The sequence below is a fragment of the Chiloscyllium punctatum genome, chromosome 8, assembly GCF_047496795.1.
Source record: "Chiloscyllium punctatum isolate Juve2018m chromosome 8, sChiPun1.3, whole genome shotgun sequence".
Lineage (NCBI taxonomy): Eukaryota > Metazoa > Chordata > Chondrichthyes > Orectolobiformes > Hemiscylliidae > Chiloscyllium > Chiloscyllium punctatum.
Genome location: NC_092746.1, coordinates 9099054 through 9171142, shown reverse-complemented (window position 1 = coordinate 9171142; position 72089 = coordinate 9099054). Strand labels below are relative to the sequence as shown.

The 72089-nt window shown below is 43.2% G+C and overlaps 1 protein-coding gene across 1 annotated transcript; it reads left to right on the top strand.

Annotated features, from left to right (window-relative positions):
• Positions 1-27592: 27592 nt before the first annotated feature.
• Positions 27593-69050, top strand: ube2ql1 (ubiquitin conjugating enzyme E2 QL1). Its single transcript, XM_072575151.1, has 2 exons — positions 27593-28858; positions 67690-69050. Exons 1-2 carry the CDS (start codon positions 28121-28123, stop codon positions 67819-67821), a joined length of 870 nt encoding a protein of 289 aa, XP_072431252.1. The 5' UTR covers positions 27593-28120; the 3' UTR covers positions 67822-69050.
• Positions 69051-72089: the final 3039 nt, after the last annotated feature.

Here is a 72089-nt window from a genome sequence, read left to right as displayed (position 1 = left end):
TGCTTGCTTCTTTCAAATGCAGAGTGATGTCATTTGTACCCACATTGCGTTGAGTGCAACCTATCGCCAGCCAGTGGCATTTGAGAACAGGTCAAGATGCCACTCACTAAATGTTCAACTGATTTGTGACCGTCAAAACTGTATTTTGGAGATTAGTGTCAGATATCCTGGGATATGCCATGACTCGTATGCACTCAAGCACTCAAGGGTGCCTGCTTCTTTCCAAAGTCCTCAGACCATATGGGGATAGTTACTGGAGAGTACAGGTACCCCCTCCAAACACAACTCATGACACTTGTCGGAAATGCAGGCAGTTGTAGAACTAAACTGCAACACTACTCACGCTTCCACCAGAGCTATAATAGAATGGATCTCCTGGGTGTGGACCTTTGTTGTGCAACCTAAATGTGTTGTCCTGCATCCTTGGGTCATGCTGTGCCCTTCACAATTTGAGTGAACAAACTGAGGAATGTCTACGATGCATACAAACTGAGGTGTGAGAGCAATTCTTTGAGGATAAACGTCAGACGAGCAGACGATGAGGAAGGCAGAGAGGAGACAGGTGCAAGAGACCCCAGGGGTCAGGAACAAGTTGAATCTTTTGGAAAGAGTAGAGACAGATGACAGATGACGCGAGGGGGCCAGGTCTGTCAATCAAACGTTGGCGTGGAGGCAGAGCGGAAGAGTCGGACATCGCATAGAGCCGTGGTAATAGGGGACTCCATAGTGAGAGGAACTGACCAGGGATTTTGTGGCAGCAGGCGGGACTTAAGGATGGTGTGTTGCCTTCCTGTGCTTGGGTTAAAGACATCACAGACAAAGTGCAGGAAATCCTCAAGGACGAAGGTGAAGAGCCAGAGGTGGTGGTACATGTCGGCACAAATGATGTGGGGAAAAAGAGGAGGAACATACTACAGCAGGACTTTGGAGAACTATGAAGAAGGCTGAAAAGCAGGACGTCCAGGGTGGTTATCTCCGGTTTGCTTTCAGTTCCTCGGGCTGGTGAGGCCAGAAACAGGGAGATAATGGACTTGAACGTGTGGCTGGGGAACTGGTGCAGGAAGCAAGGATTTAAATTCTTGGATCACTGGGGTATGTTTTGTGGTCAGCATAAATTATACAAGAGAGACGGTCTGCACCTTAATAGGTGAGGGACCAGCATTCTGGCAGGCAGGTTTGCCACTGCAACACAGCTACGTTAAAACTAAGTAGCAGGGTGGGGGGTGGGGGTGTGAGATGACAAACTGGATGTTTAAGAAGGAAGTTGAAGGGAAAGTTAGAACAAGGGAAGTCAAGAAAGACAACTGTATCAATGAAGCAGAAAACTCAAAAAGAGATCATGCTGTAAGGTTGAGTGAAATAGGGGTTGATGGGAAGGGTGAGGGCAGTAACAAATTAAAAATACTACACATGAATGCACGAAGCATTAGAAATAAGATGGATGGGCTTGAGGCTCTTTTGGAAATTGGCAGATACGATATTGTGGGGATAACTGAGACGTGGCTTCAAGTGGACAGGGCCTGGGAAATGAATATTCAAGGCTACACATGCTATCGTAAGGACAGACTGACGGGCAGAGGGGGTGGGATGGCCATGTTGGGAAGGGATGATATTCAGTCCCTTGCGCGAGGGGACCTAGAATCGGGGGATGTAGAGTCAGTGTAGATAGAGCTGAGAAATACTAAGGGTAAAAAGACCCTCTTGGGAGTTATCTACAGGCCCCCAAACAGTAGTCTGGATGTCGGATGTAAGTTAAATCAGGAGCTGAAATTGGCCCGTCGCAAAGATGTTACTACAGTTGTTATGGGGGATTTCAACATGCAGGTAGACTGGGAGAATCAGGATGGTATTGGACCTCAAGAAAGAGACTTTTTGGAGTGCTTCCGAGATGGATTCTTAGAACAGCTGGTGCTGTAGCCTACCAGGGAGAACGCAATTCTGGATCTGGTATTGTGCAACGATCCAGAATTGATCAGGACCTCGAAGTGAAAGAGCCATTGAGAAGTAGTGACCATAATGCAATAAGCTTCAATCTGCAATTTGAGAGGGAGAGGGTACAATCGGAAGTGACGATATTTCTGTTGAATAAAGGGAACTATGGAGCTATGAGGGAGGAGCTGGCCAAAGTTCAATGGCAGGGATGACAGTGGAGGAACAATGACAGATATTTCTGTGTATAATGCAGAAGATGCAGGATCAGTTAATTCCAAAAAGGAAGGAAGATCCTAGGAGGAGGCATGGGTGGCCGTGGCTGATGAGGGAAGTTAAGAAACATATAAAGTTAAAAGAAAAAAAATATAACATAGCAAAGATAAGTGGGAAAACAGAGGACTGGGAAGCTTTTAAAGAATAACAGAGGATTACTAAGAAGGAAATACGCAGAGAAAAAATGAGGTATGAAGGTAAACTGGCCAAAAATATAAAGGAGGATAGTAAAAGCTTTTTTAGGTATGTGAAAGGCAAAAAAATGGTTAAGACTAAAATTGGGCCCTTGAAGACAGAAACAGGGGAATATGTTACAGGGAACAAAGAAATGGCAGAAGAATTGAATTGATACTTCAGATCTGTGTTCACTGGGGAAGACACAAGCAATCTCCCTGAGGTAACAGTGGATGAAGGACCTGAACTTAAGGGAATTTATATTTGCCAGGAATTTGTGTTGGAGAGACTGTTAGGTCTGAAGGTTGATAAGTCCCCAGGGCCTGATGGTCTACATCCCAGGGTACTGAAGGAGGTGGCTCGAGAAATCGTGGATGCGTTGGTGATTATTTTCCAGAGTTCGATAGATTCAGGATCAGTTCCTGCAGCGTGAAGGGTGGCTAATGTTGTACCACTTTTTAAGAAAGGTGGGAGAGAGAAAGCAGGAAATTATAGACCAGTTAGTCTGACCTCAGTGGTGGGAAAGATGCTGGAGTCTATTATAAAGGATGAAATTACAACACATCTGGATAATAGTAACAGGATAGGTCAGAGTCAGCTTGGATTTATGAAGGGGAAATCATGCTTGACTAATCTTCTGGAATTTTTTGAGGATGTAACTGAAAATTGACGAGGGAGATCCAGTAGATGTAGTGTACCTGGACTTTCAGAAAGCTTTTGATAAAGTCCCACATAGGAGGTTAGTGAGCAAAATTAGGGCGCATGGTATTGGGGGCAAAGTACTAACTTGGATTGAACGTTGGTTGGCTGATAGGAAATAAAGAGTAGTGATAAACGGCTCCATTTCGGAATGGCAGGCAGTGACCAGTGGGGTACCGCAGGGATCAGAGCTGGGACTGCAGCTTTTTACAATATATGTTAATGATATAGAAGATGGTATTAGTAATAACACTAGCAAATTTGCTGATGATACTAAGCTGGGTGGCAGGGTGAAATGTGAGGAGGATGTTAGGAGATTACAGGGTGACCTGGACAGGTTAGGTGAGTGGGCAGATGCATGGCAGATGCAGTTTAATGTGGATAAATGCATGGTTATCCACTTTGGTGGCAAGAACAGGAGGGCAGATTACTACCTAAATGGAATAAATTTAGGTAAAGGGGCAGTACAGAGATATGGGTGTTCTTGTACACCAGTCAATGAAGGTAAGCATGCAGGTACAGCAGGTAGTAAAGAAGGCTAATAGCATGCTGGCCTTCATAACAAGAGGGATTGAGTATAGAAGCAAAGAGGTTCTTCTGCAGCTGTACAGGGCCCTGGTGAGACCGCACCTGGAGTACTGTGTACAGTTCTGGTCTTCAAATTTGAGGAAAGACATTCTGGCTATTGAGGGAGTGCAGCGTAGGTTCACGAGGTCAATTCCTGGAATGGTGGGACTACCTTATGCTGAAAGACTGGAGCGACAGGGCTTGCATACCCTTGAGTTTAGAAGACTGAGAGGGGATCTGATTGAGACATATAAGATTATTAAAGGATTAGACACTCTGGAGGCAGGAAACATGTTTCTGCTGATGGGTGAGTACCGAACCAGAGGACACAGCTTAAAAATACAGGGTAGACCATTTAGGACAGTGATAAGGAGAAACTTCTTCACCCAGAGAGTGGTGGCTGTGTGGAATGCTCTGCCCCAGAGGGCAGTGGAGGCCCAGTCTCTGGATTCATTTAAGAAAGAGTTGGATAGAGCTCTCAAGGATAGTGGAATCAAGGGTTATGGAGATAAGGCAGGAACAGGATACTGATTAAGGATGATCAGCCATGATCATATTGAATGGTGGTGCAGACTCGAAGGGCAGATTGGTCTACTCCTGCACCTATTGTCTATTGTCTACTGTCACGATAGTGAGGATATGGACAAACTCCTCCATTTTGTTTCTACTAGCGAGGTACCTGATGCTCCTATGTCTGTCTCTGCTGGTAAAACATGTCATTTCTGACTAAGAACAGGGACATGTCTTCTGCCTGGTGCCGAGCAGGTGCCTGGTCTCCAGCAGTCCTTGGAGTGTCAATGACTTCAGGCATTTCTTTCTCCACTGGCTGCGGACATGTGTTTGTAATGTGCTGACCAGATTGATTAGATTTTCTTTTCCTTTTGTTTCTGTTTCTTTAATTTCTGTTCTTGTTTTTAACTCCAACTATTGTATTCGACTCTGTACGGAGTCGCTGAGGTGAAAGACTCTGACTTGGAGGAGAATACGGGGGAGCACCTTGCCATTGTATCCCCTGAGGGTTCACATGCTTTATCCTCAGAGGTGAAGCTGCTGTTGAGATGTTCAGGCGGAGGTTCTCTTACACAAGAGAAGAACAGGAATTAGTTGGCGAAGTTGGAAGAAAACTTGTGCACTGGTGGTAATCGGAGAGGAACTCATCATAGGGAATAAAGAGATTGAAATCTCTCTTTGGTTGTGTTTTTCTGAAATGATGAAAAGGTAAGGATTGAGTAGGAGGGAAGCAACTCCAAGAGCAGTTAATGATCATACATAAGCAGGAGATATGATGTTTCCACTGAGTGAATAGAAAGTACAGAGGGCAGGAAAGGTTAGTACTTTAGGAGGATGATGTGGGTTTGAGGTCTTAAAGGCAAAGGGATCCAGATGTTCTTGTGCATGAATTACAAAGGGTTACTATGCAGGTACAGCAAGTAATTAAGAAATCAAATAGAATATTTTCAATTATTAGAAAGGGAGTTGAATAAAGACGTAGAGAGGTTATGTTTCAGTTATACAAGGCACTAGTTTATTTCTGATGAAGGGCTTTTGCCCGAAACGTCGATTTCGCTGCTCGTTGGATGCTGCCTGAACTGCTGTGCTCTTCCAGCACCACTAATCCAGTATTTGGTTTTCAGCATCTGCAGTCATTGTTTTTACCTTAACTAGTAAGACCGTGTTTGGAGTGCTGTATACAGTACCAAGTAATTTTATTTGAGGAAGGATATAAATGCATTTGAAGGTCTAAAAGACGAGTACTGTATGGGTGGGTTTTCTTATGAAGAAAGGTTAGACAGGTCAGGCTTTGTATCTGCTGGAATTTAAAAGAGGCAACTTGACTGAAACATAAGCTCCTGAGGATCCTGGCAAGGTAGATATGGAAAGGGTGTTTCTTCTTATGGGAGAATCTGGGACGAGTGATCACTGTTCAAAACTAAGGAGTCATCCAATTATAACAAAGATGAGGCATTCGTTTTTGGAATCTTTGAATCTCTCTTCCTGAGAAGGTGGTGGAAGCAGAATCCTTGAATATATTTTTAAGGTAGAAGGTAGATAACTTCTTGGTAACCAAGGTGGTGAAAGGTTATTGGGATAGACAGGATTATGGATTTGATTTTACAGTGAGCTGCGTTATGATCTTCTTGATTGATGAAGCGGGCTTGATGGGCTGAATGGTCTACTTTTGCTCCTGATACATATTATCACATGAGTGGAGATAATGCATATGCTACTGAGGATTGCCATTTGGTGAGATTTGATGCACAGTGACAGAATTAGTGAGTGATAGCCCTGTGGCTGCAATTTCACAGCGTGAGGCATATGCAGATTAGTACAGAATCCTGAAGTATGAACGGTCAATCAAGGGACATCCCTTGTTCAATCTGGTGTAACTGGGTTTTTAATGGTAAAATGATGAATAAAATTTTATAACCAACGGATCTGACACCCTGAAAAATGTTTTTGTATCGTAGAGTGCTGTTAAATGATTAATTCATCATTTTCTTTCAGCTAGCTTTTAAAACAGCCTATACGTCTATCTGAATTTTTACTTTGTTTTATGTAAAAGTTGCTCAAAGTGATTTTATTTTATTGTTTTTAGTTTTGTATTTATTGGGTGAGTGTGAGTGCCCAGTCCAAATTTGTTGCCACCAATCAGTTGAAGTGATGATAGAGGTGAAATGAGTGATTGATGATCTCTCTGCAAGACCTAATTCATAGTGGCTGACCTAAAATCTGGTCCACAGTCTTATGAGGGCACTAATCCCTCCTTCTTTCTCGCTCTCTACTTGCCCTTTACTTCACTATTGCAGAGTGTCTTGAACCTGTTTTCTATTAGTTTGTATCATCTGATGGATATTCTATAAACCATAACTGAGATATTTGTATCATCGATAGTCACAGGTGAGGTGCTGGAAGACTGGAGGTTGGCTAATGTGGTGCCACTGTTTAAGAAGGGTGGTAAGGACAAGCCAGAGAACTATAGACCAGTGAGCCTGACGTCGGTGGTGGGCACGTTGTTGGAGGGAATCCTGAGGGACTGGATGTACATGTATTTGGAAAGGCAAGGACTGATGAGGGTTACTGCTGAAAATGTGTTGCCAGAAAAGCGCAGCAGGTCAGGCAGCATCCAAGGAACAGGAGAATCGACGTTTCGGGCATAAGCCCTTCTTCAGGAATGAGGAAAGTGTGTCCAGCGGGCTAAGATCAAAGGTAGGGAGGAGGGACTTGGGGGAGGGGCGTTGAAAATGCGATAGGTGGAAGGAGGTCAAGGTGAGGGTGATAGGCCAGAGTGGGGTGGGGGCGGAGAGGTCAGGAAAAGATTGCAGGTTAGGAAGGTGGTGCTGAGTTCGAGGGATTTGACTGAGACAAGGTAGGGGGAGGGGAAATGAGGAAACTGGAGAAATCCGAGTTCATCCCTTGTGGTTAGACGGTTCCTAGGCGGAAGATGAGGCGCTCTTCCTCCAACCGTCGTGTTGCTATGGTCTGGCGATGGAGGAGTCCAAGGACCTGCTTGTCCTTGGTGGATTGGGAGGGGGAGTTGAAGTGTGTAGCCACGGGGTGGTTGGGTTGGTTGGGCCAGGTGTCCCAGAGGTGTTCTCTGAAACGTTCCGCAAGTAGGCGGCCTGTCTCCCCAATATAGAGAAGGCCACATCGGGTGCAAGCGGATGCAATAAATGATGTGTGTGGAGGTGCAGGTGAATTTGTGACAGATATGGAAGTGTCCCTTGGGGCCTTGGAGGGAAGTAAGGGGGGAGGTGTGGGCACAAGTTTTGCATTTCTTGCGGTTGCAGGGGAAGGTGCCGGGAGTGGAGGTTGGGTTGGTGGGGGGTGTGGACCTGACGAGGGAGTCACGGAGGGAGTGGTCTTTTCGGAATACTGATAGGGGAGGGGAGGGAAATATATCCCTGGTGGTAGGGTCCATTTGGAGGTGGCGGAAATGACGCCAGATGATACGCTGTATGTGGAGGTTGGTGGGGTGGTAGGGGATCTCCCATCCACCGTCTCCAACCTCATTGTCCCACAACCCCGCACCGCCCGTTTCTACCTCCTGCCCAAAATCCACAAACCTGACTGCCCCGGCCGACCCTTTGTCTCAGCCTGCTCCTGCCCCACCTCTGCATACCTCGACACCGTCCTGTCCCCCTTAGTCCAAGAACTCCCCACCTTCGTTCGGGACACCACCCACGCCCTCTACCTCCTCTATGATTTTCGCTTCCCCGGTCCCCAACGCCTTATCTTCACCATGGACATCCAGTCCCTGTACACCTCCATCCCCCATCACGAAGGACTCAAAGTCCTCCACTTCTTCCTATTCCACCGTACCAACCAGTACCCTTCAACTGACACCCTCCTTCGACTGACTGAACTGGTCCTCACCCGGAACAACTTCTCTTTCCAATCCTCCCACTTGCTCCAAACCAAAGGAGTAGCCATGGGCACCCGCATGGGCCCCAGCTATGCCTGCCTCTTCGTAGGATATGTGGAACAGTCCATCTTCCGCAGCTACACTGGCACCACCCCCCACCTTTTCCTCCGATACATCGATGACTGTATCAGCGCTGCCTCGTGCTCCCACGAGGAGGTTGAACAGTTCATCCACTTTACCAACACCTTCCACCCCGACCTCAAATTCACCTGGACCGTTTCAGACTCCTCCCTCCCCTTCCTAGACCTTTCCATTTCTATCTCGGGCGACCGCATCAACATGGACATTTACTATAAACTGACCGACTCCCACAGCTACCTAGACTACACCTCGTCCCACCCTTCCCCCTGTAAAAACACCATTCCATATTCCCAATTCTTTTGTGTCCGCCGTATCTGCTCCCAGGAGGACCAATTCCAATACCGTACAACCCAGATGGCCTCCTTCTTCAAAGACCGCAATTTCCCCCCAGACATGGTCGGCGATGCCCTCCACTGCATCTCATCCACTTCCTGCTCCTCCGCCGTTGAGCCCTGCCCCTCCAACCGCCACCAGGACAGAACCCCACTGGTCCTCACCTCCCACCCCACCAACCTCCATATACAGCGTATCATCCGCTGTCATTTCCGCCACCTCCAAACGGACCCCACCACCAGGGATATATTCCCCTCCCCTCCCCTATCAGCATTCCGAAAAGACCACTCCCTCCGTGACTCCCTCGTCAGGTCCACAACCCCCACCAACCCAACGTCCACTCCCGGCACCTTCCCCTGCAACCGCAAGAAATGCAAAACTTGCGCCCAGACCTCCCCCCTTACTTCCCTCCAAGGCCCCAAGGGATACTTCCATATCCGCCACAAATTCACCTGCCCCTCCACACACATCATTTATTGCATCCACTGCAACCGATGTGGCCTCCTCTATATTGGGGAAGCAGGCCTCCTACTTGCGGAATGTTTCAGAGATCGCCTCTGGGACACCCGACCCAACCAACCCAACCACCCCATGGCTCAACACTTCAACTCCCCCTCCCAATCCACCAGGGACATGTAGGTCCTTGGACTCCTCCATCGCCAGACCATAACAACACGACGATTGGAGGAAGAGCGCCTCATCTTCTGCCTAGGAACCGTCCAACCACAAGGGATGAACTCGGATTTCTCCAGTTTCCTCATTTTCCCTCCCCCCACCTTGTCTCAGTCAAATCCCTCGAACTCAGCACCGCCTTCCTAACCTGCAATCTTCTTCCTGACCTCTCCGCCCCCACCCCACTCTGGCCTATCACCCTCACCTTGACTTCCTTCCACCCATCGCATTTCCAACGCCCCTTCCCCCAAGTCCCTCCTCCCTACCTTTTATCTTAGCCTGCTGGGCACACTTTCCTTATTCCTGAAGAAGGGCTTATGCCAGAAATGTCGATTCTCCTGCTCCTTGGATGCTGCCTGACCTGCTGCGCATTTCCAGCAACACATTTTCAGTTCTGATCTCCAGCATCTGCAGTCCTCACTTTCTCCTCAATGATGAGGGATAGTCAACACGGTTTTGTGCATGGGAAATCATGTCTCACAAACTTGATTGAGTTTTATGAAGAAGTAACAAAGAAGATTGATGAGGGCAGAGCAGTAGATGTGACCTATATGGACTTCAGTAAGACATTCGACAAGGTTCCCCATGGGAGACTGATTAGCAAGGGTAGATCTCACAGAATAAAGGGAGAACTAGCCATTTGGATACAGAATTGGGTCAAAGGTAGAAGACAGAGGGTGGTGGTGGAGGGTTGTTTTTCAGACTGGAGGCCTGTGACCAGTGGAGTGCCACAAGGATTGGTACTGGGTCCTCTACTTTTTGTCATTTACATAAATGATTTGGATGCGGGCATAAGTGGTACAGTTAGTAAGTTTGCAGATGACACCAAAATTGAAGGTGTAGTGGACAGCGAAGAGGGTTACCTCCGATTACAACAGAATCTGGACCAGATGGACCAATGGGCTGAGAAGTGGCAGATGGAGTTTAATTCAGATAAATGCAAGGTGCTGCATTTTGGTAAAGCAAATCTTAGCAGGACTTATACACTTAATGGTAAGGTCCTAGGGAGTGTTGCTGGACAAAAAAACTTTTGAGTGCAGGTTCATAGCTCCTTGAAAGTGGAGTCGCAGGTAGATAGGATAGTGAAGAAGGCGTTTGGTATGCTTTCCTTTATTCGTCAGAGTATTGAGTACAGGAGTTGGGAGGTCATGTTGCGGCTGTACAGGACATTGGTTAGGCCAATTATGAGGGGCATGGATAAGGTAAATAGGCAATGTCTTTTCCCTGGGGTCGGGGAGTCCAGAACTAGAAGGCATAGGTTTAGGGTGAGAGGGGAAAAATATAAAAGAGATCTACGGGGCAACACTTTCACACAGAGGGTGGTACGTGTATGGAATGAGCTGCCAGAGGACATGGTGGAGGCTGGTACAATTGCAACATTTAAGTGGCATTTGGACGAGTATATGAATAGGAAGGGTTTGCTGGCAGGTGGGACTAGATTGGGTTGGGATATCTGGTCGGCATGGACAGGTTGGACTGAAGGGTCTGTTTTCGTGCTGTACATCCCTATGACTCTATGACTCTAAATCAAGGGTCTACATTGTTAAATTTGTTACCCCATTCAATAAACAATTCCAGAGCAAATTCTTCCCTCCTGCATCCCACCTACGTTATTTCTTACACATTTTATAACACTTATAATTACATTTCTACATGTCTTTAACAATAATGTGTGCATTTATTGGAGTTTATTATTGATTCATATGTTGTGTTCCCAGTTGATCAGCCTTAGCTGACTGTGTATTTGCTGTGAATTATGTGTTGCCTGATGGTTTTTTAGCATTATTGGCCAGTGAAGTATCAACATTGATCTTTTCATCTTGTTCTTGGGAAACAGCAATTTGATTTGCTTTCTGTTTGTGATAGATATTGCAAATTTAATGTGGGGTATCAAATGTCTCCAGGTGCTGATTCCCTTGTTCGTAGAGACTTTTGCATAACTGTTGCAGTTGGACTTATTCCCCTTCAATTTAGATTTTCTATTGTAATGGATTTGTTTTGAAAATGAATCTCGATAGGATTTATTGTACCATTTGAACACATCTTAGATAGATTAACATTAAATAGATATGCAATATCCTGCACTGACCAGAGACTGACTTTCACTTTACTGTTTAATTTCATGTATTGGAACCTTACCATCTTTCCAAGCAGAGCTTAGCTAGTCAAATCATCAATTGAACCTTCACAGTCTCATTGCATTAAGCCCTCAACTTTACCCTCTTGTGAAATTATGGAATCATCTTGTTCAAACACCAGTTCATAGTTTTATCGATCTGCAGATATTTTTATGAAGAATCAACAAAATTTTCGTATGCAAATCCTGTACTAGCAAACATTTACTTTAAAATCACTGTCATGAGCTTTTCATAAGGATACTGAGAGGATAGGCTTTTTGGTATTGAATCAAAGTTTGGGGACAGAGCTTTGCTGGAACACAGTGGCTCTGAGCAATTAGAGGAGAGAAAAAGGTATAGTTCATTATTTATCAGCATCAAAAATGCCAAACACTCTTTCAGGGTGAAACAGCAGTTTACATGTTCTAGGGTTAATTCAACATTACGAATCACAATCTGGCCTTAACCATATTGGAGAGACTGAGTGCAGAATGGCTGATTGCTTTGGTGAACACCTCCATTCTGTCTGCAAATGGGACCTTGAGTTGCTATTCACCCAGTAAATGAATTCTTTGCTCAATTCCATCTCTGATCTCTCTTCTCTGTCCTCCTACAATGGCCCATTGTAGCTGAAGCAAAATTCAAGGACCAGCACCTTATCTTTTAATTATCCACTTTATAGCCTTCCAAATTCAACATCAAGCTCAACAACCTCAGAAATAAGAACTACCCCCATGTTTTTGTTTTCACAGTAACTGATGAAATAACTTAGCTGTGGACATTTACAAGTTAACCAGACTGATTTTTTTGTTTCTTTACTTATTTCAGCAATACCCTCTTTGGCATTATCATCCTTTTTGTCAATTAATCACTCCCACCTTTCAATCTATCACAACCCTCCTTTTTTGTTCTTTCCTTCTGCCTGCTTTGGTGTAGCTTAAGATTTATTACATCTTCATTTTTTTTTCCAGTTCTGATTAATCACCACCAACCTGAAACATTAGCTCAGTTTCTCTCTCTGTAGATGTTGTCAGGCTTGCTGAGTGTTTCCAGCATGTTCAGTTCTTTGAATTCCAAACATCTTTGAAAATATTGCTTTCTTCTGTATCTGGGTCAACTGCCTTTTGCAGCTCCATATTCAAATCCCTCCAGTTGGAGCCACAATACAGAAGAGTTCTTGGCAAAGTTACAAAGTAAATCCCATATGACTCTGACCATGGTAAATTAACCTACGTCATTCTTCTCAAAATGTCTGCAGCCTCTGGCATACTTGACCACATCACCCTTCTCCATTGTCTTTTTTCTGACATCCAAATAGATCAGCTTTCCCCAGCCTGCTTTCATTCTTCCATCACTAGAGTTCTCTGAGGCTTTATTTCACTCATTACTATAAGACCATAAGACCATAAGACATAGGAGTGGAAGTAAGGCCATTCGGCCCATCGAGTCCACTCCGCCATTCAATCATGGCTGATGCGCATTTCAGCTCCACTTACCAGCGTTCTCCCCGTAGCCCTTAATTCCTCTAGACAACAAGAATCTATCAATCTCGGCCTTGAAGACAGTTAGCATCCCGGCTTCCACTGCACTCCGTGGCAATGAATTCCACAGGCTCACCACTCTCTGGCTGAAGAAATGTCTCCACATTTCTGTTCTGAATTTACCCCCTCTAATTCTAAGGCTGTGTCCACGGGTCCTAGTCTCCTCGTTTAACGGAAACAATTTCCTAGCATCCACCTTTTCCAAGCCATGTATTATTTTGTACGTCTCTATTAAGTCTCCCCATAATCTTCTAAACTCCAACGAATACAATCCCAGTATCCTCAGCCGTTCCTCATATGCTAGACCTGTCATTCCAGGGATCATCCGTGTGAATCTCCGCTGGACACGTTCCAGTGCCAGTATGTCCTTCCTGAGGTGTGGGGACCAAAACTGGACACAGTACTCCAAATGGGGCCTAACCAGAGCTTTATAAAGTCTTAGTAGTACATCTCTGCTTTTATATTCCAACCCTCTTGAGATAAGAGACAACATTGCATTCGCTTTCTTAATCACGGACTCAACCTGCATGTTTACCTTTAGAGAATCCTCGACTAGCACTCCCAGATCCCTTTGTGCTTTGGCTTTATTAAGTTTCTCACCATTTAGAAAGTAGTCCATGCTTTTATTCTTTTTGCCAAAGTGCAAGACCTCGCACTTGCTCACGTTAAATTCCAACAGCCATTTCCTGGACCACTCTCCCAACCTGTCTAAATCCTTCTGTAGCCTCCCCACTTCCTCAGTACTACCTGCCTGTCCACCTAACTTCGTATCATCGGCAAACTTCGCTAGAATGCCCCCGGTTCCCTCATCCAAATCATTAATATATAATGCGAACAGCTGTGGCCCCAGCACCGAACCCTGCGGGACACCGCTCGTCACCGGCTGCCATTCTGAAAAAGAACCTTTTATCCCAACTCTCTGCCTTCTGTTAGACAGCCAATCCTCAATCCATCCCAGCAGCTCACCTCGAACACCATGGGCCCTCACCTTGCTCAGCAGCCTCCCATGTGGCACCTTATCAAAGGCCTTTTGAAAGTCTAGATAGACCACATCCACTGGGTTTCCCTGGTCTAACCTACTTGTTACCTCTTCAAAAAATTCCAACAGGTTTGTCAGGCATGACCTCCCTTTACTAAATCCATGTTGACTTGTTCTAATCAGACTCTGCTCTTCCAAGAATTTAGAAACCTCATCCTTAATGATGGATTCTAGAATTTTACCAACAACCGAGGTTAAGATGATTGGCCTATAATTTTCCATTTTTGCCTTGATCCTTTCTTGAACAAGGGGGTTACAACAGCCATCTTCCAATCATCCGGGACCTTTCCTGACTCCAGTGACTCTTGAAAGATCTCAACCAATGCCTCTGCTATTTCCTCAGCCACTTCTCTCAGAACTCTAGGGTGTATCCCATCGGGGCCAGGAGATTTATCAATTTTAAGACTTTTTAACTTTTCTAGCACTATCTCTTTCGTAATGGCAACCATACTCAACTCAGCCCCATGACACCCTTTAATTTTTGGGATATTACCCATGTCTTCCACTGTGAAAACTGACGCAAAGTACTTGTTAAGTTCTCCTGCTATTTCCTTATCTCCCATCACTAGGCTTCCTGCATCAGTTTGAAGTAGCCCAATGTCTACTTTTGCCTGTCGTTTGTTTCTTATGTACTGAAAGAAACTTTTACTATTATTTCTAATATTACTGGCTAGCCTACCTTCATATTTGATCCTCTCATTTCTTATTACACTCTTTGTTATCCTCTGTTTGCTTTTGTATCCTTCCCAATCTTCTGATTTCCCACTGTTCTTAACCACTTTATAGGATCTCTCTTTTTCTTTAATACATTTCCTGACTTCCTTTGTCAGCCAAAGTTGTCTAATCCCTCCCCGGTTAATCTTTCTTTTCTTGGGAATGAACCTCTGTACAGTGTCCTCAATTATACCTACAAACTCCTGCCATTTTTGCTCTACTGTCTTCCCGGTTAACCTCTGCTTCCAGTCTATTTTAGTCAGTTCCTCTCTCATGCCCTCATAATTACCTTTATTCAACTGTAACACCATTACATCCGATTTTGCCTTCTCCCTTTCAAACTCCAGACTGAACTCTACCATATTATGGTCGCTACTTCCTAAGGGTTCCCTTACTTTAAGATCTTTTATAGAGTCTGGTTCATTGCAAAGCACTAGGTCCAGAATAGCCTGCTCTCTTGTGGGCTCCATGACAAGCTGTTCCAAAAAGCCATCCTGTAAGCATTCCATGAATTCCCTTTCTTTAGATCCACTAGCAACATTATTTACCCAGTCCACCTGTATATTGAAGTCTCCCATGATCAATGTAACCTTGCCTTTCTGACATGCCTTCTCTATTTCCCGGTACATGTTGCGTCCCTGGTCCTGACCACTGTTAGGAGGTCTATACACAACTCCAATTATGGTTTTTTTGCTTTTGTGGTTCCTCAATTCCACCCACACAGACTCCACATCATCCGACGTTATGTCATTCAATACCATAGATTTAATTTTGTTCTTAACTAACAAGGCAACCCCACCCCCTTTGCCCACCTCTCTGTATTTTCGATAAGTTGAAAAACCATGGAGGTTTAACTGCCAGTCCTGACCCCCCTGTAACCAAGTCTCTGTGATGCCTACTACATCATTCACTATTATCTGTGCCATTAGTTCATCGGCTTTGTTATGAATGCTACGAGCATTCAGGTAAAGTGCCTTAATGCTAACTTCCTTATCATTAGAGATGTTGGAAGTCATATGTCCTAAGTTATCCTTGCTTTTTTCTGCATTCTCAGTCTGCCTCAATTTTAAATCCGCCTGGAAACATGCTATCCTGCTGCTTATCTTTCCATTTACCTCCATACTCCCTGTTGCTTTCACTTTCCCTTCCCCCCAACTCAGAAGTTTAAAGTCCTACTGACCACCCTATTTATCCTCTTCGCTTGAACATTGGTACCTGATCGGTTCAGGTGGAGACTGTCCCAACGGTACAGATCCCCCCTGTTCCAAAACTGATGCCAATGCCCCATGAAGTGGAATCCCTCTTTCCCACACCAATCCCTTAGCCACGTGTTTACTTGCCTAATTTTCTTGTCCCTATGCCAATTGGCACATGGCTCGGGCAGTAATCCGGAGATTATGACCCTTGAGGACCTGCGCTTCAATTTCCTGCCTAGTGCTTCGTAATGCCCAAACAGGTCCTCCACCCTAGCTTTGCCTATGTTGTTGGTACCAACGTGGACCACAACAACTGGATCCTTCCCCTCCTGCTCCAATATCCTTTCAAGCCGGTCAGAGATGTCTCGCACCCTGGCACCGGGCAGGCAACACACCATGCGAGACTCCCGATCCGGCTTGCAAAGGATACTATCTGTCCCCCTAATTATAGAATCCCCTATAACCACTACTTGTCTATTAGCTCCCCCCTCTTGAATGGCCTTCTGCACCATGGTGCCTTGATCAGTTGGCTCATCCTGTCCAGAGCCCTTTTCCTCATCCGAACAGGGAGCAAGAATCTCGTACCTGTTGGACAAGGTCAAGGGCTGAGGCTCCTGCACTCCTGAACTCAGGTTCCCCCTACCGGCCTCACTTACAGTCACACTCTTTTGTGCCTGATCACTAACTGAATGTGAATTACTTAATCTCCCAGGTGTGACTGCCTCCTGAAACAAAGCATCCAGGTAACTCTCCCCCTCCCGGATGTGCCGCAGCGTTTGAAGCTCAGCTTCCAGATCATCAACTCTGATCCGGAGTTCTTCCAGCAACCAACACTTGCTGCAGATGTGGTCACTGCCGTTCACAATGGGATCAACCAGCTCCCACATCATACAGCAACAGCACATCACCTGCCCAGCCATCTCTGCTTAGTTAGTTAATTACTTACTTTGTACAAGTATGAGTTAGAATGCCTTCTGATACCTCTCTGCTATACCTTCTGATACTATCTCACTAATATAAGCCACATGTACCAATCACTTCACTACCGTCAATATGAGATGAACAGAATACATTCAGCTAAATATTGCAAATATTAAAGCCATTATCTGCTGCTGTGACACAAACTCCATTCCCTGGTGACTGGCTCAATCCTACACCCTTGCAATTATCTTACGCTGAATTTGACTGTTTGGAAATTTGTTCTCAAATTTGACCAACAATGACCTTCCAACCAAATACCTGGGCTATCACTCCAAAACATCACCCGACTCTGCCCTCACCTCACTTCATCTGAGGCTAAAACCTTCATTTATGTCTTTTTTACTTACCTGCCTAATTAATTATTCCACTGCATAGCCTCTCACATTGTGCTTTCCATAAACTGGAGGCAATCCCAAGCTCTGCTGCTAATGTCCTAACTCACACCAAATCCCTTTCACTCATCAGCCCTGTGCCCACTAGACTATTTTGGCTGCCAGTTAAGCAATTCCTCAAGTTTGAAATTTTGACCTACGTTTTCAACTCCCTCCATGTCCTTTCTCCTCCCAATAACCATCACAGTAACTACTTAAGTCCCTCTAACCTCTCTGGTCTCTGAACTCTTCCAATGCTGACCATCTGAGGATCTCCAATTTAATTGCACCATCACTGACCAGCTACCTGACTGCTCTAGAATTCCATTCATGAATGTATCCATAGAATTCTGGATCCTCTTTCCTAGCTGAACTATCCAAATAAATACAATGGCTACAAGAGCAGAGCAGGAATTAGGAATTCTGCAGTGAGAAACTTAGGTTATGATTCCGCTGCCTACAATGTACAAGACAGGACTCTCCATTTTCCTGGAGTTCGAGCATTCCTCAGGAAACTTGACACCATCCAGCAAAAAGCAGCTCACATGATCAGCACTCCATATCACACCTTCAATATTGACACCTTTACAATATAATTCAGAACCCTCGACTACTATGGAATTTTTAAAGTCTGCTTCCAAAATGTATTTTTCAAAACAGGGCTGATAGAGTCAAAAATGGCTGCAGATGTGAATTAGGTGACTGTAAAATTTAAACTCAGTGCAGACATGTTTTGCTATACTCTCTAGAGCAGGTGGAACTTGAACCTAGAGAGAAAGTCCCATGAAATGTCACATCTAAAGATGAGACAGGAACTTCAACAACAGATCTTTAGAGGGGAGGAGGCAAGTCAAATTAAGCAAGAATGTTATTGCTTGTGAGCGCAAAGATACCGAAGGGCTGATGATCTTTTGGTCAACAAGAAGCCAACCCTCTGCAGATTATTTCCCAAAATGCAGATGCACTTTGTGTTTTTCTCCTTGAAGTGTTAAAAACCCGTTTCAGCTGTACAAAGAGGTGCTGCTAAAATGGAGCATGCTAAGGTGCACCAACTTGAGTTTAGTGTGCTATTAAGGTCACAGTTGAAGAACTATCTTTTACTCACCCATGTAGCATTGAAAAAGGACTCTCTGATTCTGAGTGCCAGCAGTCAGCGAGCGAGCAAGACAATCAAAAGGAAACAGGGCAACAAAATGACTCTCTCTCAGTCTGAATGTTGGAATTCAGTCACGGCAAAAAGGCATCAAAACAACAGAATCTCAAACAACCTACAAAACTAAGAATCTTGAAATCAACTACAAACCAAATGTAAACATACCTAGATAACCCACACTGCAATGGCCACAAATCGCAATTATCCACTCTTCAACGTGAATTAAGAGACTGTATATCCTTTCTGTTAAAAATTATTTTTGTACTCATCTTTCAATTTTAATCTGAGTGTATTTTGTAACTAATTGACAGGCCTGATAAAATTGTCTCTTTTTAAAAACTTATTGGAGTTTGTGTACCTTTGGTGTCTGGGAGATAAAGAGGGAATATTGAAAATGCTAAGCCTGAAAATGGTGGCTGTGTAGGTAAGGATCTCTGCGGCACTGGAAACGTTATTTATGCAACTTCATAGAATTACTGAGGTAAAGACCAAGGAGCAACTTAACTATTATCAGCTTTGAACTCCCATTCACCAGTTGTGGGCTGACTATCTGCCTGTCCAGTGTCAATATCTTGAATTTGTGTTAATTTCCATAGCTGCACATACTGCATACCCAGCAGGAGTCAACGGTGTTTGGTTTCCGTTCAAAATATGTGGAGAAGAGCAATTTTTTGATGGACAGAATGTATTACTTAGAGTTCTGCTTACAGTCAAACCAACACTCAATCCATACAAAAATAATATCAATAACAATTTGTGCTGCCCATGAGTGCACAAAATAAGGTTCTATTGTGGCTACTTGGGAATGTTTGATGGGGACATTATACACCATGCTCTCTAAATCCTACATTACAATTGAAGGATTGATCTTCTGGCAAAACATCAGAAATTATTGTCAGCTGGCAAAGTTATTAAAGTAGTAGTGACTGGCTGCTGTCTCAGACTTTAAGAACAAAGAAGGAAGATCAACAACAGTGCAGAGCTTGTGACTTGGTGCTTCCACAGTAGCAAGATGAGTGGAATCTTTAGCTGTGTCTTTCATTAACTATAGCAGGGCCTGAAGAACTGTGAACACTTCCCATTGCACTTCAATGAATCCATTACCATGACACCATAGCTCAGCTGATTGTGTGCATGGTTTTTAAAAACATAACTAAAGCAGATCTTCTTGGTCATTTGGCCATATAAAAGAGGGAATAAGAAGGCAGTATATCTACAATGAATTAAAAGGGTATATGCTTGAAAAACTGATTTCCATCACAACTGATGATGCACCAGCTGTGCTTGGCACAAACCTGGGCTTTATTGCAGTTTGCAAAATGATCCTGATTTCCCCACTTTTGTCTGTTACCAGTGTATAATCCAGTAGCAAGCATCAGCATAAAGTTATGTATCTTTTCTCATGCAGTGGAAGTTGTTGTTAGGAATGTAAACTTGTTTCAAGCAACAGCCCTTCAGCACCACATATTTAAGCCCTTACTCAACAAACCATTGCTGCTTACGGTGAACTAATGCCTCATGCTGATGTGAGATGGTTACGTCAAGTAGCTTGACACCATCTAGGAAAAAGCAGCCCATTTTTGGCGTTGCTTTGTGTGTGGGAAATCATGTCTCACAAACTTGATTGTGTTTTTTGAAGAAGTAACAAAGAAGGTTGATGAGGGCAGAGCAGTAGATGTGATCTATATGGACTTCAGTAAGGCGTTCGACAAGGTTCCCCATGGGAGACCGATTAGCAAGGTTAGATCTCATGGAGTACAGGGAGAACTAGCTATTTGGATACAGAACTGGCTCAAAGGTAGAAGACAGATGGTAGTCGGGGAGGGTTGTTTTTCAGACTGGAGGCCTGTGACCAGTGGAGTGCCACAAGGATCGGTGCTGAGTCCACTGCTTTTTGTCATTTACATAAATGATTTGGATGCGAGCATAAGTGGTACAGTTAGTAAGTTTGCAGATGACACCAAGATTGGAGGGGTAGCGGACAGCGAAGAGGGTTACCTCAGATTACAACAGAATCTGGACCAGATGGACCAATGGGCTGAGAAGTGGCAGATGGAGTTTAATTCAGTTAATGCGAGGTGGTGCATTTTGGGAAAGCAAATCTTAGCAGGACTTATACACTTCATGGTAAGGTCCTAGGGAGTGTTGCTGAACAAAGAGACCTTGGAGTGCAGGTTCATAGCTCCTTTAAAGTGGAGTCGCAGGTAGATAGGATAGTGAGGAAGGCGTTTGGTATGCTTTCCTTTATTGGTCAGAGTATTGAGTACAGGAGTTGGGAGGTCACGTTGTGGCTGTACAGGACATTGGTTAGGCCACTGTTGGAATATTGCATGCAATTCTGTTCTCCTTCCTATCAGAAAGATGTTGTGAAACTTGAAAGGGTTCAGAGAAGATTTACAATGTAAAATGGAGTCATAAAGTAGATATTATGTGGCATGGCGGCTCAATGGTTAGCACTACTGCCTCACAGCACCAGGGACCGAGGTTCAATTCCCACCTTGGGTGACTGTCTGTGTGGAGTTTGCACACTCTCACCGTGTCTGCGTGGGTTTCCTCTCACAATCCAAAGATGTGCAGGTCAGGTGAATTGGCCATGCTAAATTGCCCATAGTGTTAGGTGCATTAGTCAAGAGTAAATGTCGGGGAATGGGGCTGGGTGCGTTACTCTTCGGAGAGTCATGTGGACTTATTGCGCCGAAGGGTTTTTTCCATACTGTAGGGAATGTAATCATATTCATATTTAAATTAGCAGAGATCAGTGCTGGGCCGTCAGCTATTTACAATCAATAGAATAATTGAACCATTGAAGTTTGCAGTACGGAATGAAATAATTTGGCCCAATGTGTCAGTATCAGCTCCCAAAAGAGCTACTCAACTAGTCCCATTCTCTAGGAAAAAGCAATGACTGCAGATGCTGAAAACCAAACACTGAATTAGTGGTGCTGGAAGAGCACAGCAGTTCAGGCAGCATCCACGAGCAGCGAAATCGACGTTTCGGGCAATTGAAAAAAATTTGGGACCACTGGTATAGGGGGAGCTTCAGGAGGTTGGCTCACTGCCACATGCAATGAACAAATGTTTTGAAAATTAAGAATCGAGAAATTCTGGGCACCAACAAGGTTCAAAGCAGAAATTCAGTTAAAGCAGAAAACTGCGGTTTGAAAACATTTACGATGTAGGGAGAAGAAAAACCCACATTGTAAGTCTTTCTCCCAGTTTCACCCAGATATTGCCACTCACCAGAAAACATCTTGGCTTATCCCTGATCCATTACAGTTAGACTCATCAATGCCCAGTGTTGCTCAACTACAAATTGAAATGCCGAGTTTATACATAAATACAGAGCCTCAGCAACACCCTTATCCCTTCCTCTCCCTATGCACAGCTCGCTGTCTCTGTCATGGCCCTCAACTTTATACCTTCGCCCTTCCTACCATAGTAGCAACAGTGTGCATCATCTACAAGACGCACTGCAGAGGTTCACCAAGTCTCTTTTGACAGCACGTTCCAGACCCACAATCACTACTATATGGAAGGACAAGGGCAGCAGATAGAAGGGAAAACCACCATCCACAAGTTTCCTTCTAAGCCCTTCACCATCCTGGAAATACATAGCTGCTCCTTCAATGTCACTGGGTCAAATGCCTGGCACTCCCTCACTAATAACTGCAGCAGTTCACCATCACCTTCTCAAGAGCAATTAGGAATGGGTAATATATGCTGGTCCAGCCAATGATGCCCAAATTGCCTGCGTCTCAGGTGACTGTCTGTGTGGAGTTTGCCCACATTCTCCCCGTGTCTGCGTGGGTTTCCTCCGGGTGCTCTGGTTTCCTCCCACAGTCCAAAAATGTGCAGATTAGGTGAATTGGCTGTGCTAAATTGCCCGTAGTGTTAGGTGAAAGGGTAAACGTCAGTGTGGACTTGTTGGGCCGAAGGGACTGTTTCCACATTGTAAGTAATCTAAAAGTCTAATTTATTAATCTTAGTGATTAAAAAAGTTCCAGACCCTATCAATATATTTTGATTGAAAGAATCATTTATTAATATGTGACTCCATTGTGACTGCTAGTGCCTGGGACAAATTAAATAAAACTTTTTTTTTGTTTTCCAGAGAGGGGTCACATTGCCAAAAATCAAACCTTAAAACTGAACCCCAGCTTAATTGCAAAGTGATGTATGTGGAATGAAATCTTATTGAGTTAAATCAAGGTAAAGAAAACTCTTGTTGTGGTGATGTCATCATCCATTCTGCCAGCAGAATGGGAAAGCCAATAGTTATAGAGTCATAGAGATGTACAGCACAGAAACAGACCCTTCGATCTAACCCATCCATGCCGACCAGATATCCCAACCTAACCTAGTCCCACCTGCCAGCACCGGACCCATATCCCTCCAAACCCTTCCTATTCATATACACATCCAGATACCTCTTAAATGTTGCAATTGTACCAGCCTCCACCACTTCCCCTGGCAGCGCATTCCATACACATACCACCCGCTGAGTGAAAAAGTTGCCCCTTAGATCTCTTTTATATCTTTCCCATCTCACCCTAAACCTATGCCCTCTAGTTCTGGACTCCCCCCCACCCCAAGGAAAATACTTTGTCTATCCATGCCCCTCATGATTTTATAAACCTCTATAAGGTCACCCCTCAACTTCCAACACTCCAGGGAAAAGATCCCCAGCCTATTCAGCCTCTCCCTATAGCTCAATTCCTCCAACCCTGGCAACATCCTTGTAAATCTTTTCTGCACCCTTTCAAATTTCACAACATCTTTCCGATAGGAAGGAGACCAGAATTGCACACAATATTCCAACACTGTCCTAACCAATGTCCTGTACAGCCGCAACATGATCTCCCAACTCAATACTCTGACCAATAAAGGAAAGCATACCAAACGCCACCTTCACTATCCTATCTATCTGCGACTTCACTTTCAAGGAGCTATGAACCTGCACTAAGGTCTTTTTGTTCAGCAACCCTCCCTAGGACCTTACGCTTAAGTGTATAAGTCCTGCTAAGATTTGCTTTCCCAAAATGCGGCACCTCATATGTATCGAAATTAAGCTCAACCCATCGGCCCATCTGATCAAGATCCCATTGTAATCTGAGGTAACCTTCTTCGCTGTCCACTACACCTCCAATTTTGGTGTAATCAGCAAACTTACTAATCTCTTATGCTCACATCCAAATCATTTATATAAATATTGAAAAGTATTGGACCCAGCACTGATCCTTGTGGCACTCCACTGGTCACAGGCCTCCAGTCTGAAAAACAACCCTCCACCACGATCCTCTGTCTTCTACCTTTGAGCCAGTTCTGTATCCAAATGGCAAGTTCTCCCTGTATTCAATGAGATCTAACCTTGCTAATCAGTCTCCCATGGGGAACCTTGTCGAACGCCTTACTGAAGTCCATATAGATCACATCCAATGCTCTGTCCTCATCAAACTTCCAGATTGGTAGATCCAGTTGAGCAAATCTGTGCATGCTTATCATGTGACTGTGCCAGACAATAGAAGAGAATCACGGGTAAACTTTAATCACTGGATAGAAGGATGCATTCATAAACAGGCATACTGTTTTCTATGTGGCGACTGTGTGACAGTTATGGCAGTAATGGCAAATGATTGGCTGCAAAATAGGCAGCCACCCAGCAAATGACTTGCAATTCCGAGAAATATGAGGTTATACAGTTTGATAGAAGAAATATGAACAGACAACACAGACTGAAATGATACAACTTTGAGTGAAGCACAGGAGCAGAGGGACCGAGGGTTTCAAGTGCATGATTCTCTGAAAGTGGCCAGGTAAATTCAAACAGTTGTTAAGAAGGCTTATAGGATCCTTGGGTTTATAAATAGAGGCATAGAGTATAAAAGCAAGGAACTGATGCTAAACCTCCATTGGTCAGACCACATTTGGAGTATTGTGTTCAGTTCTGGGTAACTTATCTCAAGAAGGATGTTAAACCTCTTGAAAAAGTGTGAGGGAGATGTACGAGAGTGACACCAGGATTGAGGGATTTTGGGGACAAGGAAAGATTAGAGAAATTGGGTACTTGGTGATAGGAGGCTGGTGGCGGATGGGTGTCTTATCCTGCCCTTCGGGAACAATGGCAGGAGCAGCAAGGTCGTTCTGGTGTTCAGGGCAGGAGGCAGCGGCAGCAAAGCTCCTCCAGTGATTATGGATGGCAGACTCTGCAAGATGCCGGCGCATGTTCAGCCAAAAAATCACCAGTGTCTGCCTGCTCATGAATGTGTCCAGCGTGGGTATGGAGGATGCATGGCATGGCATGAAAAAAATGGTGGCCCAGCGGCAGCTCGGCCTGGCAGTGGAGCCAGGGACTCTTGGTTCTGGCACAAGTGTCAGTGAAGCCGTGCCCAGCAGTGAAGAGTTGGTGCCTAAAGTGGGGCAATCCTATTTTGGTGTGTCTGGTGTAGGCGGCAGTGAGGCAGCGGAGGTCTCTCTTAAGGCTAGGGCCCGGCATGGCCTAGGTCTGAAAGACTATATTCTGAATTTCTTACTACTTTTTTTTATAATTTGTTCCTATGACCTATAATGCTGGACCATTCATTTTCCTACATTTCTAATTATTTTGTTTCCTGAGAATTTGATCTTCGATGTCTGTACATCGTTGGGGCTAAGATGGCGCTGTAAGCAGTGACTGTAAACTTTTCACTGTACTCATATGAGTGTGTGACGATAAAGCTAATTCAATTCAATTATTCTCATTGGAGCAGAGAAGATTAAAAGGTGACTTTATTGAGGTGTTCAAATTATGTAAAGAAGGATATTCTGTTTCCACTAGTTGCTATGTCAGTAACTACAGGTCACAATTTCAAGATTGTCAGCAAGACAGCGAGGAGTAAGATGAGGAGAAACATCTTATTAGGATTTGGAATGCTCTGCCTGGGTGAGTGGTCGAGGTGGATTCCATCAGAAATTTTAAAAGAGAGCTGGATATATATTTGAAAATGATGAAGTTAGAGAGCTACGGAGATAGGGCTAGAGAATGGGACTAGTTGAGTAGCTCTTTTGGGAACTGATACTGACACATTGGGCCAAATTATCTCATTCCGTACTGCAAACCTCAATGGTTCAATTATTCTATTGAATGCCCAGCACTGATTTCTGCTAATTTAAATATGATTATGATTACATTCCCTACAATATGGTAAAAACCCTTCGGAGCAATAAGTCCACATGACCCTCCGAAGAGTAACCCACCCAGCCCCATTCCCCTACATTTACTCTTGACTAATGCACCTTAACACTATGGGCAATTTAGCATGGCCAATTCACCTGACCTGCACATCTTTGGATTGTGGGAGGAAACCCACGCAGACACGGTGAGAGTGTGCAAACTCCACACAGACAGTCACCCAAGGTGGGAATTGAACCTGGGTCCCTGGTGCTGTGAGGCAGTAGTGCTAACCATTGAGCCGCCATGCCACATAATATCTACTTTATGACTACATTTTTTTCCATCCCATGCATCCTCCATACACATTTTTCCCAATAACTACCAAGTTAATGGACTAGTAATCCAGCAGCGCAGACTAATGGCCTGTGGACATGGGTTCAATATCCCATGGCAGCCTTTGGAACCTGAATTCAATTGATTAACAAATCTGGAATGATAAATTAGTCCCAGAAACACTGACAGTGGAACTATCAGATTCCCTCCTTCTGTACTGTACATTCTATAAGTGCATTTGAATCTAGGAGAATGATATCCACAAGTGAAGAGATCTGTTTTTAAACTAAGCTTGCCACGAACCAACCAAGGAGATGGGTTAATGACAGAGGGGAGCCATTTCATCCTTCCTCACCCTGGACTTAGCAATTTAGTGACTCATGTGGAACCATAACAAGCCGGGGAGACAACCTGCAGACTGGGTGTAACAACAGTGCTTTCTTCAACAAAAATGCATCGCAACAATTCACCCAGGCTCCTCAGACAGCACCACCCGAACCCACAAGCCTCTACTATCGAGATGAGGAAAGATAACTGATCCATGGAAATACCACCATGCAATTCAGACTTGCATCAATATCGCCATTCCTTCAAAATCCTGAAATTCTCTGAACAGAACTGTGGGTGTACCAACACCGCATGGATACCAGAGGTTCAAGATAGCAAATAACAACCACCTTAAGAGTAATTAAGGATGGACAAAAGATGCTAGCCTAGCGAACCACAATCTATGAATGGATGAATAAAAAAAGCTCCTGAAAATGTATCTCCTTTATCTGAGATTTTGGCCAACTGTCTTAAAAACCCTTTAAGTAGCTCAATGTAATTGATCCTACGGAAAACCTTGTGATGTTTCAGTGTGCACGGTTGCCATATAAATGTAAGTTGTTTTATTATCGTTGGTCACTTTGCAGTGATGAAGCGATTAGGAGAAAGTGAGGACTGCAGATGTTGGAGATCAGAGCTTAAAAATGTGTTGATGGAAAAGCGCAGCAGGTCAGGCAGCATCCAAGGAGCAGGAGAATCGACGTTTCGGGCATATGCTGCCTGACCTGGTGCGCTTTTCCAGCAAGTGATGAAGCGATGACAGGTTACATGCTCCTTTTAGGTTTCGTGAGCACTTTAAATGGGACTTTGTTTTTTAAGGAGAACGTTGTTCATTAAACCTTTTCTTTTAGTTTGGCTAAGTAATACGAAAATATGAGACAGCGTGATTTTTTTCCCCCATTACACTTAGGATAATGCCCAATGATGCCATGGACATCTTGAGGACTGCAACTGCGTCCTCTTGCGCACCTGCAAAACAAACGCGGGCGAGATATTTGCCTAACGCCTTTCTTTGTAGGATTAAAATGGAAGGCCGTGCCCCTTTAAGTGTCCGAGTGCAGCATCTCTGTTCAGAGGACGTTATGACTTAACCGAGCAAATTCCCAATCGGTTCCCCACCCCCAGCCCACCTCGCCCCCAACAGCTATGGCAGGGTAGCGCCCGAAATCCCGTATTTTCTTTGTGATGCCTGTGATTTTGTTTTTTGCAAAAAAAAATAAAAAGGATAGGTTTCACGCAAACGCCTCGGAGACACACAAAAGAGGCAGGACCGGACCCTTTTAACTGGTGCATAGAAAAATCGAGCGAATCTTGAGATGTCAGATGCCCTTTGAATTTAAATCTAAGAGAGGGGCTTTTGATTCTGTCTGTCTCCCTCTCTTTCCTGATTCGTGCTGGTGATAAATCTTTAAGCACGGTTTTGACGTAGGAGGCAGCAGTTCTGTGTGTGTGTGTGTGTGTGTTGGGGGGGGGCGGGGAGGGGGCTGACGTGCAAGTCGGTGGTTAATACACCGAAGCTGCGTCTCGCACGTCGAGTGTGGAGCTGCGAGTGCAGAGGAGAACTTGCCCCCGGACGGTGAGGAGAGCCGCAATGAGGAGCGCCCGGAGCCCGCCGCCGAGCTGATCCTGCAGCGCACCCAGAGACATCCTATCTCCTCACAACCCTGTCACAGATCTTGGGGGCTGGGCCGGAGCTTGCTTCATCTTTAATTATTTTTCTCTCTCTTTGAAAACCTGGATTTTGTTTTTATTTCTCTCTCTCGCAAGATAGAACATCCGAACCACAAAAAGAAACATTTTCATCTGTTGCCACAATCGAAGCTGCGGACACTCTCTGCGAATCGATACTTTTTTTTTGAGCCGAGGGACTTATTCTATCGATGGGCTTTTCCTTTAAAGAAATGATTTTATTCCAACGTGCATGAGCTGCGTCAAACAGCATTTTTCCTCCTCCCCCCCCCACACCCCCCCGCCCATTTGGTTCCTCGCGTTCGACTGCTTTTAAATTCTCCCGAAGAAAACTCTTGTCGAGATTCACCGAGAGATGGCTACCCTGCTCCGGAAGATTGGTCTGATTCGCCTCCACGACCGAGACACGGACGGTGCGAGACACCAGGGCTCCCGCAAGGCGCCCAAAAGCCAGAAAAACGCCAGCAAGCAGTGCAACTCGGGCAACGAGAGCATCCTGCTCCAGTCTGACCACCACCACCACTATCACAACAACCATCAGCAGCAACACAGCCACAAGAGGTCCGAGCAACCACCCCCTTCCATCAAGGACAGCAACAAGGACAAACAGCAGGCCGGCAGCAAGGTGCCCCCGGCCGGCAGCAGCAGCAGCAGCAGCAGCACCGGCGGCAGCAGCAGCTCCATCCCCGGGCAGCCCCCCAACAAGCAGCACTGCGCTCAGGTCCGCAGCCGCCGGCTGATGAAGGAGCTGCAGGACATCCGCAAGCTGACGGATCACTTCATCAGCGTGGAGCTGGTGGAGGACAACCTCTTCGAGTGGAACGTCAAGCTGCTGCAGGTGGACAAGGACTCGGCGCTGTGGCAGGACATGAAGGAGACGAGCACCGAGTGCATCCTGCTCAACCTCAACTTCCCGGATAACTTCCCCTTCTCCCCGCCCTTCATGAGGGTGCTGAGCCCCCGGCTGGAGAACGGCTACGTGCTGGACGGAGGCGCGATCTGCATGGAGCTGCTGACCCCGCGGGGTTGGTCCAGCGCCTACACTGTGGAGGCAGTCATGAGGCAGTTTGCAGCCAGCCTGGTCAAGGGACAGGTAAGGATTGACACACATCTATCTCCCACTGCAGTCAACAACACGTATAGTTGTAACAGATATACGAAAAACCAACGAAACCGACCATTTCCACACTTTCACTTTGCCCAGTTACACGCATGTACATTTTACATTAAAACATTCGTTGTAATAGTGCATTGCTGTTTATCAGCCTTCAGACTTGCAGATGTGAGTATTAAACTCATGCCAGGTATAGGTTTGTCAGATGCCCACATGCAAGCTCAGTCATGTAAAGATATTGATGATTTTAGTAGGAAGCAACCAGGTCTTGCTTCAAAATGCAGACATAAGAATGAACAGTAACAATGTTATTATTTTATAATTTGTTTTACTTTGAGGATGCCAGTACAAGAAGCTTATTTGATGTAGGAATTAACGTAATTTTATAATTTAACAATGATCGAGGAGTGAATGCAAATGTCTTTCATACAGATGATTTAATATGTCCAAACTCACCAATTATAAATACAATTGCTCACTATAAGTGATTAAAATATTTCCTGTTACATGCTCTCTGTTTTTGCAATGTGTTAAGAAGGGCTGAATCTAATATAGTTTGACAGGTGTGTCATTTGGCACATCTCATTGCATTTCTCTCTCTAAATTCCACTGCCTATTTAGTTCACTCTGCTCCTTTAGAAAACACCTCAATCCTTTCTTCAGTTGAGTTTTTGTTTACAACATCTTCCCCAGGGACCCTGCATTCACCTATCAGTGAACCATCTTGAGTGTCTTGTGCTTATGGTGCAGACTGTGTTGTCGTAGTACCAGTGGGAAAAAAAAAGACACACAATTTCCAGTCTATCTCGAAGTAAAGAAAGCCTACATTGAAATGGAAAGACATTGGTTATAGTTTTGTTATACCAGCCCAAGTAACAAAAGTTTTATTGCACATGTATAATTAGATTCATACACATGAAAATCTTATTCTTTCCTGCTACTTAATAAATATTTGAATGTTATCTTAATTAAAACCCATGTATACCACAGGGTGACACACTAGTCCAACAGAAGTCAAAAGTAGGGTTACTAATTGTTGTTGGGGTAAAAACAATAACTGCAGATGCTGGAAACCAAATACTGGATTAGTGGTGCTGGAAGAGCACAGCAGTTCAGGCAGCATCCAACGAGCAGCAAAATCGACGTTTCGGGCAAAAGCCTTTATTCCTGATGAAGGGCTTTTGCCCGAGACGCGATTTCGCTGCTCGTTGGATGCTGCCTGAACTGCTGTGCTCTTCCAGCACCACTAATCCAGTATTACTAATTGTTATTAGCCATTTTTAACCAGTGACATTTTTTCCCACTGAACTCAACAATGTTATACAGTTTAACTTTGGGATACTTGTAACTGAAATTTCTGAGGACACACAAGTGACCAGGTGTAAAATATGACTTTCTACCAAAAGGCAAAAACTAATCAGATAGCATTTAAGTTTACCAGTTAATTGATAGGATGTGGCAAATGCCAGTTAAAATTTGATGTGGATGATTGATGTCAATTTTTCAACGTCTTGGAACTAAAAAAAACAAGTCCTCATTTACTATGCTAAATCAGCATTTAATATAAGCTTGTGCATCACCTCATAGGATTTGGAACAGTAGATACCAAGTAAAGTTACAGGTAGATTGATATACAGATACAATTTTATCTAGTTACATTTTATCTAGAAAAGCAAGGATCCCTTCCAGCACAACAGTTAGTTGCCTTACAACTCTGGATCTCATAGCACTGTTTCATCAAATTCAGTAAGAATGTTAAAACTGCACCTAGCCTCATCTGACGACACCTAAGGTGTATGGAAATGGGTGGAGGTGGGTACTGCAGATGCTGGAGATTAGAGTCGAGATAAGAGTGGTGCTGGAAAAGCACAGCAGGTCAGGCAGCATCCGAGGAATGAGGGGACCAGAATGGGATCAAATAGCATGATTGTTTTATTTAAGATTCATAGACCATAGATAAATTGTTGGCCAGATGCTGCTGTCATGTTCAATTTTCATGCAAAACTGTTTGATTCTAATTTGATTGTGACAAGAGACCATGTAATGGAATTGTTCTGCTGCCCTACAACCACTGATAATAACTACTGAAAGCAGCAGGAAAAGGGTATTTGGACAAAGGAGTGTAGAGTTTATTTTATCTATTATCCACTTTTCCAAAAACAATTTGTCTTGAATTGTTCAGATAGTTTTCCCAAAATTAGCCATGAAATGTTGCCATATTACCATACGAACAGAAGTGAAGTCCTACATTCAGCTAATAGTTGAATCATCCGAGAGAGAGAAAGAAAGACGGTGGAATTTGTTGCAAGTAAATTGGTCTGGTCCAATGTCCTTCTATTTACCAACAGCTAGAGTGGAGGAAGAAACACAGTTGAAACATGTGGTGCTGGAAAAGCAAAGCGGGTCAGGCAGCATCGGAGGAGCAGGTGAGTCGATGTTTCGGGCATAAGCCCTTCATCAGGAATTCCTTATGCCTGAAGTGTCAACACTCTTGCTCCTTGGAAGCTGCCTGATCTGCTGTACTTTTCTAGCACCACATTTTTCGACACTGACTCTCCAGCATCTGCAGTCCTCTCTTTCTAGAAGAAACATGGTTAACATACAAGGTTCTTTCATCCAAAGTAGAAAATGTTAGAAACATAAAACAGATATTTAAGCAAGTAGAAAGGCAGAGAAAGGGAGCAGATGAGAAAACAAAGATCTGTTAGCTGAACTTGATGAGTTTCTCTAGAGTTTTCTATTTAATTTCAGATTTCAGCATCCACAGTATTTGGCTTTAAACATAAGTCTGTGACAATGTCAACTGCAGACATGACCAGTCGGAATGGTGGCACCCACATTCCCTCATTGGGACATACCTGACTGACTGTGTGAGCCCAACCACTTACCTAGGTTGTGGGACCTCCTTCCTGGTGACTCCTGCTGACCAACTGCAGTGCCAAGAGCAACCACCGCTCCCAGTTGTGCTTTGCAACTGAAGAGTTTGCAGCTCTTTGGTGGAAAGCTATTGGAGGCAGCATCTGCATTGTTAAAGTGGCTGAAACCCTTCTCCTATTGTCTGATGACCTTGACACGTATCATAGCTTCTGAAAATAACCATTAATGGGTTTGCTACTAGTTTTCGGGTTGACCATTAGGACTTTCACCACTGCCATGTAATGTTGCCCATGGTTTTGGTTTCTATTCAAGTCCTGTTCCTTGAAGCCAGCGGGAGTTCCTACTCTGATAACTAAATCACTTGGAGACTGCTGTATTGTCACTGATGCCCTTTTTAGTTGAAGTATTGAGCTGAGGCTCCACCTGCGTTTTCTGAGGTGGTATGATTTGAAGAGAACTGTTCTGAGTATCCTCAGAATCATAATGTAAATCTTAACTACTAAAAGTAGTAGCGCTGGTTATTCTTGTGATTCTGCTGTGCACAAACAGATGCAAAATTTACCAACAATAATATCACATGGCAATGCAAATATGCTTTAAATTGTCCTGCTTTTCTCTTTGAACTCCTTGGAGGTTTTGCCACTATTTCGTTTCTGAAAAGTGCAGTGCTGTTTAATAGCTTTTGATTTTTTTTTCTGTAATTCCACGCTTTCTCAATAAGTACTAATATATTCAGGGAATTAGCTGTGGCTTAATTGTGAGGAGCATATGAGCTAACATATGCACAGCGAAATTACAAAAAACAATGAAGCACAGCTGGTTAATGGGCGTGTCTACCAATGTTAATGTGACTCCCTTGCATCGTCAGGCTTAGAAACTCGGCTATTCAATTCCTGCAAATATCTCAGCAATATTCCCTGCTTAAAGAATAACATTTTAAATTCAAGACAAAATTATGGAATAGAAGAACGTTAAAATTCATAACTACTTGGAGCTGTTTTTTTAAAAGGGTGCTAATGGTGTAAGTACTCCATTAAATATGTTTATGATCAAATATAGTACCTAAAAGAAGCATTTACTACCACAGTGGTGAGGCGGAATGAGCTTGAGTTATAAAATACAAATCTAACATTACAATTTTCATTGGAGAAGCATAGAGTAATGCACTTAAAATTAATCACCTTAAATTGATTAAATGTGGAAAAATCATGAGACACTAGTTGGATCATATTCTAATTAATTAAATAAAAACAAGAAATAATGTCTGTGGGTAAGCTAATAGTACAGGTATTGCAGCACTTACCTCAACCAGAAGCTACTGAATTAAAGTCAAAAAATGACTACATCTGCCTCATTATCAGAAGGTACTGAAGTAATATCACAGGAATAGCTCATCTGCCTTCTATTTAGATGATTACGCATTTGAATCTTGGGCAGTAGTACAAATTGGCCTGCATCTGATAGAGAGCATGTCTCTAGTTCTGAGTGAGGTAGCTCAGTGAAATTATTTGCGATGTAATGGGACTTTGTTTTGTACTGGAGCAGAATGAAATATCTGGCAAAATTTATCCATAAAATAATGTAAAATAGAATGAAATGTAACCTAATAGCATAATGCTGTAAATAGGAAAAGATTTTGTTAAATTATTGAGTTTCAATGTCACTATGAACAGTAATGCTATCTTAGGACTAAAGGTCTGTTTATTCAACATGATAAATAATAGCGTTATTAGTCATATTTAAATTTTGATTGACTTTATCATGAGACTGTATTTCTAAAGTATCTTGAAGCTCTCTTCATTCTCTTGCTCAGTAATCAATTAGTTTGGAATCCATCAGATCAGAGAGTTCATGTACAAATGTTATATATACCAATGATGTTGATTATAGTGACATTATGTCTATTAGGGAACTGAGGCCTAGGCACTGTCAATTTAGTCATAGAGATCTACAGCATCAAGTTCATTGTGTCCACACCAGTCTAAAACTATTCTAATTTAAAATTACTATTGTAGATTCTTGACTGCACTGCACTTCTACATCTGTGCATGCCTTTAACTCTCCCACAAATAGCATAGCAAAGATAATGCATATTGTCATTTTATTTTTTTAGAGGGGGGGTAGGAATAGATACTACATTGCATCATCTAAACTATAAAGTTGCCATAATTAGTGTTGTCAGTTGTGAGCTACACTTGGTCTAATGCAAATTAGCAATCCACTAAAATGGTTGATCGAGTCACATGACAATGAGAAAGCCAATTCAGTTCTTTCATCCCTCTGCAATGCCTCGTTCTTTTTAAGACAGTAACGATCTTCATCTGATAGGCATATTAAATATTTACAGCACGGGAGGTTTTAAAAATTTCATTTTAATCTCCACATGCATAACGTAATGCACTATATTTCACTTCCTGAGATGGTTAGAATGATCTCTTTTATAAACAAAAGCAGCTTGAGATTTTGCATGTGGCTAGTTTTATAAAACCATGGGAATATAGGTTGAAACAAAATACCCCCATCCTACCTCTTCACCATTATGCAGACAGTATTTTTGCAATTAAGGCATATGGACAGAGGTCAGATATATAGAAACAATTTCATATGTATTGAAGTATGCAGGTATTGGGTGGTGCAATGGGTTAGAAGACTTATTTTATCTTTTTCTTATTCATACGTGCAATGTGAACACCACTGGCATGATCAGCATTTATTAACGTTAATTCCAAACCAGAGTAAAGTGCCTTTAAACTGTCTGCTAGTACTAATAAAGTAATGCCACAGTTATTTATTCAAAAAGCACATTCACAACCCAAAGGCTAGATTGCAGCGTAACTGACTTTCAAGAAATTATGTCTCGACTTAAATAATTAGGTTAAAAACAGGCAAATGTGTAACATTGCAACAAAAATAGACAAATTCAGCAGAATATTGAAGGAAGGATAATGTTGAAATAAAAATATATTAATTTTACAAGTCAGTACATCTTGTCTACATTACAGGCAATGGGTATTTTGAATTAATCATTTAAGTACTTCATTGAGGACCCAAATCATATAACAAATTGAGCTGCACCAGTTCCTTTCCATTCTGATCTTACAGGGTCAAATCTATACAAATTCCGAATTGCCTTGATTGTTCGGGGTATGGAATCAATTTTGAAAATGTTTATAGGACAGGTTTTCAAAACTTATTACAAATATTAACTCTTCTTGTTTGCAGAATGAAAAGAATTGGGGCATGAAAGGCAATGTTATAACTCATACTGAGGGTGTGAGGTCAAGATCAGCACACACTTCTGCATTCTTTCTCTCTGGTTGGTTTGCACAAGTATGAAGCAAGGGTGTCACACACATTTAACAAAGTGAAGGATGTAACCAGTGTAAATCAACATGGGGCCATGGTTAGGGATTCTATAAGGGATGACGGAATCTGAAAATCAGGAAATGAAGTGAAGGTGGGTTCAATTGAAGAATTTAAGAGAGCATTGGATGATTATTTGGATCTGAAAAAATGTGGGATAAAACAAAGGTTGATGCTAGATAATGATTAGATTACTTAGTGTGGAAACAGGCCCTTTGGCCCAACATGTCCACACCGACCCTCCGAAGAACAACCCACCCAGACCCATTCCCCTACATTTACCCCTTCGCCTAACAGCACGGGCAATTTAGCATGGCCAATTCACCTAACCTGCACATTTTTGGACTGTGGGAGGAAACTCACGCAGACACGGGGAGAATGTGCAAAATCCATACAGACAGTTACCTGAGGTGGAAATTGAACCCAGGTCTTTGGCACTGTGAGGCAATGATGCTTGTTTGAAGACCTGGTACAGGCATGATGGACTGAATGGCCTCCTTCTATGCCATCACAATTCTGTGACCAAAATCAACGTGTTGCGATATTTTTTGACTATCTCACTTCAAGTCAACATGAATATATATACATCTAGGACCTGCAAGATTATCAACTTTGCCAGTGTGTAATAGCATAACTTTATGTCGAGGGTCATGATTCCTGATGGAGGGCTTTTGCCTGAAACATTGATTCTCCTGCTCCTCAGCTGTGCTTTTCCAGCACCACACTCTTCGACTCTGATCTTCAGCATCTGCAGTCCTTACCTTCCCCTCGTCATGTATTTCATGTCTACTGATGTCTACTTTCCTGCATTACATTTAGAAGAATTCAATAAACTACTATTTTCCCTACATCATTCATTGAAAGTGTCGAAACTTTCCTGTTCATTAGGAACCGCATCCCATGGCTCAGACTCCACAGCTGTCAGATCGTCCACTTATTCGTAGTCTTGAGGCTAGAAGAAAAGAGAGCATCATTAATGAGAATGAGGGAAATAATTGGCCTTAGCTAAATGCCCTGAAGCGCACTTGCTGTTATTTTGATTCTTTCATGCCCTGTTAATTGAACACCTTTGGATATTGGTTCCCAAGTGCTCCAGAGGTATCGAATAACAACTCTGAGCAGATTGGTAAGGAAAATGCATAGTCAGCAGTTGTGGTTGTGCTCTTGTGACGCAGTGTTACAGTGAAACCAGGCGACCTCGCTTCAAATCCCACCTGCTACAAAGGTGTGTCTGAATAGGGTGATTGAAAAATCTACATAAGATGACTGTTTATTTAGGGGAGGGCTCTTGTGGTGCAGTAGTAATGTTCCAATCTCTAGAGCAGTTTGAACCCAGATTTTCTGATCCAGAGGCGTTTAATAACATGTCTGAACAGGTTGATAGAAATACCCAGGGAGCAGGAGAATCGACATTTCAGGCATAAGCCCTTCATCAGAAATGAGGTTTGGAGGCCAGGGGGCTGAGAGATAAATGGGAGAGGGGTAGGGGGGTGGGGTGGTGGGGAAAGTAGCTGAGAAAGCAATAGGTAGATGAAGGTTTGTGAGAAGCTGATAGGTCGAGGGGGAGGTGGAGTGGATAGATGGGAAAGGTGATGGACACCTTAGTGCTGAGTTGGAGACTTGGGACTGGGATAATGTTGGGAGAGGGGAAATGAGGAAACTGGTGAAAGGAATGGTCACTCTGGAATGCTCCTCCCGTACAAACGCCATCCCTTATTCCCAATTCCTCTGCCTCCACCGCATCTGTTTCCAGCATTCTGGAGAGACCATCCCCTCCGCAACTCCCTCATCAGGTCCACGCCCCCAATCAGCCCATATCCCACTCCTGACACTTTCCCCTGCAACTGCAAGAATTGCAAAACCTACGCCTACACCACTCTCCTCAATTCCGTCTGAGGCCCCAAAGGATCCTTCCACATTTGACAGAAATTTACCTGTACCTCCACCAATGTCGTCTACTGCATTTGTTGCACCTGATGTGGTCTCCACTACATCGAGGAGACAGAATGCCTCCTTGCGGATCGTTTCAGAGAACATCTCTGGGACATCCACACCCACCAACCCCACTGCCCCATGGCTGAACACTTCAACTGCCCCTCCCGCTCAGTCAAAGGCATGCAGGTCCTGGCCTCTTCCACCGCCAAACACTTACCATCTGACACGTGGAGGAAGAACGCCTCATATTCCACCTTGGAACCCTGCAACCACGCGGGATGAATGTGGATTTCAACAGTTTTCTCAGTTCCCCCACCGCCCCCCCCCCCCCAGATTATCCCAGTCCAAGTCTCCAACTCGGCACCGCCCTCCTGACCTGTCCACCTTCGCCTTCTATTGCTCCACCCCCCCGACCTATCACCTTCTCCCTCACCTTCATTTACCTATCACTTTCCCAGCTCTCTTCCCCACAACCCCACCCCCTCCCATTTATCTCTGAGCCCCTCAGCCCATAAACCTCATTCCTGATGAAGGACTTATGCCCGAAACATTGACTCTCCTGCTCTTTGGATGCTGCCTGACCTGCTGTGCTTTCCCAGCACCACACACCCAACTCTGATCCTCAGCATCTGCAGTCCTCACTTTCTTTGAAAGAAATACCCAGACAGCCATTGGTATCTGACACATGTAATTGCGAAGAATGACAGCAATGCATTTGGCAAGAATATGACAAACAACGTTTAACTTTATCAACTTCTTTGCCACAATTGTATGATCAACCCTGTTAGAAGCCTTTGAAAAATCTGTTGTAATAATTATTGAACTAGTTCCCAGGTCACTGGAAGTTCGCAACATCAACAAAACAAACAGTAGGTTCTGCATTTTCCAGTCTAACTAACCCACTGATGGAAGTCAAGGAGGTCATCAACATCTGATATAACCACTTTGTCAAGAACAGTGCTGTAGTCAGAAGGAGGTAGACCATCATGAAGATGGATGCAGTTTGACCAATGTTGATGGTTGCCGCTTGGACACTGCAACAAATTTTTTCTTTCTATTCATGTGTAACTACTCCCTCAGCAAAGGAGGTATCTGAAATCTTGCACGGCTGTGAGAATTTTATATGACATTAGTTTGGGCACCTAATGTCAGTTCGATGATGTTGAACAGAATGCTGGAGAAACTCAGCAGGTCTGCCCATATCTATGGAGTGAGAAACATTTAACGTTTTGAGTCTGACACTTTTTCAGAACTTCTGCAGAATGCAGGTTTGTGATACCATGAATCTGCAGTGCAAAAATTAGCATGTATTGGTATTAATTGATTCTTTGGGGTAGAGTAAATTAAATATAGCAGACTCAGACCAAGTTACTCCTTGTCCTACTCATCTATCAACAACTGAGCTGCTGAATGCTAAATGCACTGTTGATAGCCACTGATCAGCTGGAAGAATTAGCACTTTTCTTCGCATTGAAATTTAAGTTTAAGAAATTCCTCAGCTGTAGAGTAAATGAGCTTAGATACGGACTCAAAAGACAAAATTCATCCTGTGCACAACATCAGCCATCTAACTCTGTTTCCTAGTGACAGATCCCATTCCTCTCCATGGCAACAGTCTGATCCTGAACAGCTTATTTGCAAACTTGGTGTCATATTTGACCCACCCTCAACTTCAGACCACACACCCACGCTATTACTAAGAGTACCTGATTACACGTGAGCATCACCTGCTGAAATCTTTGTTTCCTCCAAACATAATTATACGATTAGAAGATGGCTGTAGTAACCCCCTTGTTCAAGAAAGGATCAAGGCAAAAGATGGAAAATTATAGGCCAATCAGCTTAACCTCGGTTGTTGGTAAAATTCTAGAATCCATCATTAAGGATGAGGTTTCTAAATTCTTGGAAGAGCAGAGTCTGATTAGAACAAGTCAACATGGATTTAGTAAAGGGAGGTCATGCCTGACAAACCTGTTGGAATTTTTTGAAGAGGTAACAAGTAGGTTAGACCAGGGGAACCCAGTGGATGTGGTCTATCTGGACTTTCAAAAGGCCTTTGATAAGGTGCCACACGGGAGACTGCTGAGCAAGGTGAGGGCCCATGGTGTTCGAGGTGAGCTGCTGGGATGGATTGAGGATTGGCTATCTAACAGAAGGCAGAGAGTTGGGATAAAAGGTTCTTTTTCAGAATGGCAGCCGGTGACGAGTGGTGTCCCGCAGGGTTCGGTGCTGGGGCCACAGCTGTTCGCATTATATATTAATGATTTGGATGAGGGAACCGGGGGCATTCTAGCGAAGTTTGCCGATGATACAAAGTTAGGTAGACAGGCAGGTAGTACTGAGGAAGTGGGGAGGCTACAGAAGGATCTAGACAGGTTGGGAGAGTGGTCCAGGAAATGGCTGATGGAATTTAACGTGAGCAAGTGCGAGGTCTTGCACTTTGGCAAAAAGAATATAGGAATGGACTACTTTCTAAATGGTGAGAAACTTAATAAAGCCAAAGCACAAAGGGATCTGGGAGTGCTAGTCGAGGATTCTCTAAAGGTAAACATGCAGGTTGAGTCTGTGATTAAGAAAGCGAATGCAATGTTGTCTCTTATCTCAAGAGGGTTGGAATATAAAAGCAGAGATGTACTACTAAGACTTTATAAAGCTCTGGTTAGGCCCCATTTGGAGTACTGTGTCCAGTTTTGGTCCCCACACCTCAGGAAGGACATACTGGCACTGGAACGTGTCCAGCGGAGATTCACACGGATGATCCCTGGAATGACAGGTCTAGCATATGAGGAACGGCTGAGGATACTGGGATTGTATTCGTTGGAGTTTAGAAGATTAAGGGGAGATCTAATAGAGACGTACAAAATAATACATGGCTTTGAAAAGGTGGATGCTAGAAAATTGTTTCTGTTAGGCGAGGAGACTAGGACCCGTGGACACAGCCTTAGAATTAGAGGGGGTCATTTCAGAACGGAAATGCGGAGACATTTCTTTAGCCAGAGAGTGGTGGGCCTGTGGAATTCATTGCCACGGAGTGCAGTGGAAGCCGGGACGCTAAATGTCTTCAAGGCCGACATTGATAGGTTCTTGTTGTCTAGAGGAATTAAGGGCTACGGGGAGAACGCTGGCAAGTGGAGCTGAAATGCGCATCAGCCATGATTGAATGGCGGAGTGGACTCGATGGGCCGAATGGCCTTTCTTCCACTCCTATGTCTTATGGTCTTATACCAAAGTCATTCCGGTTTGCCTTCTATATTCTACCATCCAAAAATGTACTGTGGTATTCTTACATGCATCAGACGCTGTTCACCCAGCACTTACATGCTCACTGAGCTACAATGTCATAAAATCATACAATTCCTCTAGTGTGGAAAGAGGACATTCAGCCCATCAGGTTGGCACTGACCCTCGAAAGAGCATTCCACCAAGATCCAGTCATCCATTCCTATCCTCAAATTTACTGTGTCTAATCCACCTAGCCTGCACATCCCTGGACACTGCGAGTCAGTTTAGCATGGCCAATCCACCTAACCAGCACATCTTTGGACTGTAGGAGAAAACTGGAGCACCTAATGGAAACCCATGCAGACACCGGGAGAATGTGCCAACTCCACATAGACAGCTGCCACCCAAGGCTGGACTCAAACCTGGATCCCTGGCTCAGTGAGGTAGCCATGCTGTCCACTGAGCCACCCTGTCTGCCTGTCAGGCATCACATCAGTTTAAAGTTCTCATTCATTTTCTCATCCTTGTTTATTAAATCCATCCATTGTCTTGTCATTCCCTACCTCTGTAACATTCTCAATGTCACAAATTTCAGAGAATGCTGCACTCATCTAATTTAGCCTTTTGGCCATTCGAAATGTTTTTATGCTGAATATCTGTGACTTTTGTCACGACTGGCTGACATTTCAAATGTTGGAGAGGTGAAACTTTGGGCTGAATCTTCATTTCAAAAATGAGTGGATTGGTGGTGTATCAGAGGTTAAAGAGCCAGATATCTTAATCAAGAATAACTAACTTTGAACTGTCGTTGGTTTTAATGGAGGCAGGATGTGGAATGGGTGACTAACTTGATGGTGGGAAGCAGAAGCAGTTTGGTTATTTGAATATTATAATGAGGTTGCCTGCTTAATGTTGACTGTCATTCTATTTTGTAACAACAGGCTGTCAGGTTTTCCAACTTTCAGGAAACCCTGTCAGCTGGAAGATGACCTGGCTGACCCTGTGAAGCCTCCACAGCATTGTCTGTGGTCTCGGAGGAACAGAAGTATATTCATAATGCTGCCCAGTCAATCTACTTGGCCTTACTCTCTTCCCCCCCATGTACAACAAATCCTCTCCCTTCCACCCAATGCACCTACCTAATCTGGGAGGCCTTGTGAAGCAGGTTCTTACTTAAGACTTATCAACCAGGCTGCCTGTGGATGGGAACTGCGTGGAAGAGAAAAGTTAAAAAAGATTGCAGTTAAGTTCTACAGGGTGTTCTTTTGAGTTCCACAACTTCACAACACCTCATCCATGCCAACTAGGTTTCCCAAACTAAACTGGTCCTCTATGTCTGTGTTTGGCCCTTATCCCTCGAGACCTTTCCTATTCATGTGCTATTCAAATGTTTTTTTTCAATGTGGTAACTGTATCTACATCTACACTTCCTTTACAGTCCATTCCACCTTCTGTGTGAATAAAGGTCAATGGTGCATCGACATGAATAATTTTTAAAAAAGGGCAAAATAGGAACAAAATGAACATTGAAAATGGCAGACATGCTGAATAATTAGTTTGCATCAGTGGTTACAGTGGACAAACAATTCAATTGAATTTATTGTCATGTGTATCGAGGCACAGTGAAAAGCTTTGTATTGCGAGCAATACAGGCAGATCACAGAGTTAAGTATCATAGATAAGTAAATAAAAGGTATACAATAAATAAATAATAGGTAAACAAGTAAATAAGTCAGTGTAGTAGACCCACCCCCCCTCCTTCAAAGAAAGTAATATTTAATCAGGGAAGAGACTTTTTCAAAATTAACACAAGTAAAATTAGAGTAATGAGGAAAATGGTGGCATTAATGAGGTAGCAGTTCCCCAGGTGGTTTTGATTGGTTTAAGGGATATAGATGCAAATGTTACAGATGCCTTAACTATAATCTTAGAAAGCTCCCTTAATACAAACCATTCCTTTACATTTTAAAACAGTACATGTCTCTCCACTGTTTAAGAAGATGACAGAAGGAAACTAGAGAATTATATACAAGTTTTTTTAAACATGTAATTGGATGTGGGCAATGCAGGCCAGGCCCACAGTCAGTACCATCCCCAATTGCTTAGAGGACAGTTAAGAGTTGGGGAACCAGATTTTTTTTCTCTCCTTACAACAATTAGGTAAGTCAAATATTAAGAATACCTTCGATATTTGTGTTGACGTGGTGGATTTTACTCATAGAGAAGCAGAAATAAAATAATTCATGAATATTCTGAATAAATACCACACCTAAATTAAACCTAAAACTGCAGCACAAAAGGAAAGCATTAATTTCCAAGGCACTGCAATATTTGAATTGGCATAAGATAGCAGGCGTAAAGTTAACAACAAAAGCTTTTTGAAAATAACTGACATAGACTTCTACACAAAAAAAGCTATTGCCTACAGACTAGTGAGGTCATAGCTAATGCAGTTTCATCACATATATACAAAGCTGGAATATTTCAATGAAACAATTACTACTCTTTCAACTGCATCTCAGGAATTAAATTTAACAGTTGACACAGTGTTCATTATAATAGTATTTCTACATTATTACACCAGATAGTAGGGTTATGAAATTATAGAGCTTGAAAGTAGATGTTCCATATTGATTTGCAAAGAATTCATTATCTCGGTAATTGCACGTTTTTCCTGTCTCCCAGATAGCTGAGCTTTTCTTTCTTGAAAAATTTAAAACTCTCTCTCTCTCATTTTTCAGCATCCCTCTGCCACCACAGTCTTTGCATCCTCCATCTCTACAACCCTTCAGCATCCTGTTCCTCACCTTCATTGAATTCCTAGTGTGGAAGCAGGCTATTGAGTCCACACCAGTCCTCCAAAGAGCATCCCATCCATCTACCCTATCCCTGTGACCTTGCATTTCCCATAGCTAATCCATGTAGCCTGCACGTCCGTGGACACTATGGGCAATTTAGCATGGCCAATCCAGCTACCCTGCACACCTTTGCACTATGGGAGGAAACCCACACAGAATGGGGAGAATGTGCAAACGTTTGATCTGTGGAGTTGCCCAAGGCTGGAATCAAAGTTGGATCCCTGGTGATGTGAGGCAGCAGTGCTAACCACTGAGGGACCATGCTGCTCTTCACTACTCTTATAGCCTGTTGCTCCCGTTTCTCACCCAATCCCATTCTTTCAGCCTAGTTGTCTGAACCCTTCTTGCAAGTTCCTCCTTCCACCTAACTCTCATATCATCTCCCCACACCTCTCTCCTTCACTCTGCTCCCCTAACTCACATTTCCCCATTCCAGCAAAAGGCATAGGCATCAGACAAAGCCCCAGCATCTAGCAAAAAGCAACTCTGATTACACAGTGACAGTCACCACTTTGTTTCCTAACTGCAACTGCATCTCCAAAGATAGGCTTCTGTGTTTGCTGCTGGTAGATTCACTAGACTCCCTCTATTGAATCATAGACAATTAGGGATTTCCAATGGAAATTTACCCCCACTGCTGTTTTCAACCATGAATGTATCATTTTCTGCACCCTCTACCTTCCTTCCCATAACTATGATATGGCTCCCCTTATCCTCACCTTCCAGGCTTTGTGTTCAATGAATCACCCTCCACCATTTTCATGACGTGTAGCATGACACCCACCCTGGAAAGAGATATTTCCCTCTCCTCCTTTATCAACATTTCAAAGGGACCATTTCCTCCTCATACCTTAATCTATTTGTCAGTCATTCCTAATAACCTCTTCTCTTCCCTTGGCACCATACCACTTAAGCCAAGGAAGAGGAGAAGTATTGCCTAGCAAGTAAAGACCATCTTCAGCAAAAGAGAATGTAACCATCGCCCCTTGACATTCAAAAGCATTACAATTACTGAATACTCCCACTGTCAACTCCCATTCTCGAAGTTTTAATAAATCAGAAACTGAGTTGGATAGTTTAGAAATGTTATGGCTACAAAACAGGTCAAAGGACAGGAGTTATAGAGTCATAGAGATGTACAGCATGGAAACAGACCCTTCGGTCCAACCCGTCCATGCCGACCAGATATCCTAACCCAATCTAGTCCCACCTGCCAGCACCCGGCACATATCCCTCCAAACCCTTCCTATTCATATACCCATCCAAATGCCTCTTAAATGTTGCAATTGTACCAGCCTCCACCACTTCCTCTGGCAGCTCATTCCATACACGTACTACCCTCTGCATGAAAAGTTGCCCCTTAGGTCTCCTTTATATCTTTCCCCTCTCACCCTAAACCTATGCCCTCTAGTTCTGGAATCCCCGACCCCAGGGAAAAGACTTTGTCTATTTATCCTATCCATGCCCCTCATAATTTTGTAAACCTATATAAGGTCACCCCTCAGCCTCCGACGCTCCAGGGAAAACAGTCCCAGCCTGTTCAGCCTCTCCCTGTAGCTCAGATCCTCCAACCCTGGCAACATCCTTGTAAATCTTTTCTGAACCCTTTCAAGTTTCACAACATCTTTCCAATAGGAAGGAAACAGGAATTGCACGCAATATTCCAACAGTGGCCTAACCAATGTCCTGTACAGCCGCAACATGACCTCCCAACTCCTGTACTCAATTCTCTGACCAATAAAGGAAAGCATACCAAATGCCTTCTTCACTATTCTATCTACCTGCGACTCCACTTTCAAGGAGCTATGAACCTGCACTCCAAGGTCTCTTTGTTCAGCAACACTCCCGAGGACCTTACCATGAAGTGTATAAGTCCTGCTAAGATTTGCTTTCTCAAAATGCAGCACCTCGTATTTATCTGAATTAAACTCTATCTGCCACTTCTCAGCCCATTGGCCCATCTGGTCCAGATCCTGTTGTAATCTGAGGTAACCCTCTTCGCTGTCCACTACACCTCCAATTTTGGTGTCATCTGCAAACTTACTAACTGTACCTCTTATGCTCGCATCCAAATCATTTATGTAAATGACAAAAAGTAGAAGGCCCAGCACCGGTCCTTGTGGCACTCCACTGGTCACAGACCTCCAGTCTGAAAAACAACCCTCCACCACCACAATCCCCAGCCTTCTACCTTTGAGCCAATTCTGTATCCAAATGGCTAGTTTTCCCTGTATTCCATGAGATCTAACCTTGCGAATCGGTCTCCCATGGGGAACCTTGTCAAACGCCTTACTGAAGTCCATATAGATCACATCTACTGCTCTAACCTCATCAATCTTCTTTGTTACTTCTTCAAAAAACTCAATCAAGTTTGTGAGACATGATTTCCCACGCACAAAGCCATGTTGACTATCCCGAATCAGTCCTTGCCTTTCCAAATACATGTACATCCTGTCCCTCAGGATTCCATCCAACAACTTGCCCTCCACTGAGGTCAGGCTCACTGGTCTATAATCCCCTGGCTTGTCTTTACCACCCTTCTTAAACAGTGGCACCATATTTGTCAACCTCCAGTCTTCCGGCACCTCACCTATGACTATCGATGATACAAATATCTCAGCAAGAGGCCCAGCAATCACTTCTCTAGCTTCCCACAGAATTCTCGGGTACATCTGATCAGGTCCTGGGAATTTATCCACTTTTAACCGTTTCAAGACATCCAGCGGTTCCTCCTCTGTAATCTGGACATTTCTGCCCTTCCCAAAGCCTGTTCGCCATCTACTAGGTAGAAGTAAGGAGTGCAATGGAGTAGTCTCTACCTGTCTTGATGGGTGCAGCTTCAACAACACTCAAACAACATTCAAGTTCATTGGCACTCCATCAATCATATTCAACGTTAATCCCTGCCACCACTACTGCACAATGGCAGCAGTGTGTACCATCAACAAGATGCACTGCAGTAATTCACCCATAGTCCTTTGACAGGCTCCTTCCAAACCATGTCCACTGCCACCTGGCAGGTGAACACCACCACCAACAAGTTCCCCTTGAAGTCATACACCGCCCTGACTTAGAGCAATGGGTGAAATCTTCCCAGGCACAAAACAACGAGGCCATTGACAAGAAAGTTGGGAATATTGCATGAAATGGGCAGTGAAGAGCTTCTTGGCAGTGAGAGCAAATATTCCCATTTTCCAACCAAGTGTTGTATGGCAAGGCAAGATTCTCACTCAGAAGTAGTGAGAAGCCGATTTTCTTGCATTAGCATGCATTAACATTTTCATTATCACATCGCCTATGTGCTGTTTCCTATTATCCCACCTGCCAGACTAAATGGCAACAATTCCCGACATGGACATCAGAGCAGTAATTTGGAACTCCAGCTCACTGCTTACTCCTACATCAATCATCAACACTTTGGGGCATGCTCCATGGGCACCAAACATACCCACCCCCATCCAAGGGCTAAAGTCAGTGCTAATTTGTCTCTGCCCAACATGTCTGTGGAAATTCACAGGAACCATGCAGACTGACTGGGTGCAAAGATGGGCTTTGAAGATGGCGCCAACACCAGGAATTTTGGAATTCCCAGCAGTGGCCAACACTTCTGTCTGTGGCAAATGGGGGAATATAATGAATGTGGAGCACCATAGGGAAATAGTGTATAGGCAAAATGGGAAAGTTGGTATGAGAGACACTCCAGGGTTCAGAGGGAAATCCTCCATGAAACTCATCAAATTGACACATATCCAATTTCCAGTCAAATTCAGATTTATGTAGTTGTTTCGCCATTGTTGCTGGGTGAACTTGTGGTACTCCCTTCCTAACAGCATCTGTAGGTGTCACTGCATCCCAAGGACTGTAGCAGTTCACAGCTTACCACCTTCTTGTTCAGGGCAGCTAGAGATGGGAAATAAATGCTGGCCATGCCAGTGACACCCACATGTCCTTTGGGTGGCACGGTGGCACAGTGGTTAGCACTGCTGCCTCACAGCACCAGAGAAGTGGGTTCAATTCCCGCCTCGGGCAACTGTCTGTGTGGAGTTTGCGTGGGTTTCCTCTGCATGCTCCAGTTTCCTCCCACAGTCCAAAGATGTGCAGGTTAGGGGAATGGGTCTGGGTGGGTTGCTCTTCGGAGGGTCGGTGTGGACTTGTTGGGCTGAAAGGCCTGTTTCCTCACTGTAAGTAATCTAATCTAAATGAAAGAAACAGTGCGGAGATGCACTTCTCTGTCCAACATCCAAGGCCCCAAACATGTCCACGTAAAAGAATGATCAATGTATATTTCTTTCAATTTAAGATAAATTTATTGTTGCTTACAATGTGATATGCTGTAGAGTGGGGAGACCAAATGCAGGTCATCAAGTATTTGGTTGTCAGGGACACCATCTTTTAGTCTGCAAGCATGACTCTAACACCTGCCATTTTTAGTTCTCCGCTTTGCTATTTAATTAACCTTTCAGTGCTTGGTCTCCTGCAGTGTTCCGTTGAGCTTATCTTGAGCTTCAATGAATAATACCTCACCTTTTGGATTAGACGCTCTGTAGCTTTCTGGACTCAACATGGTGCAAGTTTAGACCAGAATCTCCTCTTCCATATTGTTTCCTTTTTTGTTGCCAGTTTGGTTTTATTTTTGTTTTCCCCTTGTTCTTATTTACCTGCAGCAGTTATTCACCATTGGACTATTCACTGCCTCATCAGCGATTCATCTCAAGACCAATTCTTTTTGTCATTTAATTGCTTCTTTCTTCCTATCACAGACTTTCCTTTGTTTTCTTTTGCCATCCTCACTCACTTTTATAGAACTGTAAACCCTTTTATAGCTGCAACTTTTCCCATTTTTTTGTTGTGATGTTGACAACCTGAAAAATTAACTTTTTTTTCCCTACTTGAACCACTGAGTATTTCCAGAATTTTAATGATTTTATTAAAGATTTACAGCATCGATAGACATTTGTTTTGTATTATTTTTAAGCTCAGCAGTATGTTTCCAAGTATCAGTGGCGGAACTCAAGGGTACATGTAGATAGCATTCAAAGTTTGGGAGATTTGTAGCTCGGGTGCTCGTTGTTGTGGTTCTGTTCGCCGAGCTGGGAATTTGTGTTGCAGACGTTTCGTCCCCTGTCTAGGTGACATCCTCAGTGCTTGGGAGCCTTCTGTGATGTTTCCTCCGGCATTTATAGTGATTTGTACCTGCCGCTTCCGGTTGTCAGTTCCAGCTGTCCGCTGCAGTGGTCGGTATATTGGGTCCAGGTCGATGTGTTTGTTGATAGAGTCTGTGGATGAGTGCCATGCCTCTAGGAATTCCCTGGCTATTCTCTGTTTGGCTTGTCCTATAATAGTAGTGTTGTCCCACTAGATAGCATCTCATGCAATAAAGTAAAATGTCCAACCACAGGCTATCAATATGTAACTGTCCAAGAGCTAGTGTCATGTTGCTAGTGTTACTATTGTAGGGATGGACAAAGGTTTTAAAAAAAACTTGGCTTCAGACAACTAAACAAAATTGCAGAAAATTTGATTATTTTGCACTGCCGTGTTCTTGCTGAGAAGCAATGAAATTTCAAAATTCATAATAACAAACGTATAGTAAGCAGTTTTGACATTATTAAGTCAATAACTCTATTTGCATAAGAAGGGCACGTTATTATACTTTTTGATAGCAACTTTGAATTTCTTAAGACCGATAAAAGAAGAGCAGCTCAGTTAGATTGGAATGCAATTGGTCATTGAGAAATCTTTGGAGAAGCAAATCAAGTTGTATGGACAACACAGGCACATTAAACCTCTGGATAGTCGTGAAACAAATTTGACAATCCAAAAGAATTGTGAATTGTAACATAGAAAGTTGTGGCCACCAAACTGCGACTCCACACACTGCCTGAAAGCAAAGCAATTCAACAAATGGAATCAACGCTTAGTGCAAACATCAATTTTTGCCAACTTAAGGCAAAGTTAAAGTGTTATTTGTGTAAAAGTCAGTTTTGTAGAAACAAAATGCAAAAAGAGGATTTTGTGACCTTCAAGGAATGGCTAGGAACAGGGAAACTATCTTTATCTGAACTACAAAGGTGAACCCAGTGATTCACACCACCTGTTGTCATCATAAAACAAAGAACTTAAAAACCTGCTCAGACTGAATCTCAGTTCAAAATAATCAAGCTTAGATATTTGCTATCTAGCCTAGAACTTAAGCAGCTTAAGCAGAATACCCAGAGGTACAATGGGTCTAAACAAATCCGCCAAGAGCTTTTGTCCGTTGGCCAACAAGGATCCATTACAAACACAGAAAATTCTGGAGAAACTCAATGGGCCAGCAGCATCTGTGAGGAGACAGTGAGAAAAACAGATTTAATGTTGAGTCAGCTTCTTCAGAACTGACAAGTGTAGATACTTCTAACAGAGGTGGAGGAGAAGCAAGGTGAACAGATGGTATGGAGAACCAGCACAGAGTTGATAGTGCGGTGCTGGAAAGCACAGCAGGTCAGGCAGCATCTGAGGAGCAGGAGAATTGACGTTTCGGGCAAAGACCAGCGCAGACCTAAGGGCTAGCTAATTGTGGTGAAAGAGAAAAAAAGATGGATAGGGGGTGTTGCAGTGATTGTAACGAGGTCAGCCAGTTGGACCTCATAGAATATGAGTTCCCTGATTGGGGCTTTTAATCTGGTCAAATCAGGGAGCCCTGGCTGACAGATAAAAATAAGAGTGTCAGAGGTTCTGGGTGCTGACTCTGAAGAGGCTGTGTCAGAGTCAAGAACTTTGCACATGTAACTAAAGGGTGACTGGGTGATGGGATACCGGCCTGTATGGGATTATTTCAGTGGCCACAAGAGTAGGATTAATGATGGAACTGTACAAAAACACCCACTAGCTGAAGCCCAACTGGACTTCAAACAGGCATTACAGCTGGCTTTATCATTGGAAATGCGGCAAGAGGAGCATGTGCAGTAGTAGTTCTGCAGTCGTTTGTTCTTGTGTAATCCCGTGTTATAAGAAACTTGCATAATAGCAGCACCGTTGAAACTAATGAGGCCGGAATCTCATTATAACCAATACATGCTTCAAACCTTTGTGTTTTAGAAACAGCGTCCTCAGTCCGCCAATTCTGTTACAGCGAATTCATGTTAACAGAAGGTACATCGCAGCAGAACGACCAGTCAGTTGCAGGGTATTCCAATGAAAATGGATACCCTCGTCAGTCTGACTGAGGTTGGGTAACACCACTTGAGTGCAGGCAATTGCGTAACATCACTCAGGACATAACCTGAAAAGAGGGACTCAAGGTTAGCCCACGGCAAAACTGGAAAACAAAGCCAAGCCTCGGCCAAACAGCTCAAATTTTCTTCAGGATCCAGGCCAGCAAGCCATTGTATTTGCTGCCGGTATGCAGATTCGAGGCAGAAAAAGACTGCTACCAGACCTACATTGAGTAAGGGGACTCATAAGCCAATATCCAGGTGAGTGCGTATCCTGGGAAGTCCACCTATATCTGGGTTGGTAACAGTTAAATTGCTTAGCAACATCCAAATCAGAACCAACCAAAATAAACATTGGGTAAATGGTCATCCAGTTCTAATGGGGGTTGATACCAGTGCGGATGTATCAGTGATTGCAGAACCAGTCTTTAACAAAATTCACTCTAAGCTCCTACCCTTAAGTTTGTGCAAGACCTCAGCTACAACTTCAGTTCCGGTCACAAACGAAAAGCATATTTTGAACTATGAAATTCAGTCTGATCAGTTTTTTAAAAGTTCTTTATGGTATAATGACAACAGATTATGTCAATCACTGGTTTCACCTTTGTGGTTCAGATAAAGATGATAGTTACTAATGATTGTAGGAAAAGGCGAAGGCCAAAGCTTGATGGGGCAGAATTGGTTGAAAGAGATTCATCTGGATTGGCTCAACATTTTTCAATAAGAAAATGGAAGCCTGAGTGAAATCCTAATGAAATATCCAGAAGTCTTCCAGGAAAGTCTAGGGACTGTCAGAGGAGTCAAAGCAACTTACATGTTGACCAGGAAGCAATTCCAATATTCTGCAAGGCCTGCCCAGTGCCATTTGTAGACGCAGACATCAGAAGGCTGGAAAGCGAAGGAATTGTCGAACCAATCCAATGGAACGGACCATAAGACATAGGAGTGGAAGTAAGGCCATTCGGCCCATCAAGCCCACTCCACTATTTAATCATGACTGATGGACATTTCAACTCCACTTACCTGCACTTTCCCCGTAGCCCTTAATTCTTTGCGAGATCAAGAATTTATCAATCTCTGCCTTGAAGATCTTTAACGTCCCGTCCACCACTGCGCTTCGTGGCAATGAATTCAACAGGCCCACCACTCTCTGGCTGAAGAAATGTCTCCTCATTTCCGTTCTAAATCGACCTCCTCTAATTCTAAGGCTGTGCCCATGGGTCATAGTCTCCCCGCCTAACGGAAACAACATCCACCCTTTCGAAGTCATCTTATAAGTTTCTATTAGATCTCCTGTCAACCTTCTATATTCTAATGAATACAATCCCAGGATCCTCAGCTGTTCATCGTATGTTAAATCGACCACTCCAGGGATCATCTATGTGAGTCTCCACTGGACACACTCCGTTGCCAGTATGTCCTTCCTGAGGTGTGGGGCCCAAACTTGGACACAGTATTCTAAATGGGGCCTAACTAGAGCTGTAGAAAGAGTCAGAAGCACATTGCTGTTTTTATATTCCAATCTTCTTGAGATAAATCACAACTTTACATTCGCTTTCTTGATCACGGACAGCAGTGGTCGGATGATTTTGAAACCTGATGGGTTGGTTCACCTTCCTGGGGATTTCAAACAAATGGTAAACTATTTTTTGCAGCTAGATAAGTACCCAGTCCTTTGGATAGAGGATTTATACGCAAAGCTGGCAGGGGTGCTGTCCTTCATGAAGCTGGGCATGAGCTACGCTTACTTGCAATTGTGTTTAGACAAGGATTCCAATTAATACCCATAAGGTTTAGGTTTGTACCTATATACAAGACTGCCATTTGTGGTATTGTCAGCCAGTTCAAATTTTCACCGGATGTTGGAGAACATTTTGCAAGGTCTACCTCAGGCCGCCATTTATTTAGATGATGTTCTAATAACAGGGAAGACTAATAAGAAACACTGAGAGAACTAGGATGTAGTCCTTAGAGATTTTTCTGAGATGGGAGTATGCCTCAGAAAGGAAACATGTGTGTTCCAGGCAGCCTTGGGCTACAGAGTCGACGAGACCGGATTACACCTGTTGGAAGATGGAATGAGGGTGATCAAAGGTGCCCCAGCTGCCACATCTGTTCAAGAGCTTAGGTCATTTTTTGCACTGATAAATTATGACAGAAAGTTCATACATAACCTGGCCTCTGCCCTGGCACCTTTGCACCAACTCCTAAAAAAGTGTCAGTGAAGTGAAGAAACAGATCCCAAGCGAGATATGGTGTTGACATGCGATACTTCCCTTGTGTGGCATTGGGGTAGTATTAGCTTACCGGTGACCCAATGGAGAGGAATGCCCAATAGCGTAAGCATCCAAGACTTTGTCTAATGCAAAGTAAAATTATGCCCAAATAGAGAAAGAAGGATTGGGTGTCGTACTTTGAGTCAGTAAGTTATACCAGTACCTTTTATGGGCAGAAATTTGTAATAGAAATTGACCACAAACCCCTACTAGATCTGCTTAAGGCAGTGCTGCCCACACCTTCAGGCCAAATTCAACAATGGGCTCTAATACCAAGTGCCAATAATCATAAGTTAGAACATCATCTGTGAGGCCAAGTAGCAAATGCAGATGCATTGAGCTGCCTTCCATTGGCAGAAACACCACTAGTGCTATCGCCACTGGAAGAGTCTGTAATTGTTTTATGTTTTATGGACACACTCCCAGTCACAGCTGACAATATCAGACATTTGACAAAGAAGCATCCGATCCTGTCAAAACTGAAACAACTGGTGGTGATGGGGAAAGCCAGAGGGCTGCCACAACCAGAATTGGAACCTTTTTGGACCTGGAATGGCCTGCTCAAGTAGAGGACGGGATATTGTTACGGGCAGCAAGAGTCATTGCCCCAAGAAAAGGACGTCACTAGATACTAGCTGAATTCCTCCACAGTCATCCAGGGGTCTCCAAAATGAAGATGTTGGTTGGATTACAAAGTCAGGATTAGATCTGAGAGAATAGAGTGCAGCAGGCTCAGGGGAGACGTGTTAGAGTTAGTGAGGGGAACAGAGACATTAAGGCAGCTCATTATATGTCAGCACTTCTCAGAAGAGATCGAGCACAGGTAAAAGGTTCAGGAGGTGGCGAATTTGAGAGAGGGTGAAAGGTTTTGTGTCACGGAGAGCGGACTCCTGTCTAAAGAAGTGTACGTGGAGGTGAAGACAAGGGGAGAAGAGTTCAGCAGAGTAACATGCTGGAATCTGCTGAGGCAGGGTTGTAAAGGGATCATGCTAAGTCCTCTACTGAACACAGATCTTTCAGCCGAGGATGGGGCTGGGTCTCAGAGGGTACAGCGAATACATGGCAAGAATTGGGTTAGATGAAGGGATGGAGTCAGGGGAAAGGGGAGAGGAGGAATGGCCCAGAGAGATGTCAGTACCCTGTGTTCCTGGAGCTTGTATTCCTTAACGAGGATCCATTACCAGTTTAAGTCATCATGTATACAAAAGAGTGAGCCATTTGAATTTGCTCAATTACTCAGGTGATTTTGCTGTGGCCCTAGCAGATGTTAGGCAGTATGTTCCAGAAGGTGGCAAGAAGTGACCAGTGGAATGCCACAAGGATCGGTGCTGGGTTCTCTACTTTTTGTCATTTACATAAATGATTTGGGTGCGAGCATAAGAGGTACAGGGAGTAAGTTTGCAGATTACACCAAAACTGGAGGTGTAGTAGACAGCGAAGAGGGTTACCTTGGATGACAACAGGATCTGGACCAGATGGGCCAATGGGCTGAGAAGTGGCAGATAGAGTTTAATTCAGATAAATGAAAGGTGCTGCATTTTGGGAAAGCAAATCTTAGCAGGACTTATACACTTAATGGTAAGGTCCTAGGGAGCGTTGCTGAACAAAGAGACCTTGGAGTACAGGTTCATAGCTCCTTGAAAGTGGAGTCGCAGGTAGATAGGATAGTGAAGGCAGCGTTTGGAATGCTTTCCTTTATTGGTCAGAGTATTGAGAACAGGAGTTGGGAGGTCATGTTGCAGCTGTACAGGACATTGATTAGGCCACTGTTGGAATATTGCTTGCAATTCTGGTCTCCTTCCTATCGGGAAGATGTTGTGAAACTTGAAAGGGTTCAGAAAAGATTCACAAGGATGTTGCCTGGGTTGGAGGATTTGAGCTATAGGGAAAGGCTGAACAGGCTGGGGCTGTTTTCCCTGGAGCATCGGAGGCTGAGAGATGACCTTACAAGATGACCTTACAAGGTTTACAAAATTATGAGGGGCATGGATAGGATAAATAGACTCCCCTTGGGGTGGGGGAGTCCAGAACTAGAGGGCATAGGTTTAGGGTGAGAGGGGAAAGATATAAAAGAGACCGAAGGGGCGACATTTTCAGGCAGAGGGTGGTACGTGCTGGCAGGTGGGACTAGATTGGGTTGGAATATCTGGTCAGCATGGACGGGTTGGACCGAAGGGTCTGTTTCCATGCTGTACATCTCTATGACTATATGACCAGGTTCTGACTGTTCAGAATTTGCCAATTGACCTTGCAACAGTCTGTTCTTCTCCACCTCCTACAAGGCCCGGGGACATAATAGTTGGAGGAAAGAGCATGCTCAAAAGAGTTCCTGCTTTGCCAGTTCATTCAGGGCTTGGTGCTGAACGAGAAATAAAGAGGAGACATACATCCAGATGGGGGAAACTGGTCCACATTGAACTGGGAACAAGGATTGTGGCTGGCATTGTAGTTTCCAAACCAAAGAAGTAGCCTAGATCTTTTAAAATATTGCTTCTGAAAAATGTTCATAGCTGTATTAGCACCATCATGTAAGGAGCTTCACAGATGCAAAATAGAATCTGCAGGGCGGATTAGACAAACAGTAGGAAGGTACTGGATTTCTATTTGCATAGAACAGTCAAGTGCTGGCGATGTGCCCATAGTATACCTGCATTAGAACCCTTGTGTGCAAAAATGTTTAATACTCCATTTGCCCAAACAAATGATTGTATAAGGATTCGGCTCATCAAAACAATTTCAGCATGGACAGAATCCCTTCATTGAGGAACTGTTCACAGCAAAAGCAATCGAGTTCACTTCCAATATGAAGTGGTAAGACAGATGGAAAATTTTTGGACAAGTGGATTGAAATACTGACAGTCCTTATGGGAAAATGGTGTAAACAAAACTTAAAGACAGGGCTCATCCAAGCAGTTTAACTGAAGAAACAGCTTATTACTGAGCAAGGTGTAGAAATTAGATGCAGACAAGCAGAAGACAGTTGGAACTGTCCAAAGCCATTAGGAGTTCTCAGGCTTATTTGGTTTGTTTTATTCTTTATTTGTTTTGTGTCAAACCTTGGTATTATAGCAAGGCAGTTGTAATTAACATCCAGAGTGATGTTAGATAGGTAGCCATGGCCAAAGGCATGTGACCAAGGCAAGCAAGCTGAACTATTACAATTTGTAAGATTGAAATCAACTAGGAGAACGTGAGATCTGCAGATGCTGGAGATCAGAGTTGAGAGTGTGTTGCTGGGAAAGCGCAGCAGGTCAGGCAGCATCCAAGGAACAGGAGAATCGATGCTTTGGCACAAAACGTCGACTTTCCTGCTCCTTGGATGCTGCCTGACCTGCTGTGCTTTCCCAGCAACACACACTCAACTATTACAAATTGTAAGCAGAGCAGCTTTCATTAATGGGATGATCAATTGTACATTCAACTGTAAAGGAGGTTGTGGTTAGGCCTCATTGAGAGTATTTTATCGGATCCTGAGGATCATACTTAAAGGATATTAGGGCCTTAAAGAGGGAGCAGTGGAGATTTACTAAAGAAAGATAAGGGAAGGTATGATTGTTTTTACATGCCAAACTATGCCCTCCTCCAATGGAACCCTAGGCCACTCAAGCCCCCATCCCCATTCCAAGATATGTCTCTCCACAGACCTCCATTATCTCTTAAACCAAACTGTTTCCCCCCACCCCACTGACCTCCTATGGCTCATTGTACTGTTTGTACCAGTCCATGCCCCAGCACCACCACCTGGTTTCTCATGCCAAGCAATGCCCACTCACTCACCACCCATGACCTCTCCTAGGCTCATTGCATACATCGTTATAAAATAAATATTTTACTTGCCTTCTGCTCTGCTGGTACATAACAAAATTTAAACACATTCTAAAGTGTACTCCCATTATTTAGAAATGGCTACTTTTAGCTTTAACACCCCTGGCTCATATGACAATAGGTTGGATCTTCCCATAGTTTGAGCAAGTGTCACTTTTGTTAAGTTTCAAGAAGGGTTCTTCTCACCAAGAGGCCCAAGGGATTTTCTTGCACTATCGTCCCAAAACCACCTCCTTAACTACTCCTACCGTGGCTTTTATATGACACTTGCATCCAGTGCTAGCCCAATTCTCCTACATTCTGTAGCTGAACGTATAGGGATTCCAGGCATGTAGCCATATTTAATTGGCCTTTGTGTACGTGTTGAAGCACAGTCAGGTGGAACTATCCGGTACCGTTTATGACATCTGCCACAGATATGGTAGATGTCATTCTATTTGTCTTGTTCCAAGAGGAAGGAGCCTACAATAAAAGAGAGAGCCAAGGCGGGTGGTTGGGTATCTAACCTTCACCTCCTCACCCTACATAAGGAGACAGTCTATACCATGTCCATTCTGAGCAGCCAAACAACCCAGCCCAAGTCCCTCGACTGATATCAGATCTGCTGGAGACTTACTGTTCCATACCCCCTCACTGAACGGTTTTTCCCTTGAAATGACTGAAGATTGCTCCCCGCAGACTTAGACATGACTATTTGCTTGAAGCACATGCAGTGTATTGTCCACATAAGATGCTGGCAATGGCACCGGTGTGTAGTTGATTTGCATTGTCATACTGCAACATGCCCACCCCTTTGATTGATGATGCTGGCAACCCCATAACAAGTTGGCTGACTTTCTGTCTGCACTAAAAGGCCTGTCAAAACAGAAATACTATGCCTGTTAGCACTGGCTGAAGGTGGAAAATGCTAAATGGCAAGGGAAGGCAAGAGAGAGACGCTGTGAGCATCCAGGTTAGGCAGAAGTGAGTGAGCATTAAAAAAATAAACAAACAGCTCTGAGATACATCCTAATCCAGTGTGTTAGCTGGGTGCCTATCTGTGCACACAGACCATCCTGACGTAGCATTCCAGTGATTGATGCCAGTGTGCTCCCAAGTGCAGCATTAACGTTCATAGGTGTACCATAAGTGGGTCAGAAATGTGCTATTGAGACGCTGGCATGTATCCAATACTAGTGCCCATGGATGTGGAGTACATGTGCCCTCTGCTAATGGTGCATGCATGGAGATTTTGGTGTCAGACATCCAAGATAGAGCAAGCAGTGAGCTGCTGTCAGGTACCCATTCTAACTTCCATTCCAGTAATTTTCAGTCTGCATAATAAGGCATTATTAAGTAATAATGCAGGTGATAGTGAATGATTATCACTAATGAAAATCTTGCCTCAATGTCAGGAACTGAATTGGAAAATGCAACTTGTAGTTCCCAATATAAAGAAAGACCGCGGTCAACTTATTACATGATTCTTCCAAATTTTTCATCATAGCCTATATCGTTAAGTGTGTGTGAAGATTCCATCCTCTTAAGTTTTCAAGTTGCCTGAAATGGATCTAAGCAAAACTCCCAAAAACGCTGGAATTTCTGAGAGGTCTGCAGCTTTATAACTGCTATTTGAATTTTAATTTTACGTAGCACAGTGACGTAATGGTTAGCACTGCTGCCTCACAGCACCAGGGACCCGGGTTTAACTCCCCTTGGGCGACTGACTATGCAGAATTTGGGTCTGTGTGGGTTCTTTTGGGTGCTCGTGTTTCCTCCTACAGTCCAAAGGTGGATTGGCTATGCTAAATTATCCATAGTATCCAGGGATGTACAGGCTAGCTGGGGACTAGCCATGGGAAATGGAGGGTTACAGGGATAGGCTGAGGGTAAGATGCTGTTCCCAGGGTTGGTGTGGATTCGATAGGCCAAATGGCCTGCCTTCCACACTGTCGGGATGCTATGAATAGAGATTTTCTTGGCACTTAAAATGAAAAGAAATCAAATGCTTTTTATTGGAAAATGTTTTCTTGTCCTTGCAGAATATAGAAGGCAATTCTTTGAGGCTGTGCTGAGAGCACAGAGACTCACTGGCAAATAGCACAGTCGCAGCATTGTAGCTATAATTTTATGATCTGCAGTCACTACAAATGAGACTGTGCTGATTGCAGCATTTCAGAGAATTGCCTCATTATGTTTGCTGAAGAGCCAAACTGCAAATCAAGCACTCAGTGTGGCATTTACATGTGACACAAAAGTAAATTGTATCACAATTGTTTTATGAAGACTTGTGGAAAGTTTTGAGTAAGTTGCAGCTTGAGTAAGTGTTTGCTCATGTGTGGTGAGCAGTGCAGGAACAGTAAGTTTGGGGCTACACTTTGCTGCTGCACATTTGGAACTTTTGCCTGTTAAATGGTTGGCAGGCAGGAGCATGGCAGATCACAGCAAGCCAGGCAGCAGAGGTGCAGAAGTCGATGTTTCGGGTATAACCCTTCTTCAGGACTCTGTCATTCATTGGCAGTCTTTGACAGTTTCCTTACAAGATGTATGTATTCCACTTCAACATATGTGTGTATATAATGTACACAATGCTGATTGTTACTGTTATAAGACACGCTGTGCTAATTTCCATTTAAAGGGTACCCTAGAATGCCAACCGAGCTAAGTGTCTTTACACCCACCTTACCGAGCACTAGATTAGATTACTTACAGTGTGGAAACAGGCCCTTCAGCCCAACAAGTCCACACCGACCCTCCAAAGAGCAACCCACGCAGACTTACTCCCCTACATTTACCCCAATTACACCCCGGGCAATTTAGCATGGCCAATTCACCTAACCTGCATATCTTTGGACTGTGGGAGGAAACCCACACAGACACAGGGAGAATGTGCAAACTCCACACAGACAGTTGCCTGAGGCAGGAATTTGAACCCGGGTCTCTGGCGTTGTGAGGCAGCAGTGCTAACCACTGTGCCACCGTGCTGCCCTCTATCTCAGCTTCATCAAACATCAAACTGGATGCTGTAGCCTTTCATCTTAGATTCCTGTCTTCATACTTATTCCACCAGCTAAAATAAAAAGGAACTACTATTGAAGGTCTGAAATAAAAGTGTGAGAGAAGCACAGCAGTGGTGGCCAGCATCTGCGGAGAAACCGAGTAAATATTTTGAGTCCAATGTGATTCTACTTTGGAATTCAACTGAAGAGGGTTCATACTGGATTCAAAAGATCGACAATGATTCTCCCTCCACAAAGGCTGAGTTTCTTGAGCAGTTTATTTGAATTTTACCAGCCATTTCTTCTGCCCTATTCAGCCAATGTTTGTGGCCCCTTTATTTAGCCCCAAGGTTGGCTGATTTTCGGTGACTACAGTAGTGCTGGAAAAGCACAGCAGGTCAGGCAGTATCCAAGGAGCAGGAAAATCGACGTTTCGGGCAAAAGCCCTTCATCAGGAATCCTGACTTTCAATGATGCTGCACAGACTTTAATAAAGCATTGAAAACTATTACCTTTCGTCAGGTACTAAAATGAATAAAAAGACTTGTGTACCACAGTTTATCTACTCATTATTTATAAAAGCATTCAGTTGACCAAAGAGCTGGTTCATATTTGTTTTAAGTGACCAGTACCTGAACCAGAGAAACTGAGTCACACCATTAGGAGCAGCAGCAACAATGGAACATGTAAGGAATTGCTTTAAAATAAAAAAGTGTCCAAACACATTTCAGATTGGCTGGTAACAGTGTTAACAAGCAATGGAGTTCCAATCAGCTAGACAATAAAGGAGAAGCATTGAAGGAGAATGCTGGAGCAAGCTGCCAAAAAGGTATAATGATCAAGATGGGAAGCAACAGTGCAGTATTGTCATAGTCACAGAGAATGTTGCTTGCTGTCTCAGTACTGTGCCAACAATGAAAATTTGATTCAACATATTCAAACACTGAACTACACTATTTACCTCCATTTACTCAGCCCTGACATTTTAAGTGCTCATTCAGATGCTTCTTAAAAATTGCAAAAATACCTGTTTCCACCATCCTCTCAGGCAGCTCATTCCATACATATATCAAACATCCTCTGAGAGAAAAATTATTTCCTCCGATCTCCTGTAAACTATGTGCTCCTCACCTTAAACTTATGCCCTCTGGTCTTAGATATGTCTGCCAATGGGAAGAGATTCTCACAATCTACTCTATGCCTTCATCATATTGTATACGTCAATCAGATTCCCCTTGAATCTCCTCTGCTATAAGGAAAACAAATCCAGTCTGTCCTCATAACTGATATTTTTTATCCCGGGCACCATCCTGGTGAATCTCCTCTGTAATTGCTCTCCAGTGTAATCACCTCCTTCCAATAGCGCAGCAACCAGAACTGCACCTCGTATGCCATCTGCGGTCTCATCAATGTTTTATAAAGTAGCAACAAGAATTCCTCGCTCCTATATTCTGTGCCCCTGTTAATGAAGATAAGCATCCCATGTGCCTTTTTCATCATCTTATCTACCTGTACTGAGACCTTCAGGGATCAGTGGATTTGTGCACCAAGATCCCTTTGTGTCTCTGGATACCTAGGGACCTCCAATTCATTGTGCATTTCCTTCCCTTATTAGACATCCCAAAGTGCATCACGTCACAATTATCAGGATTAAATTCCAACGTACCATAGCTCTGTCCATTTTACCAACTGATCAGTATCAGACTGTAGCCTGAGGCATCCTCCTCAGTATCAACAACACACTGAATTTTCATGTCATCTGAAAACTTCTTAATTAAGTCTTCTCCATTCACATCCAAGTCAGTGGTGTACATAACAACAGCAAGGACCCCAGCAATGATCTCAGAACACTGCTAGCCACAGGCTTCCAATTGCAAAAACAACCCTCCGTCATCACCTTTGCCTCCTATTTGTCAGCCAGTTTTGGATTCAGTTTGCCAATTTGCTTTAGATCCCATGGGCTTTTGTGGATCTTTCATATGGGACCCCATCAACGACCTTACTGAAGTCCACTTAAACAACATCAACTGCAGTACCCTCAATATATTTAGTCACTTTTTCAAAAAATTCAAATTAGTCAGCCAGGATCTCACTCTAACAAATCTGTCCTGCTTATGTGTAATTAATCTTTGCCTTTCCAATTATTAAAATGTATTAATACGTTAATTTGAAGTAGTTAGATTAAATCATTTTTAAACACTGAAAAATAAACAAAAGCAATTACAAAAGATTTGACATAAAACAAGGTAAAATAAAGATGACAATGCAGGAGCTTTGCTACCTCTACAGCATCTGAGAGCTAACAGCAGCATAATTTCCAGCAACAGCATCTGTAGCAAGGTAGAAGCCAAGTAATTTTGACCGAGAGTTTTGGTGCATGAGTTGGAAGTGCATTCCATTGACAGTAGAAGCACTGACAACAGTGGCTGCTGCAATGAATATTCCAAGGGTTTCACCAGGGATCTCAGTTGGACCTCTGGACATAGGTGAATAAGGATGGGATGACAGTAGTGGAAGGGTGTCACACATAACTTGGAGGGGTATCAAAGGCATGGGGTAACATTCAGCAGCCCTACTTTGTTTGTGTCCAATCGAGCCACATTGGCAATGAGAGACTCCTCTGATAGGCTGCTGGAAAACACAACAGGATTTGCTGAGCATCTTTTCGAATGTGCACAGATAATCTGTGCATTTTTAATACCCAAACCACCACTGAATTCCAGGGAGCTCAGTGATAATAAGCCTAATTGATCTATCACTATGAATAGGCAAGTTTCTTATACTGGCCCCTTCCCTTCTCTGTTATAATCATTTGAGGGAGTGTATTGCAGTCGCTAGCAGATTGACACATGTCCTCCCACAATTAAGTGGGGCCCAGCTACCATTTTTCCTGCTGCTAGAGGCTGGATTAAAGTTGCCCAAAAATGTATGTTTTGGGACCAGGGCAACAGTAATTTGTGCATCCTAATGTGCGCCTAGTTGCATAGGTGTGGCAAAACATTGTGGTGGTCATAAACAGTGGACAGAGAAGATACAACATGAGAATCCAAAATTATAAGTTTGAGTTGATGTTTTGATGCACAGTTGACTGAGAACATCAACAAACTGATGTCTGATGGCATTACAATTGGATCCAATTTACTGCATTTAATTGCTATCTAGTGACCCTTACTGTGAAGTTTACAGGTGTGGATGTTGTCTCAGGACAGAATCAGGCTCATTTAGGATACCTACTAATTACACTTCTCGAACTTCCTTTCATGGAGCCGAATATAATCATGTATTTAGTATGAGTCCTGTCATTGAGGATTTTATCAAGGTTTCTCCCCCACTATTGCTGTAACCTTGTCAAAAGTGTTAATGTGTAAAAGCAGCAGAACTAAAACAGCTCTGGAAATTCCTAGCAAAAGTCTTTGTGAAAGAAAGTTATTCTAATGTAGAGTATTTTAAAAAAATTAATAACTCATGGATCCCTAGCCTCATGTGAATAGGGTCAAATATCCCCTGCAGATAACTCAACATCCTGGTCTGGAACCATATCACCAATCCTTTACTATTGCTAAGTCAAAATCCTAATACTCCATAAGTAACAGCACAACGGGTATACCTACAGAACGTGGACTGCAGTGGTTCAAGAAGATGGCTGTCCACCAACTTCTCAAGGGGAGTTGGGGACGGGTAATAAACACCAACCTTGCCAGAGATGCTGACATCCCACAAGCAAATAAAAAAGTATCCTTCACCTATGGCATAACAGTCTGCAAAGTTAAACCTTCCTATTTAAGGGAAGTAGCCACTGAGATCCACTTGTCATCTTTCTGAGACCACCATAGAGCTGGACATCATGGAAACATAGTCAAGGCCTATTTGCCAGCATTTGGGTTTGAAGTGAGAGGGGAAGGATTTAAAAGGGACCTAAGGGGCAATTTTTTCACGAAGCGTGATGTATGTATGGAATGAACTGCGAGAGGAAGTGGTGGAGTTTGGTACAAGTTCAGTTCAATGGTATGCATCAAAATGCATCATCAGCAGTGTCCAATCTAAATATTGAGAATAATTTCTGCATCTTTTATACTAAGTGACCTTTATTTGAAGGGGTCATTTTTTTTTTTTCTCAGCAGGCTAAGAATAGAAATCTTTTGCTTAGTGGGAATGTATGTCAGAAGCCCAAATATACTACCGATGATTGAGAACTCAAAAAGCAAGCGGTGGATGTCTGCAGTATTCAGTGTGATTTCAGGAAGCAGGGTTCTGTGATGGGAATGGCAAGTTGGAAGATTATCGCTTTAGTGCTATGATTCAACAATATTTTGTTTATCTTTAACTGGTGTCAGTGTATCATGATAGACCCACCGCATTACTCTGTTGCCTTTTGAGCATTTGCCGTGTACTTGCATCCATTGATGTTTAACTTAATTGAACAGTGATACTTAATTGGAATTTCACACTAAATTTATTTGACTCAAGTTTAACTTATTGCTGCAAAAATATTTTTTTTCAAGTTTTCCACAGTACACTCATCAGGACAATTTGCAAGAATACCAATTCGAGGGGAAACCAACTTCTCAGTGAACTTGTACTTGAAAAAGCACTTGCGTTAAATTTCTCTGTTATTTTAACATGAGTATTAACTTGTTTATTTTAAATATTATGACTTGATTAAAATATTGGACAGAGGAATCAAAGATACTGCAGAGAGCTTTTACCTCCAAATTACTCAGGAAAGCTGTCTGGGTAGTTAATGTGATAAAATGCGATCTAACCTTTGGGCCACACTGGAGGCATTGATACACACATGGCATCTTAAAATACCAGCACTGGTTGGAATGACAGTTTAGTTGCACCATTCCTGATGCTGGCAGTGTTCAGTGCATTAGCAATTGCCAGGACAGTGATCTTATCCACCTTCCTAAACTTGTTAAAGACCTCACTGAACAGGTATAGTAGAATTTTCAGGGAGTTACATAGGTTGCTGGCACTCTGTTGCCAACCAGACGTAAAGCGACTGGTACAGACTGTGGGGCCATTCCTAACTGTACCGTAACCTAAATCCATGTTTGGATCCTTTGGGACAATGGATACCATTCAACAGAAGGCTACTGACCTGAGTGCAGGAATCCGAGACAGTGGCAGCTCACCTGTTATGCCGACCATCAGCCTTCTGGTGATGTAATTGTGGTGCCTGGACCACTTGGACGGCACTCTTCTGCAATGTTCTTGGTCATTGTTCTCCTAAGCACTCCACTTCATGGAGGTACAAGGGTGGTGAGACCTTTTTAGGAAATGGAACCCCGCTAGTTACTGGCTGCCACTCAGAAAATAAATTGTATATTCCTACTGTGTTTGCTTTTTGCCAGCTGGTTCCCTATCTGTGTCAGTACACTACCCTCAATCCCATGCTTTTTAATTATACTTGCTAATCTCTTATCGGGGACTTTATCAAAAGCCTTCTGATAGTCCAAACAAACAACATCCATTGGTATCCTGTTATCAACTGGATCAGTTGTATCCTCAAAAACTCCCGTAGATCTGTTAAGCATGAGTTCTCTTTTGTAAATCCATGCTGACTCCTTCTGATCCTGTCACTGTTTTCCAAGTGCTCTGCTATTAAATCTTTTATAACAAATTCTAGCATTTTACCTATCACTGATATCGGGCGAAGCACTCTATAATTTTCTGTTTTCTCTCTACATTCATTTTTAAATAGTGAGGTTATATTGACTAGCTCTCCAAGCCAGAGAAGCTGCTCCAGAGTCTATACAATCTTGAAAGGTGACCAATGTATCCATTATTTCTAGGGCCACTTCCTCAAGTAGATCATCAGGCCTGGAAATTTGTCAGCCTTTAATCTCATCAGTTTACTCCATTTTTGATAATAATGATTTCCTTCAGTGCCTCCCTCTCACTAGGCCTGGGTTCCCCAACATTTTTGGGACACCATTTGTTTCCTCCTTTTTGAAGATATCACCAAAATATGTATTTAATTGGTCTACCTTCTCTTCGCTCCCTACTAAACTTCTTTCTGATTGTAAAGGTGCCTACATTTGTCTCCACCAATCCTTTTCACATGCCAATATAAGCTTTTACAAATTTTTTTTTATGTTCCCCACAAGCTTACTTTCAGTGGTGAGGTATCAAAAGTGAAAATGGTGACACCTAAACTGCTGGAGTGGAGAGGCTGTTGACTTTCCTCTGAAGGTGCTGAGCACTCCTTCAGATGGCTGAGGCTGCTTTAGTAAGGATCACAACCTCAGGCCAGACTGACATGGTCTGGTATCTTGGCCTCCACTGCTGGTCCTGGTGGAAGAGGACCGTCCCATCCCTGCATCATCCTGTTCGGCAGGACTTCCAGGTCCCTACCCAAACAACAATGTGCTAATTTTCCCTGTCTGCCATGCCTGGGGCAAATATCAGGAACTGTGCAGAGCTACTTTGGTAACTGACAGTGATTGAACAGATGCACCACATTCTTTTTAAAATGGCATGGGTACAGGGGATGCTACTGAATTCAGGCTATGTGCTGAGTGACAAATTCTGGAAATGGCACTTGGTAAAATGAGGCCTACATCAGACGTAATGAACACCTTCGGGGCAGGGTAGATAATGAATGAGCTGAGTTTGGTAAAACGCAGTGAGAAAACTCCCGAGGCTTCAGGGTGAAAAACTCTGCAAAGAGAAAACTCAATGTAATTCAAATGTAGCCAAAAATGTTGAAAATACAGCCCTTAAGCCAAGATTATTATTGTTACTTAAAGAAAATAGAATAATTGGGAAAGTGCACAGTTGTCGAACTATTAATTAATGAAACAGCCATTGCAACTTCAACCCAATATAGTGTGCAATAATATCTGTAATGACTGCCCCGTCAACAATTGCAAACAGTGGATATAACATGTAAGTACTTACATTTTTAAATTTTAATGTCAGTATTTAATTACAATACAGAGTGTTAATCTCGTTTATATAAGTTTAAAATGATATTGTCGTGGAGCTGTCCAGTAGCACACTTCTGTTCAAATGCACATGGCATTAGTACTTTGAACTTTCATATTTTCTGATCTTTTAACCACAGTCCCACCCACTTTCGTCTATCTATTCCCACCGAGTATTTATATGACTGCCTTATTTTCTCACTTTACATTTTGCAATGACATTAATGCATACATTTCATTATCTTTTAGCTCTCTGTAAATGTCAGGAACCAAGTATTCACCTACTCATATGGAAATAAACTGTTAAGATCCATTTTTGATAACTGGAACTAAAACACACTTCTTGCAACTGCACTATCTTGCTCTGTAGCTATGCACATGACTCAAACCACTGCAAAACAACTCAGGAGAGTGAGTCAGAACAGAAAGTCCTCATTCATAGCGGAGATAATTGCTGCAATAATCTGCTGGGAAAAATAACCTTGGCATCTTTCCTCAAGTCTCATTTTCCTCCTCATCTACAGCCAGGTTCTCTCAGTGTATCAGGAAACAAACACCCAGCCAGTTATCTTTCCAGATGGTTCTGGTGCATCCTCTTCACATTGGATGCACTTGACTGGCAACGTGGATCAAGCCTCGTCTCCATTAGCATCTGAAAAATATCATGCACGGTTATGCTGAACCATTTTCGTGTGCCTTCTCTCTAAGTGAACAATGGTGTGAATGTTGATATAATTCATTTCATACAAGAGGCAGCTGATGCAGATAATTGATTTATTTCAGTTTTACAAATATGAGCAGTGGTTTTGCAATAAATCATTTTAAAACAGATTCATAGATTCATGGCAAGATTTCCATCTGGAGTGTAAACTTACAAAGCAAATCCAATCAATTTTTATTCTGCAGATTCCTTACAATCCAATATTGCTATCCCATCATTACTAACCTCCTTCCCCCTCCAAACTGTTCCGCCTATTATTCCAACTATTCCAAACTGATCAGTCTACCAGTAGTGCTCTAAAACCCATCTGCCGGCTTTGCTCCATGGGTAAGCATTTGGTGAGCTTGTTTTCAGCATTGGCAATAACTTGTCAGTCAAATTTAAATAATATTTGGAGCAGTAAATCGGGCTTTTTGCTGCTAAAACCAAAATTGCTGTTCCCACTGCTGCATATCCTTTAATGTTGTTGATAAGCTTAAAGGATTACCATTGTTACAAGTTTTCTTTACAAGCACCTTCTCAAGACAATGGTGCTTCTCTGAGCATACGAGCATTGGTTGCTTCCTGTCATTGTAGTGAACAGAAGTAATGACCCATTTTATTTTCTGTTTTCTTTATCTGATATAGGGACGGATTTGCAGAAAAGTAGGGAAAACAAAGAAAGCTTTCACTCGTAAAGAAGCTGAAGCAACATTCAAAAGTTTGGTGAAGACACATGAGAAATATGGCTGGGTTACTCCACCTGTATCTGATGGTTGAGCCATAGCGCTCCCTCCATTTTCAACCACAAAAACACTTTCACCTTCTCCGTGCTGTGTATGATCCATTCCTTCTATTTCAGCTTCAGTTAGACATGGCGATACTAAGGAGACATTTATGTTATTTATGGAGAGAGATGTTTACAGATAAATGCCTAAAGGGATTTTTATTTGGGGGGGGGGGGGGGAGATCTGTTTGATCGCTGAGATCGGGTTCAACTGAATTTGGTTGTGCTTCATTGTGTTTGCATCATTTCCCTATCCTACTACAGTTTATTATGCTTCTCTCCATCTTAATGAACAACTGGCATCAAATGTTCCAATCGTTGCCATTCCACTAATTTAAATTTAAATGAAGCAGTTAATATTTAATACCCAGGTGGCAAGCATAAGTTGACATTTTGCTGTGCTGTTTTCACAGGTCAATGGTCAATGCAACTTGAAAATTGTAATTTCTGTGGAGCTGTGCTCTATCGTGGCTAAAATTAAAATTCTACATGTCATGTAGCTGGTTATTGATCATGGAAAATGAACTGTTCTAACTTCAATTCCAGTGAAGCAAAAATAGGAGGGTTAATGTGTTTCAGCAGCATTATTGATTGGCATTACTGTACATTATTTATGAAAACAGCCTTTGGCAGTGGGAACCACCTCTGTACTTCAAATCAACATCTCACAGGGTTAATGTGCCTATGTGGTAAATAATGTCAGGGTTAATAATAGAATTGTAAATCAAATGTGTGTGGAACTAAGGAAAGCAACATGCTCATGATAGATTGTAGAGGAATAGTTTTAAGACAATGCAGTGATACAGTTCAAAATCCTGCAATAAATACGTCTTAAATGACTCAGATGTTTTAATTCCTACTGTATCTGCATGTTTAAGGAATCAGTGGTTGCTAGTTTGCTGAAAGAATGTTGCTGTCATTTGTTCTGTGTCAAGAGCTATTACATTTTGTCAAGTGGTAATGACATTTGTGTTTTTTTGTTTAATTTATTTGTGATTTGCCAAATGCCTATCCTTCTGAGCATGTGACAGACATTCTGACCGAAGGGAAAAACCTCAAGGAAACAAGTTGGTTAAAAGTGTCTGAATGAGATCAATTGCACTTACGTTGTATAGTTCTTTAATGACCAAGTAATTGGGGAGGCATGTAAAAGGCAAAGAAAGTCACAAGAATGGAAGAAAATATCATATCCGACAGAAAATAAATGCTCTTTTTAACCTGCTCTTCATTGTAGTTAATTATTAGACCTAGAACCTGTTATTCTTCTATGCATTTTGAATTATAAAAATTATAGAGCAGATTATTATGGTGAATCACTACACATTATTTTCATGCGGAGCATCAAGCCAAAAAAATGCATCATGCAATTATAGGATGAACACATTACAGATGAACACCATTCAAAAGAGCAACTCTGCAAGTCTCACTCTACCTTCCTTTCCCCACAACCAGCAATTTCATTCTCTTCAGGTGCTTATTTAATTCCCCTTTTAAAGAAAAATTGTATCCTTTGAGTAGAGTTTGCAGTTTGTTCCAGATCCTAATAATTTCTTGCCAAAAAGACCTTTGCCTCATGTTATCATTGCCTCTTTTCTCAGTTGCCTTAAATTGGTGTCCTCGGGTTCTCAGTCTTCTCACCAATAGAAAAGCTTCCACTCTAACAACTTCAACAAGCTGTTCAGAGTTTTGAACACCTATTTTAGATCTCCTTGAAAGCTTCTCAGGGCACTAACTCAAAACCTTCAAATAATATGAAAGGTGAAAGCATTTTAAACCAAGAGGGTGACAGAATCCCAATTCTGTGGTTCTATCATACAGAATGAGGACTAAAGTATCTACATTAGTTTTTAGAATAGATTACTTACAGTGTGGAAACAGGCCCTTCGGCCCAACAAGTCCACACCGCCCCACCGAAGCGCAACCCATCCATACCCCTACATTCTCTAAGTGTTTTGATCTGCCTCGTCCCCATAACCCACACATTGTTTCTATTCAGAATCCCTACAATGTGGAAACAATCCGCCCAACATGTCCACACCGACCCTCCGAAGAGTAACCCACCCAAACCTATTCCCCTACCCTATATTTACTCCTGACTAATGCACCTAACACTATGGGCAATTGAGCATGGCCAATTCACCTGACCTGCACATCTTTGGCATGTGGGAGGAAATCAGAGCACCGGGGGAAACCCACGCAGACACAGGGAGAATGTGCAAACTCTACACAGACAGTCGCCCTGAGGTGAGAATTGAACCCAGATCCCTGGTGCTGTGAGGCAGCAGTGCTAAACACTGAGCCACTGTGCTGCCCAAAATTTAAATAATCTTCCAATAGCTTCTTGAATACCTCAATTGAATCTGCTTCTACCACACTTACAAACCAGATGAACTTGCTGAATGGAATTTTTTTTCAACTTCCATTTGCTTATTTTATACTTTAAAACTGTCCCTCATTCTTGATCTTTTTACAGATAGGAACAATTTCTCCATATCCACTTTGTCCTGAACATTCGTGACTTTGAAGACTTCTATTAAGTATCTCCTCTGCTTACTCTCCAAAGAAAACAGTCCCAATTTCTCCAATCTGTCCTCATAACTGAAGCAACCCATCATTGGGACCATTCTCATAAACTTCTGCACGCTCTCCATACATTCATATCCTTCCTAAAGTGTGGCACCCAGAACTGTACAAAATTCTCCAGCTGAGGTCTAACAGTGTCTTATATAAGGTAAGTATGACTTCTGTACTCTTGAACTCTTGGTCCCTATTAATGAAGATTAGAATATTGCATATTTTATTGACTATTCTCCCTACCTGACTTGTCATCTTTAATGACTTACTCACACGTATACCCCGATATTTCTACTCAGACTTACCTTTCATAATATCATCCTTCATTATGTACCATCTCTTCAGGTTCTTTGTGCCAAAGATTCACATTTCATTTCCAGCTTCGGGCTACTGTCCATGTGGAATTTGCACTTTCTCCCCGTGTCTGTGTGGGTTTCCTCCGGGTGCTCCGGTTTCCTCCCACAGTCCAAAGATGTGCAGGTTAGGTGAACTGGCCATGCTAAATTGACCGTAGTGTTCAGGCATGTGTAGGTTACGTGCATTAGTCAGGGGTAAATGTAGAGTAATAGGATAGGGGAATGGATCTGGGTCGGATACTCTTTGGAGGGTCGTGTTGGGCCAAATGGTTTGTTTCTGCATGTAGGGATTCAATGATTCTCCTCATTGAACTTCATCTGCTACCTATCTACCCTCTGGGAATGCTGCCTGAACTGCTGTGCTCTTCCAGCACCACTAATCCAGAGTCTGGTTTCCAGCATCTGCAGTCATTGTTATTACCAAGTTGATTTTAACCCTACTGTGAATCCTCTTGCAAGGATGCCTGCCTTGAAGACGTTTTCCTCCTCTCTCTACAAGAATCTCAGGGAGTCCCTGTCCCACTGCAACTCCCAGGTCATTTCCTCTGCCCTGAAGCTCTTCAACCATGTCGTGAAACAAACTCACTACCGCAACCACATTTGCTTCCTCAGTGCCTGCCTCCGTAACCAACTCATCCCACACGGACTCCAGACCACCTTTAAACCAGCAGAGTTCGGACCCAAACAGGACAAACAGTACAGACTACAGATTCAAAAACACCAGCAACGATTCTCCTTCAAGATCCTCTGCTCCACGCTTGCAGCAATGCACCAGCACCTAACCTCTCTCCAGTCAGTCCTGCCTCAGCTGAGGGCCACACTCTCTCAGAATTGCAAAGGACCCACTCTGTACTACATCCTCAGGAGAATTCATACTCTCAACAAACAGTATTTCAACTCCCATCTCAAACATCAAAAACTGTAAGTACAATAAACTTTTATCTATCCACCTCTATAACCAGCACTCCTCAAACATTCCAGTAGATTCCCCCGGCCTCTGGAACTGCTCGGACGCCATTAGCCATGCGGCTGGTGCAGCTGCCGCCCCCACACTGACTGATGATGTCACTTCTGCCCCCATCATGGCCGCTCCCACAGCCACTTCCACCCCTCACAATTCCTCATGCACCACACGTGACATCACTTCCACCCCTCACATCATCGCTGATCTCACATGCTCAGTGACTTCCACCCCCCCCCACTGCCATGTTTGACACCACTTCTACCCCCACCAACGCCACTCACTTGCATTCTGCTGACATGCCCCCCGACAGATCTCACTGTCACCATCCCCATGCCCCAGAATCCTGAGGGAACACTACACCTGCTCA

Bases quoted from the DNA above. Each gene is read 5' to 3' on its own strand.
- ube2ql1 (XM_072575151.1), top strand. From the start codon at position 28,121: ATGGCTACCCTGCTCCGGAAGATTGGTCTGATTCGCCTCCACGACCGA. The intron at 28,859-67,689 runs GTAAGGATTGAC...TATCTGATATAG, and splicing joins CCAGCCTGGTCAAGGGACAG to GGACGGATTTGCAGAAAAGT.